Consider the following 72089-nt stretch of genomic DNA (forward strand, 5'->3'; position numbering starts at 1 on the left):
TTATATCGAATTAACCCTGCACCCGTCCACACCACGAAGCCATTTAGTTCGACATAGAGCCCTCCTTAAATCGATTTCTGTAATCCTCCACAACGAGAGGAGTAGCGCTAAATTCGAAATGGCCATATCGAATTAGGCTAGGTGTGGATGGAAATCGACGGTAATAGCTCCGGGAGCTATCCCACAGTGCACCACTCTGTTGACGCTCTGGACAGCAGTCCGAGCTCGGATGCTCTGACCAGCCACACCCCGGGAAAATTTGAATTCCTTTTCCTGTCTGGGCAGTTTGAAGCGCAGTTTCTGTTTGGACACCGTGGCGAGCTCAGCAGCAGTGGCAGCAGTGGCAACGATGCAGAGCTCTCCAGCAGAGATGGCCGTGCAATCCAATAGAAAGAGGGCCCCAGCATGGACGGATCGGGAAGTCTTGGATCTCATCGCTGTGTGGGGAGATGAGTCCGTGCTTTCCGAGCTGCGCTCCAAAAGACGGAATGCAAAGATCTATGAGAAGATCTCTAAAGCCATGGCAGAGAGAGGCTACAGCCGGGATGCAACGCAGTGCCGCGTGAAAATCAAGGAGCTGAGACAAGGCTACCAGAAGACCAAAGAGGCAAACGGACGCTCCGGATCCCAGCCTCACACATCCCGTTTCTACGAGGCACTGCATTCCATCCTAGGTGCGGCCGCCACCACTACCCCACCCCTGACCGTGGACTCTGAGGATGGGATATTGTCCGCGGCCGGTTCCTCAGCGGACGGGGAAGAGGAGGAAGGAGATGAGGAGGACGAGGCAGTAGACAGCGCTTACAACGCTGATTTGCCCGACAGCCAGGAGCTCTTCATCACCCTGACAGAGATCCCCTACCAACCCTCCCCAGCCGTTACCCCAGACACAGATTCAGGGGAAGGATCAAGCAGTAAGTGTTTTAAATATCCAAACATTTATTTACAACATAACTGGCATATTTAAAATATTAACAGTAGCTAAAGTGCTTTAAAACATGTAAACATTTATTTGCAACAAAACAGGAAGATTGAAAATATTAACAGTGGGTAAAGTGCTTAAAAACATGTAAACAGGAAAGTCAAACAAAAGGGGAATCAGTGCAAAGTGTATCATGATTACTCCGTCTTTGGGCGCCTCAATATATAGTCCGAACCATTTTAAAAAAATCTCACAATGTCCGCTTCATGATTATAGTGCCCAAAACCCTGCAGTCATTTGTCCCTCCAAGGGCACCTAAGCCAAGAACTGGTCAATGTAACCGGGGATCGAGGCGACATCCTCCGGGGAGAACTCCTCATACACCTCCTGCAGGTGTTTTTCAAGCCTCATCAGCAGGTTCCTGGGCAGGGACAGCTTATTAGGCCCCCCGTGGTAGGACACGTTTCCCTGCCACAACGCCAGCAGGTACTCCGGGATCATGGCCTTGCACAGCAGTGCAGCAAATGGCCCCGGTTTCTGCAGGCTGTCCCGGAGCATCTTCTCCTTCTGGCTCTCGGAGACCTTCAGGAGGGTGATGTCAGGCATGACTCCCTGCTGTGAATTAGGTAGGGGAAAGTTAGTATTGGGACTGCTTGCCCGTCCCTTTACAGAACTGCAACCGCCGGTTTACAGCCACGCGGTTTACAGCCGCGAGGGGCTGGGACAGGGCCAGAGTTCATGCTTGCAGGATTGCTGCCAGCAGAGACTCGCATTGCTTTCTATGTGAAAGGAGGCCAGTGCCACTCTTAAAGTTTTAAGCGGCCACAAGTCTACGGCTTACCATGTTTGCCATCTAGACAAAGTCCGGTGTCCTGCCCTGCTCCTCAGCTCGCCACAGCAAGACCGCAGGCACTGTAGGCGAGGGCCGAAAATTCGACCTTGTCCTCAGTGCGCGTGTGATAGGTGCTCTGCATGGTCTTGTTCACAGAGAAAGACTATGTTCTCTGTTCACAGATACATTGCTCTGTCTCAGGAATTCACTCCCTTTTTCCAATTCCCACAGCCACATCTGCCCAGAGGCTAGCGCACATTAGGAGGAGGAAGAAGAGGACACGGGAAGACATGTTTGCTGAACTAATGGAATGCTCCCGAGCACAGGCAGCCCAGCAGACACAGTGGAGGGAGAACTTGTCCCAAATGCACCGGGCAAACATTGAACGGGAGGAGAGGTGGCGACAGGAGGACAGGCAGGCTACTCAAACGCTGCTTGGACTAATGAGGGAGCAAACGGACACGCTCCGCCGCCTTGTGGATGTTCTGCAGGACCGGAGGCAGGAGGAGAGAGCCCCGCTGCAGTCTCTCTGTAACTGCCCTGCCCCGCCACCAAGTCCCATACCCCCCTCACCCAAAGTCCAAACACGGAGGGGTGGAAGGGGCCGGGAAAAATTTCACTCCACCCCTGCGGACTGCTCTACCACTAGAAGGCTCTCATTCCCCAAAATTTGAAAAGTCCTTTCCTACCCGCCTCACACAAGACCCCGTCCAAGTTTCACCCCCCCGTTCCATGTGCGGTTGTTAATAAAGAATACGTTTCTGTTCATTTCTGTTTCCATCCTCTTCTTTTGGAGGGGAGTCTGTCTGGAGGGGGGGGAAGGGCCTTGGTCATTGGACAGGACAGTCACCTTTAGCAGGGGGCAGGTGCAGCAGCAGGGCACATATACAGTGCAGTGACTAGTTATCCTGGTCAGTCTGGGAGGTGGTTTTCATGTTCTGTGTGGTGGGGGCGGTGGTGTTGCTCTGTGACTTGGTGGCGGGGGAGGGCAGTTACAGATCTTATGCAGCGGTCCTTACCCTGGATCACAGAGCCGCGCAGCAGGGGATCTGTAACCCTCCTCCCCCTGCAAGACAGTCACATAGCCGACACATACACGCAGTCCCGGCCAGGAGGGCTGGCAGGCTCCGTTGAAACAACCAGTCCACCATCGCGGAGCCTGTCATTCCTGGAGTTTAGAAGCATCATTTGCATCACAACCCTAAACCCGCTCCCCGCCACAGTCTGCGTCCCAGGTTTAAAACATTCCCGTGAAAACAGTAATAAAGACAACGGTGTCCATGAACAAAACAGAACAGATTTTATTTTTTGGGAAGGGGGTGAAGGGGGTATGTAATTGGAGAGGATAGTCGACGGCAACTGGGTAAAGAAACGGGGGCAAGTTCAGCTTCTGTGTCCACAAACTTAAAAGTCAATGGGTACCCTGCTCAGCCTTGAAACTGGCTTTCAAAGCCTCCCGGATGCACAGCGCGTCCCGCTGGGCTCTTCTAATCGCCCGGCTGTCTGGCTGGGCGTAATCAGCAGCCAGGCTATTTGCCTCAACCTCCCACCCCGCCATAAAGGTCTCCCCCTTGCTCTCACACAGATTGTGGAGCACACAGCAAGCTGCAATAACGATGGGGATATTGGTTTCGCTGAGATCACAGCGAGTGAGTAAGCTTCTCCATCTCCCCTTGAGACGGCCAAAAGCACACTCCACTACCATTCTGCACTTGCTCAGCCGGTAGTTGAACAGTTCTTTTTCTGTGTCCAGGGCGCCAGTATAGGGCTTCATGAGCCAGGGCATTAGCGGGTAGGCTGGGTCCCCGAGGATCACTGTAGGCATCTCCACATCCCCAACAGTTATCTTGTGGTCCGGGAAGTAAATACCTTCCTGCAGCCGTCTAAACAGACCAGAGTTCCTGAACACGCGAGCGTCATGAACCTTGCCCGGCCATCCGACGTAGATGTTTGTAAACCGTCCCCGATGGTCCACCAGTGCTTGCAGCACCATTGAAAAGTACCCCTTTCTATTGATGTACTGGCTGGCCTGGTGGCCCGGTCCCAGGATAGGGATGTGAGTCCCATCTATAGCCCCACCGCAGTTTGGGAATCCCATCGCAGCGAAGCCATCTATGATGGCCTGCGCGTTTCCCAGGGTCACTACCTTTGACAGCAGTACCTTGACGATTGCCTTGGCTACTTGCATGACAACAACCCCCACGGTAGATTTGCCCACGCCAAAGTGGTTCGCGACTGACCGGTAGCTGTCCGGCGTTGCAAGCTTCCAGAGGGCTATGGCCACTCGCTTCTGGACAGTCAGGGCTGCTCGCATGCGGGTGTCCTTGCGCTTCAGGGCAGGGGACAGCAACTCACAAAGTTCCAGGAAAGTCCCCTTCCGCATGCGAAAGTTTCGCAGCCACTGGGATTCATCCCAGACCTGAAGCACTATGCGGTCCCACCAGTCCGTGCTTGTTTCCCGGGCCCAGAATCGCCGTTCAACAAAATCCACATGCCCCATTGCAAACGTGATGTCCTCGGCGCTGGGTGTCGTGGTTTCTGACAGCTCTGTGCTACTCTCCGACTTCAGGCCCTCACTCCGCTGCCGTAGCCTCCTCGCCTGATTTCTCTGCATCTGCCTCTGGGAAAGGTGTATGATAAGGTGCGAGGCGTTGAGAACGGCCACAACTGCAGCGATGGTCGCAGCGGGATCCATGATCGCAGTGCTGTGGCGTCCGCGCTGTCACTGATCAAAAAGTGCGCGAACTGATTTCCCGCCGGCGCTTTCAGGGAGGGAGGCAGGGCGGTAGTGACTGACGGATGACGACAGTTACCCAAAAGCACCCTCGCCACAATTTTTTACCCAGAAGCCATTGGGGGCTCGACCCAGAATTCCACTGGGCAGCGGGGACTGCGGGAACTGTGGGATAGCTGCCCACAGTGCACTGCTTCCAATGTCGACGCTTTCCCTGGTAGTGTGGACTGACAAAGTCGAATTACTGTCCTTAGTGTAGACACACACGTTCGACTTTCTAATATCGATTGCACATATTCGATTTAACTAAAATCGAACTACTCTCGTAGTGTAGACATACCCTTGGAAATCACAGGCTTAGTTTGTTGTGCAGACTTTCTGTAAAGTGTATGGAATTAAACACATGTCCACCTGCTAAAGCCATCTCTCTTTACAGCTTGTGTGGATGGAAGCCAACCACACATAACCAAGTTTTAAAAAAACATTCCTATACCATACACAGATGTAAGGAATTCTTTTAACCTGTCTGTAACATGAAATGGCTCCAGCCATCCAGATTAGACAAAATCATGAATGTAACTTTACCTATTAAAACTGTACATTAGGCTAGACCTCTGCTTGGGGTAAAACACTCTTTTTAATCCTGGTTTTAACATTGGTTGGCTCCAGCCATACCACATTAAATAATTATTTAGTTGGAATCATGTTTTAAATATCATTTAAACATGATTCCTTAACTTGATTTCTCTGTCCAGTGTTAACAGAGGCTAAGGCCCTGCTACACATTGGGTGGGACTTTCAAGCGTGCTCAGAATTGGCCTAACTCTTGGTGAGATCAGTTTGAAAACCAGTGAAATTATAATACATGTTTTTCAACCAGTAGCTATCATTACAGGTGTATATCTTCTTATACGGTGTCTACCCTTTAGAAAATTCCAATATACAATTTGCAATTAAATTATATTACTGTGGCATCTGTGATGATCCAGATACTTAGCATAGGTAATACGTACAATATAATGTGAATACTGCTGTAAAGTTTGGTTACAAAGGCAATTGAAAAGTTTCTTCCATGTGCATATTGTAGCTTCTAATTCTTTTTGACCTGTCTTGTTATGTGAAATCTCTTAACCACTGTAAGTGACTCCCCAATGTCCTCAGTGAATATGTTTTAAGGTCTGAAAATTGCTGTGAAAAGACTGTGATGTCCAATAATTGCACAGTGAAATTTCATCTCTTGAAACATCATTTTGTCCCATTAGATACAATGGATTATCGAGTGAGATATTTATGGTACATCTTGTAAGATTTCCTAATTATTCCTGCAATACCCATTCAGTTGCTGCATTTATGATTCTCTGCTTGCCACAATCAACACTGTCATCATTTCTTGGTGTTGAAAAGCAGACTTTACAGAAATAACCCTCTGACACACATACAGTCACTACTGTATTTACTTTGAACTCATTTTTTTTTTTTTTTGCATTTTCAACATTCGTCTCCTATCTTCTATTATATGCAGTTAAGTCAGCTTAAGTACATGCTTAGTGAAAAAGATAAATCTGTTAAGGATAATTTCCTGAATACCAATCTGTGCAGATCCTATGGCTTAGCTATAAAGCTGAATGACTATGCTCTCTCCAGTTTATGTCAAGACTATATAGTGTGAAATCCCTATTAAACTAGGATTTAAATCTGTAAAGGAAATAAAGTCAGCTCACATGAAAGAAGTGCAATAAGAGGTCTTTGCTGTTAATTTACCAAGTAAAAAATTCTGATTAAAAAAACCGGGAAAACATCCCAATCTCTTTGTCAGTGGTTGTAGAACATGAACCCAAAATATTTCTCATTCCCATCTACCACCTGTTCCAAGAGTGGGTACCAGATTAGAACTCTATGGAACCCCATGTGAGAGAGGGGGAGTCATCAGGGACATCTTCATGAATCTTCTGGAAAGGAAAGAACAGAGGCAATGAGGGGCAATCTCCAACTGTCCCTGAAAAAGTCCACCTGTGAACCAACAATTCCTCATGATGACCAAGATTATCATGGTTTCTGCTAGATTTAACAGCGTCTTTATAGACTGCTGGACTTTATCCACTGCCAGGAGTAGATTTTGACAAAATACGCCAGTACAGCATCCATATCATACTGGGGATTATCCCTGGGTTGCAAAGGAAGAAAGAAATAGACTCTAAATGATAAAGACTCCAGAGCTGCTCCATCTCAATAATCTCAATATCTTTAAACTGCACAAATTTGTTTCATAAGGAACTAATCCTTATAATACCCAGAACTGACAGGCAAAATTGACCAGGTGCAGAAATTTGCTTCTTCCACGTTGACTCAAAATCAAGTTAAGGAAGCGTATTTAAGCATAGTGCCAGCTGAAATTATTTCTAATATGATTCGACTACCTAAGGTGAATGGGGCTAAATTGGATTAGAACTACTTCTGACTCAAGAGTTCCAGGCTCTTCCTATGGACTATAGCATAGGTATTTAGATATACTATATAGATACTATTCTATGGATTACAATTAGAGTTGCAGCTCTGCAATATGGAAATTGGTTCTAAGAAATTGTCCTTGGCTTTTAGACATGGATTTTAAACATGGTTCTAACAATTTGGCTGCATCCACAGTGGCTGTCAAAAGCAATTTAGCTGGAGCTGTGTTTAAACCAAATTTAAATACTTCAAATGCCAGTTTAGAAGTCAGTGTAAACAAGCTTTTGCTTCCTTTTGAAATAACTGTGATGTTAATAAAAGAACTGCTAGAAAAATGCCATTGCAGTATAATGATCAAAGCTTTGTGTAAGCAGGATCTGTTATAAGTTCTCCTTGACATCCAGTGATGCACTGGGGAAAAGACTTCAGGAGTAGATTGTGTTTGCATGGACACACCTACTCTGTTTAGGTGTGCAGTCTGATGGAGCTAGTTTGCCAAAAATGATCAATTCTGGCTGGTTTGGCGTTACAAATCACTCTAGTATTTGAATGCCAGGGTAATGAAATGTTGTTATCCTTATTGCCTGAATAAAGGGCAGCATTCCCTGATTGAGATGGTCACCTTAACGTGAAGCTCACTTGCTAAGCAGGAGATAGGAATACCACATCCTAGTGAAGATGAGAGTGGGGTTGGGTGAGGTGTTTCTACCTGGTGGTATGGACTCTGCTTAAAGAGTGGAATTTCGCTGGTGTAACTGAAAGGAGAATTTGACACCTAAATAGCTCATTATAGAGGCAGGGGCTAGTTCTGCCTTCAAATACACAGGTAAGTAAATGAGAGACAGCCATGTAATTGAGGGCAGAATTGGTCCTACAGACTCACTGTCTACCTTCATTATTTACACCTAAATTTGGCTGATATTCTAGGTGCTAATTCTATTTTCATTCTCAGTTTCTATAATCCTTAGCCTCCACCTTTAGACATTAATCAAATTTTATTTCATGTTTTTTTGCCCTTTTCTTTTCGGCACATATGACCATGTGAAACCAAAATAAAAAATGGAAAGTGTAATAGTCAAGTTGCTACAATCCTGAACAGTACTTTGAAAAATGTAGAGGTCACAATGATTTGATTGGAGAGCCATGTTAGCAATGCCGTGTGGACATCTATTATTTCCATGACACTGACATTTATTATTTAAAAATGGGGAAAAAATACAAGGCAGGGGGGAAAAAAAGAAAAATGACACGAGTGTCTACAAACTGCTATCTGAGGAATCTCTGTTATCCTGGGGAATAGATAAATTGATGCCCAACTGCTGATAAAATGCCTGGGAGTTATCAAGCTTGTGTAATTGGTTCTTGCTCATGCTTCTAGCTTCTCTGCTCAACACCGTGTAGGAAAGTCAGTTCTACCCCTGCACGTGGCAGTGGGCTATACATCTGTCAAATCTTTAACAGCATAAACATCAGAAACAGATGGGGGAAGCCGGGACTGTGCCAGACCAAACAAAACTTATCGAAGACAATCCATTGTGATGCCAAGACAAATATATTCCATCCAGATAATTAATTCCTAGTTCAGTGGAACCAACCAAAACAAATAATGATTACGGAATGGAACTCTTAAGAATAACCCTTCTGTGCAGTGGGGTGACATTTACCCCCTGACTTCAGTAATCAGACTGTGATGTACGTGGGGAACTGGTCTAAAACACGGAGGTAGGGAGAAATGGAAATCACCCCCTTAACTGGAGAGCAAAATGCAAAATTGTGGTTTAAGCCTAGGGCAGGAATATTCACCTCTGCCCTCTCTATGTGGGGAGTTTGGATCTGTGTCAGTGCAGAACCCTGACTCCAACCCTGGCCATCTCCATCACACCTGCATATTTAAGGCTGGCATGGAGTCCATCCCCATAGACCACTGCGGGAGTGCAAAGGCTTTCCCAGCGTAGCTGCTCCATTTACAGCCCCTCTGCAGTGGTTCAGTGGCACAGAGGGTTTTTGTGTTGTCCTCTTGCACTGGAGTGAATTTGACCTTTAAGGGGGAGATTCTCAGTGATGCAAACGGCAGTGAAGCACTCAGCTTTCATTGACTTTCAATGGGAATCAGGCACCTAACAACCTTTTATGCCTTTGAAAATCTCCCCCAAAAGAATACATCTGTGAAGGGGATATATTTCCTATAGAGAAAATCTGCAGTGTCACAATATAATGTCTCCATGGGCCTGATCCTGGTAGGTGCTCAGCATCACCAACTTCCATTATCTTCAATGTAAATTAAGGCTGCTTAGTACTTGGCATGATTTAGATCCAAGGTCTCAGTCCAGCGTATACTGAGTTTAATGGGAATCTTTCTACTTTTTGGGGAATTGGGTTGGTCTCTAAGGCCTTGCTCCTGAAAACTCTTAAATACATGCTTATGTTTAAGCACAGTAGTCCCATCACTGAACCAATGGGACTACTTCTGCACTTAAAGATAAGCATGTGCTTAGTGTTAGCAGAATCAAGGCCCAGGTGAATAATTACTAAAGGAAAAAGGTTCTGTTTATTCAGTTATAGTCTAAGAAGGTGAAAATTAGATTGTATTGTATGCAATCAATACAGATGATGTAAAGTATTATATACTACCAATATTTATTATAGTGCACTATTACTCATATTACTGCAATTTATTTTAAATTATTTTAAAAGTGCACACTTGAAAGCTCTGGATCAGAGGTCGGCAACATTCGGCACGCAGCTCGCCAGGGTAAGCACCCTGGCGGGCTGGGCCAGTTTTATTTACCTGCTGACGCGGCAGGTTCGGCCGATTGCGGCCCCCACTGGCCGCGGTTTGCCGTCCCGGGCCAATGGGGGCGGCGAGAAGCCGCGGCCAGCACATCGCTCGCCCGCGTCGCTTCTCACCGCCCCCATTGGCTCGGGACGGCAAACCGTGGCCAGTGGGGGCCGCGATGGGCCGAACCTGCCGCGTCAGCAGGTAAATAAAACTGGCCCGGCCCGCCAGGGTGCTTACCCTGGCGAGCCGCGTGCCGAACGTTGCCGACCCCGCTCTGGATAAATATATTTTAAATATGTGTAAACTGTCAGATTTCATTCCAGACCGGCTGTCTGAAGAGGTTGTAACTGCACAAAAGTAATTTCACTTTTAGAAAGTCATTTGACAAATTGCATTTATGAAGTAAAAATAAAATGAATTCCAAAAAGTGTGATTCAAAATTGGTTTAGTCATTTGTTGGTTAAAGCACAAAGGAATATTCTGACTAATAACAGATAATTATTTGTAGTTTTTTTTAAGAACTTTTATTTTTTTTAACAGGGCCAGATAGGCAGGCAGAGCTTCAGAGTCTCAATGCGTGGATGAGACGATGGTGTAGAGAGGAGGGGTTTAGATTCATTAGGAATTGGGGAAACTTTTGGGATGGGGGGAGCCTATACACGAAGGATGGGCTCCACCTAAACCAAAGTGGAACCAGACTGCTGGCACTTAACATTAAAAAGGTTGCAGAGCAGTTTTTAAACTAGGAGATGGGGGAAAGCCGACTACTGCAGAGGAGCATGTGGATTGGACAGAGACTTCTCTTAGAGGAGAGTCTATTGCTAGAGATTCTCTAGGTCCTAGTCGGGAGCAGAGGATGGCGGAGGATAATGTAAGGGCCAGATCAGACGAGAAACATTCACATAAAGAATCGGACACATCAGAAAAGGGCAGACAAATAAACTGTGCCAAGTTTTTAAAGTGCTTGTACACAAATGCTAGAAGTCTAAATAATAAGATGGGTGAACTAGAGTGCCTCGTGATAAAGGAGGATATTGTTATAATAGGTATCAAAGAAACCTGGTGGACTGAGTACAATCCATGGGAGACAATCATTCCAGGGTACAAAATGTATCGGAAGGACAGAACAGGTCGTGCGGGGGGTGGGGAGGAGTGGCACTATATGTGAAAGAAAATGTAGAATCAAATGAAGTAAAAATCTTAAGTGAATCCACATGTTCCATAGAATCTCTATGGATAGTAATTTCATGCTCTAATAAGAATATAACATTAGAGATCTATTATCGACCACCTGACCAGGACAGTGATAGTGATTCTGAAATGCTAAGGGAAATTAGAGAGGCTATCAAAATTAAGAACTCAATAATAGTGGGGGATTTCAATTATCCCCATATTGACTGGGAACATGTCACCTCAGGACAAAATGCAGAGACAAAATTTCTCGATACTTTAAATGACTGCTTCTTGGAGCAGCTGGTACGGGAACCCACAAGGGGAGAGGCAACTCTAGATTTAGTCCTGAGTGGAGCGCAGGAGCTGGTCTAAGAGGTAACTATAACAGGACCGCTTGGAAATAGTGACCATAATATAATAACATTTAACATCCCTGTGGTGGGAAGAACATCTCAACAGCCCAACACTGTGGCATTTAATTTCAAAAAGGGGAACTATGCAAAAATGAAGGGGTTAGTTAAACAGAAATTAAAAGGTACAGTGACTAAAGTGAAATCCCTGCAAGCTGCATGGGCGCTTTTTAAAGACACCATAATAGAGGCCCAACATAAATGTATACCCCAAATTAAGAAAGACAGTAAAAGAACTAAAAAAGAGCCACCGTGGCTTAACAGCCATGTAAAAGAAGCAGAGAGAGATAAAAAGACTTCCTTTAAAAAGTGGAAGTCAAATCCTAGTGAGGTAAATAGAAAGGAGCATAAACACTGCCAAATTAAGTGTAAAAATGTGATAAGAAAAGCCAAAGAGGAGTCTGAAGAACGGCTAGCCAAAAACTCAATAGGTAATAACAAAATGTTTTTTAAGTAAATCAGAAGCAGGAAGCCTGCTAAACAACCAGTGGGGCCCCTCAATGATCGAGATACAAAAGGAGCGCTTAAAGATGATAAAGTCATTGCGGAGAAACTAAACTAATTCTTTGCTTCAGTCTTCATGGCTGAGGATGTTAGGGAGATTCCCAAATCTGAGCCAGCTTTTGTAGGTGACAACTCTGAGGAACTGTCACAGATTGAAGTGTCACTAGAGGAGGTTTTGGAATTAATTGATAAACTTAATAGTAACAAGTCACTGGGACCAGATGGCATTCACCCAAGAGTTCTGAAAGAACTCAAATGTGAAATTGCGGAACTATTAACTAGGGTTTGTAACCTGTCCTTTAAATTGGCTTCTGTACCCAACGACTGGAAGATAGTTAATGTAACACCAATATTTAAAAAGGGCTCTAGAGGTGATCCCGGCAATTACAGACTGGTAAGTCTAACGCCGGTACCGGGCAAATTAGTCGAAACAATAGTAAAGAATAAAATTGTCAGACACATAGAAGAACATAAATTGTTGGGCAAAAGTCAACATGGTTTCTGTAAAGGGAAATCGTGTCTTACTAATCTATAAGAGTTCTTTGAAGGGGTCAACAAACGTGGACAAGGGGGATCCAGTGGACATAGTGTACTTAGATTTCTAGAAAGCCTTTGACAAGGTCCCTCACCAAAGGCTCTTATGTAAATTAAGTTGTCATGGGATAAAAGGGAAGGTCCTTTCATGGATTGAAAACTGGTTAAAAGACAGGGAACAAAGGGTAGGAATTAATGGTAAATTCTCAGAATGGAGAGGGGTAACTAGTGGTGTTCCCCAAGGGTCAGTCCTAGGACCAATCCTATTCAACTTATTCATAAATGATCTGGAGAAAGGGGTAAAAAGTGAGGTGGCAAAGTTTGCAGATGATACTAAACTGCTCAAGATAGTTAAGACCAAAGCAGACTGTGAAGAACTTCAAAAAGATCTCACAAAACTAAGTGACTGGGCAACAAAATGGCAAATGAAATGTAATGTGGATAAATGTAAAGTAATTCACATTGGGAAAAATAACCCCAACTATACATACAATATGATGGGGGCTTATTTAGCTACAACAAATCAGCAAAAATCTAGAAATCGCCTTTATTCTCTTACCTTCCATCTGCATGGCCATAAATGATCAATAAAGAGATAAGATACATTTTAACTTCCCCTCTACATACCATCTTACTGTTACATAAGAATGGCCATACTGGGTCAGTACAATGGTCCATTTAGCCCAGAATCCTGTCTTTTGATTGTGGCTGGTGCAGATACTTCAGAGGGAATTAACAGAATATCCCCTGTAGTCCAACCCCTGTAGTCCACTCCCAGCTTCTGGCAGTCAAAAATGTAGGGACACTCAGAGCATGGGGTTGCATCCCTGACCATCTTGACTAATGGCCATTGATGGATCTATCCTCCATGAACTTAGCAAATTCTCTTTTGAGCCCAGTTGTGGTTTTGGCTTTCACAACATCCTATGGCTACAAGTTCCACAAGTTGACTGTGTGTTGTGTGAAGAAGTACTTATTTTTGTTTGTTTTAAAACTTCTGCCTATTAATTTCATTAGGAGACCCCTGGTTCTTATGTTCTGTGAAGGGGTAAATAACACTTCCTTAGTCACTTTCTACATATCATTTGTGATTTTATTGATCTCTATCCTATCCCCCATTAGTCAGTCTCTTTTCTAAGACGAAGAGTCCCAGTCTTTCTAATCTCTCCTCATAGGAAAGTGGTTCAATGCCTCTAATCATTTTTGTTGCCCTTCTATGTACTTTCCCCCCCAATTCTGTTATATCTTTTTTGAGATGGAGGTGACCAGAACTACATGCAGTATTAAAAGTGTGGGCATACAGTGGATTTACATAGCGGCATTATAATATTTTCTTACTTATTTTCTATTCCTTTTCTTTCTGTTAGTTTTTTGACTTCCTCCACACATTGAGCAGATGTTTTCAGAGAACTATCCACAATGACTCCAAGATCTGTTCCTGAGTGGTAACAGCTAATTTAGATCCCATTATTTTCTATGTATAGTTTGGATTATGTTTTCCAAAGTACATTACTTTGCATTTATCAACATCTAATTTCATCTGCCATTTTGTTGCCCAGTCACTCAGTTTTGTGACATCCCTTTGTAACTCTTTGCACTCAGCTTTGGACTTAGCTAGCCTGAGTAATTTTGAGCCTAGGAAATGTCCTCTTTTACTTTTTTTACAAATTGGAATAAATAAATATGCATTCTGACCTAAGAAACAAATTAATGAAGAGATTGTAGATAGTGTATTTAGGCTGGCCAAGCACTGCCTCACTGTGTATAAATTGCCATTTAAAGTTATCTGGGCCATTATAGCATAATGCTCAGGTCAGTTCAAACATGAATACTTTTACACCGCTACCTCGATATAACGCAACCCAATATAACATGAATTCAGATATAACGCGGTAAAGCAGTGCTCCAGTGGGGCGGGCTGCGCACTCCGGTGGATCAAAGCAAGTTCAATATAACGTGGTTTCACCTATAACGCGGTAAGATTTTTTGGCTCCCGAGGACAGCGTTATATCGAGGTAGAGGTGTACTACCTGTACTGTGGTTCATAATCAGCTGCTGGGAATGAAAATATCAGTGTAATGGTTAAAAATCATTGGACTCCTTTTCCCCCCTGAACTTGCCCTCCCTCGACTTAAAAATTCTCATGCTTATTCTTGGATGACAATTTTGTGTGTCATATATTTAACAGGATGTTGCTGATGGACATATGTGAAATTTACATATACCTCCCCATGTGAGTCACTGTATGTGTGTCAGTACTTCCATTATTCTCTATAGGACTAGTCATGTGCACATAGTTACTCATGTGCATAAGTGTTTGCAAGCTCCGGGCCTAAATTTGTGATGAACTTTACAGCTGATTTTGCATACTTTTTTTTATTGTATCTATTCAACATAAATAACCATCTAACTAATTTCCAAAGTTTCAGAGTTGTGGTTCTGAGTACAAAAGTACTTAGGATTTGGGTGTTTCTCTAGAGTGTCTCTAAAAGATACAAAACAATGGGGTCTGCAAAACTGACCTGCAAATATAAAAATAAATGACTTTTTAATTTGATTTGTAGCTTCTTCTGGTGGGGATACCTTTGTATCAGTCTTTCTCACAGTACTTCAGCATTTCTCCTTCCCGTTATAAACAGAACCAGAAAATGCAGGAGCAAGAGAGGAATAATAGGGTTAGATATTTACCCTGGGATAGTGAGACTAGTCCCATCAAAATCATTGCTTAAGAAGTAATGTGCCAACTTCAAAGGTTTTGTTGTCACATAAAGGAGAGTCTTAGTTTAGCCCAACAGTTTCACTTACTCTTATACATTCTGAAAAAGAAACTTTGCTCTGTGCATAGCTCTACTATCTTCTGTTTTTATTCTTTTCTTATTCTGAGGGAGTTCAGGTTCGCTTCATTGTAAAAGTGACTACCATATGGTCATATGAGTCGAGCTTAATAAAATGATGAATGGATCTCTGCTGCTTTAATGTATGATCATTAATTCTAATTCCTACATGAGTGTGACATCTGTTCTTGATCCTTGTCCCTTTACCTTTAATTAGAATCATCATCACCAATTTCTAACAGATTATTACAATTTACAGGTAATTGTATATTTATAAAAAATTCTAATTTTTGGCCTTAGTGAATAGAATGGGCCAACATTCTGCCCTGACACACACCTTGTGCAACCTCCTTAATTTCAGAGGGGAAATTTGTGTGATAGGATAAAATTAAGCCCAAAAAGAGTGTGAGGTGGTTTTTTTTAAGCAGTATTTTCAGTAAAGAAAGATTCATGTTCCTGTCCAGCACTGCAGCATAAAGCGTAATGAGTTCTTTACATCTGAGATGGCTGGAATCTAGAGAATTACAGGATATGTTAAATAGTGACTGATAAATCCAAGACTGTGCATAGTGCTTGTCGAGCAAGTAGAACATGTGAGGTTTAGGAGTATAACATTATTCCAGTATTCTACATTCTGAAACAGATGTCTGTTCTCCACAAAAATTCAGCCTGCAATTTATGTGCTGTACAAGAGGGGAGCAGGATTGTTGTAGGTACAGCCAACCGCATAATAGGATTATAACTGACTTTCTGTGTACTGTATGTGCTCAGTATCTCATTCCCTTCCCTCATACATTCAATTTCTCATTCTTAGGGCTTGTTGCTGAAACACCTAAACACTTCTGTGAGGTACAGAGCTCTTCAGCTCCCTTTGATTTCAGTACCTTATAGAAGTGCTCAGCGCTTTGCAGAATCAAGCCCTTACAATGTTCTAGATTCTCAGCTTGGATTTATACCTGAGTAACTGGTGTAGAATTAGATCCAACTGTTCTATTTATTCATTGTTAATCAATCAAATCTTGATTTTGTGCTATCTGAATAATTTTAGAAACAATCACTGGTCTCTTCATGTACATTACTATATATTTATTGAGCTTCCTAATCCAGATGGAATTTTAAGTAACTTTTATCTTCTAATAAACAATTTGAATATATTTAATGATAAAATGATGGTAACAAGCCAAAATATTATAATTAGAGATGGTCCTGAACCAATACCTTAGTTATGAGCACCCTGATAACTGGTGAAATTCAGCTCCAGAACTGAAATCTGTGTCCTTTAAAACTGGACAAATTCAATGGAATTTTCAGTTCTGTGTAATTCTGGAATTGTTCCAATTAGCAGCATTATGTCCCATAGGGATTTCCACTTGGAAAGCTGAAGGGATGCTTAGGGAAGCATGTGGTATATAACAGCTGCATCCAGGCTCCCTCCCTCACTTCACTCTGCTCCCTGAGCTTTGATACCATGGACTTCTATGGGTTTTGGGCAAGAGAAAAAAGCATACCACATTTGCTGCACCCCCTTCATTCTGATTTAGTGTTGTGGTTGGTTGGAATTTTTCCATTTAAATTGTTTTTAATGGAAAATTGGAATTTTTATTAATATTTGTGTGTGTGTAAAATAGCTGCTTTCCATGGAAAATACTGATTTTTTTAAACAAATGCCCCAAAACCAAAATATTTCAACTGCAAAACAAAATATTTTGATTTGGCTATCCTGACATAGTGCCTTATGGGAGTTGTAATTCAGTTTCCTAATATCCCTGTTCTTCTTTATGGGCCGAGCTCCCCTGCCAGATCCTCTCCCATGATGCAACTGCCTATTCTCACCATGAGGAGTACTATGGTGCATCATGGGAAATGTAGCTTGACCAGGCACAGAACAGAATAGAGAACAGAATATGAGACACATGAATTATAACTCCCTGAAGCACCGTGGTATCATCATCCATTGGTGGTGGTTCAGATTGGCACTAATGATACTGTGTCAGGGGATCTGTCATTGATAATAGGTGACTTCAGGGAACTTGGAAGCATGCTGAAGAAGAAGGATGTCCAAATAATCTGCTCTAAGATCCTTCTTCCCACAAGCAAAAAAAGACAGAATATTCTGGAAGCGAATCACTGGGTAGGTAAGTGGTGGAGGGTTTTCGTTTTGTGGAACATTGGTCCACCTTCTATGGGGAGAGCAGGCTGTATAGTTTGGATGATCTCCATCTCAGTAGAAGGGGAATCAATTTCCTAAGGGACAGGTTGGCTAGAGTAGTCAGGCAGATGTTAAACTAGTAACAAAAGGGGAGGGCAGAAAAAAAAAAGAATCAAGATGCTGAGAACCAAATTAATCAAGGAATCAAAGAACACAAAAAGAAGAAATTTACGTAATCGCCTATATACTAATGCTAGGAGACTGGGTGAAAAAGAAGAGGAACTGAAATTGCTCATTATTTATCACAAATTAGATCTAGTTGGCATTATTGAAATTCCTGACTACACATGCTTATCTTTGAGCACATAATTAGATATGTATAAAATAGGGCTGTCAAGTGATTAAAAACATTAATCGCGATTAATTGCGATTAATTGCACTGTAAAACAATAATTGAATACCATTTATTTAAATATTTTTGGATCTTTTCTACATTTTCAAATATATTGATTTCAATTACAACACAGAATACAAAATGTACAGTGCTCACTTTATATTTATTTTTGATTACAAATATTTGCACTGTAAAAAAAAATAGTATTTTTCAACTCTCCCATTACAAGTACGGTAGCGCAATCTCTTCATCGTGAAAGTTGAACTTACAAATGTAGAATTATGTAAAGAAACCTGCATTCAAAAATGAAATAATGTAAAACTTTACAACCTACAAGTCCACTCAGTCCTACTTCTTATTCAGCCAATCACTCAGACAAACAAGTTTGTTTACACTTGCAGGAGATAATGCTGCCTGCTTCTTGTTTACAGTATCACCTGAAAGTGAGAACAGGCATTCGCATGGCACTATTGTAGCCGGTGTCGAAAGATATTTATGTGCCAGATGCGCTAAAGATTCATATGTCCCTTCATGCTTCAACCACCATTCCAGTGGACATGCATCCATGCTGATGACTGGTTCTGCCTGATAATGATTCAAAACAGTGTGGACCAATGCATGTTCATTTTCATCATCTGAGTCAGATGCCACCAGCAGAAGATTGATTTTCTTTTTTGGTGTTGGGTTCTGTAGTTTCCTCATCAGAATGTTGCTCTTTTAAAAGTTTGAAAGCATGCTCCACACCTCATCCCTCTCAGATTTTGGAAGGCACTTCAGATTCTTAAACCTTGGGTCGAGTGCTGTGTCTATCCTTAGAAATTTCACATTGGTACTTTCTTTGCGTTTTATCAAATCTGCAGTGAAAGTTTTTTTAAAATAAACAACATGTGCTGGGTCATCATCCGAGACTGCTATCATGAAATATATGGCAGAATGTGGGTAAAACAGAGCAGGAGGCATACAATTCTCCCCCAAGGAGTTCAGTCACAAATTTAATTAACACATTCTTTTTTTAATGAGCGTCATCAGTATGGAAGCATGTCCTCTGAAATGGTGGCCGAAGCATGAAGGGACATACGAATGTTTAGCATATCTGGCACGTAAATACCTTGCAATGTTGGCTATAAAAGTGCCATGTGAATGCCTGTTCTCACTTTCAGGTGACATTGTAAATAAGAAGAGGGCAGCATTATCGCCTGTAAATGTAAACAAACTTGTTTGTCTTAGCGGTTGGCTCAACATGAAGCAGGACTGAGTGGACTTGTAGGCTCTAAAGTTTTACATTATTTTGTTTTTGAGTGCAGTTATGTAACAAAAAATCTACATTTGTAAGTTGCACTTTCACGATAAAGAGATTGCACGACAGTACTTGTATGAGGTGAATTGAAAAATACTATTTCTTTTAACATTTTTACAGTGAAAACATTTGTAATAAAAATAATAATATAAGGTGAGAACTGTACACTTTGTATTCTGTGTTGTAACTGAAGTCAATATATTTGAAAATGTAGAAAAACATCCAAAAATATTTAATAAATTTCAATTGGAATTCTATTGCTTAACAGTGCAATTAAAACTGCGGTTAATCACGATTAATTTTTTTAATCGTGATTAATTTTTTGAGTTAATTGCATGAGTTAACTGCGATTAATCGACAGCCCTAGTATAAAAGAAAGTTATACAAATATTTCATTTTTGAAACATTTATGTTGGAATTCATTTTTTAGTTAGAGCAATATATTATAAAGATGATGATGCTTTGAGATAAAATGACTTCCAAGTTAAAATCCATATATTTTGAATGATAAACTTCTTCCTTTTATAACAATAGCTTCTTAGATCAGACTTTCCTAATTGTAGGGCTTTCAGTGACATTGAAGCAATGATTTAGGGTTTTGTACTATAAATGCCCTTATTAACCTAAATGATGGTCAAGCGTTCTCTACTGTTCTCTCACAGCTTTGGCTCAATCTCTCTGAACTAAGCAAATACTTATGTTGAGTAACTTTGCACCTATGAGTAGTCCCATTCCATTCAGTGGGTCTACTCACCTGTGTAAGTGGTTTTAGGATCAGGGTCTAAATCTCTCCATGTTGGCTGTGTATTGGGAAAAGATATATATATATATATTTCTCTTCATGTTAGATGTCCCAAATATAAGCAAGAATAATTAAATAATAGCAAGAAGGATCTAATATTTATTCATTTAAAACTGACTTCATAAAGCTGGCTTTACGTTTTGGAGTAGCTTATAGTTTTTAAAAAAAAGACAAAGGAGGGGTTTTTTTGGTAAGGAATCATTCTGTTACAGCTGCAGTATTCCCCGCTATTTTGCTGCCACATTTTGTGGTGGTAGCTGCTAGCTGCTGCCCTTATAATAAAGAGAAGCTTGAAAAGTATTGTTTATTGTTAATCTCCTTGGAAGGCTTGGTAATATAATAACTGTCAGCAAGTTTACTGGATTGATTAGATGTCAGAGAAAGAGTCCTACAGAGGTGTGTTTTGATTAATTCTGCAAGATCATAGGAGAGTAAGGAGATCATGGGGTGTCATGAGATATAGGGTGAAATCCTGGCCCCACTGAAGTCAATGGGAGTTTTTCCATTGTCTTTAGTAGGACCAGCATGTCCGCCCTATGTTCTATTTCTGGCTCTGCCACTGACCTGGTGTGTGACTTTGGCCAAGTTATGTCAATGCTCTGTGCCTCAGTTTCTCTAGCTGTAAAATGAAGATAATGATATTTGCCTCCTTTATAAAGCACATAGAGCTACATGGATGAAAAGTACTATATAAGAACTACCGGTAGGTATTACTATTTGTCCTCTTTTCAATATCTTTGTCCCTTGTCTCTCTAATGATGTCACATATGTTGCTATTCTCTGTATGTTCCATCTACAAAGATGCATCATGTCCTTCACTCAAAACCTGATATTCCTGGGCTCTACTATTACAGTTTTCCCTGTTTCCTAAAGTGTTCCTCAATTATCTTTGGGTAAGGTGTTGTGCATCCCTGTTATGAGAACAAACATAACTTCGCAGAACACAGCAGCCTGTAGCTTTTAGTGGCTGTGCATAAGTCCTAGACTGGTAATTAGCACTTAAACAAATTGTTGTGTCTGGTCAACAGCAGAAATTGCCATGTCAAATATCTAAATGAACACAATGAGAGACCATTCAATTCATTTCATTGAGATTTTATTGGCATGTCAAGCTCTACAAGTGTTGCCAAAATAGAAAAAAGTTCATTCCCTATCTTCAAAGGAATAGCAGCGAGTGAAGGGTAGAGGCAATTTCTTAATGACTGTTATCCATTTACTGATCAATCCTTCCATAGAAAATAGATGATTATACGTGCACCATGGTAGTCTGACTCATACTGTGTGTGCTTCTCTGGAAACTGAACCTGGCTATTGCAGCGACACTCCTCCATTTTCAGTCTGTCTGTATCAAATTTTCCCCCCTGATAAAATAGTCATATTGTTAGCACTGCCCATTTGTCAGCTTTCTTTTCTCTCCCTGTTCAACAACTTCCCCTTTGAACATCCATCCCCTCTTTTTTTCAAATCCCTACTCAAGATTGCTTCTTCACTTGAAATTCCAAACCTAGACTCCTCTCGGACACTGCTTCCCACTTCATGACTGATACTCTTTGTACGGTAGAATGCTTTAGTGCAGGAACCTTGGGCCAAAACCTCAACTTGTGTAAATTGTTCTAGCTCAGTTGAAGTCAATGACAATTTATATCAGCTGAAGACCTGGTTCTTTATCTTTCGATCTGTTGGTAAAATGATATTTACATCTATGAAACCAGAAATAATAGGTCAGATCCTCAAGTCATGTCAATTGATGCATCTCCATTAACTTCCTGGAGAGAGCTGATTTACCCCAGCTGAGGATCTTGCCCACTACATTTTAGTAGTTTTGACAAGAAGTATTTCTGAGGCAAAGGGGAATGGATGGGGGAAGAGAACTTTCAGGGTAAATGAAAATATGCTAAATTTACTTAATTTCAATGTATTGATGAAATTGGAATTTCTTTAATGAAGAAAGAGAGCTAATCATTCATTGTAGTAGTGATTAAGGCCCACATCCACAAAGGTATTTAGGCTCCTAACTTTCATTTAAATCAATGGAAGTTAGGAGCTAAAATACCTTTGTCAATCTAGGCCTCACTTCCTGATAAAAGTGATGGTCACATTATAAATAGCAGATACAGAAAGATATACAGAAAAAACTTTCCCTGTACACATTACTCAGCCTCCTTTTAGGTCAGAATTCACTTTTTTTCCCCCTCTCCAACAGTCCCAGCAGTAAACTCCTTACTTAACCATCATCACAGCCAATTCCTTTGACCTTAACCTAAAGCTCATGCAATGGCTCCTTGCATGAGTTGTCAGCAGTTTGAACCCAGGACCTTCATCACAGCAGCACCAATACCACTTGGCTATGGATCAGGCTCATTATGGTAGGATCCAAATATATGCTAAAATTGTATTTTTTTTAAAAGATGTGATTTTTATTAGCTTTTCAAATGTAAGTTTCACTTCAATAATATGAGAACGGTCTACATTTTTTTCATATTATAGTATCTTTCCAGACTGAAGATGATGTAACACTAGCATTTGAAGGTTACAACAGCCTAAAATTCAATTTCTGCACTGAGGCAACAGCATCTTTCTGAATTAGTACAAATAGTTTGTCATTGGTTGTTTGAGTTTTTGTTCTAGTCACATTAAGGCAGCTTATGGTATGTATAACCCTGAGAGGCTTCACTTGGTGTATGTTGGAGGATTTCCAGTTTTGCCTTATGTTTTTTATCATTCCCAGGGCATCTGCTATCTCTATGGAACATTTATAAATTGCTTTATTTTCCTGTTAACTTATAGGATTCTGCCAGGTAATACTGTTTTGCAAAGTAGTTTTTAGACCCCCTTCTTCCTGGTTTCTGTGATATGCTGTCCTTTGATAAATCACCCCTTCTTAATTGACATAGGTCTGAGTCTTGCTGAACCTGTCAAAGCAGAAATGGGTGAACTTGACATTACTCAACATATTTTTTGATAAATGTAGCCCTTTTCTGCTCATGAACCACACACACGCTTTGATTTTTACAAATGTGTTTATTTAAATTTATTTTAAATCTTTATACATAATTTGCCTGTAGGTTCTTTATAAACTATTTGCAGAGACTCCATCTTTGCTAAGAGTGCCATGTAAAGAAGCCATTTGCAATCCACAACAACAACTAGTTTTATTGGGCCTACACAACCAGGAACTACCCTACATATTCTTGAGCACCATCTGCTACCACTTATCCACTAGCTAACTAACTACTGGGATGAAAGTGAACTTATTTTACTTGCATTAAATTTCTTCACATTTCCAAGAACGGGGTATTCCAATGGCAAAATTCTTGCTGGTTCAGAGTGCACACTTTCTAGATGTATAGCACTGATTTGAAGATTTCTTTTGTTTGGGCTGCATTATTTATTTAAACTATCTTTGAAAACTGTCTTTTTTATATTCTTCCCTCTACTAATAAGATACATTACAGAGAGAGATGAGATATATTTTGAAATTAGGGAGCTTCCCCAAAGAGAGTCAAACGAATATATCCTACAAGAGAGGATAAAGAATGAATGTCTAAATTTAATTTCTATCATTAAAGAAGAAAATCTTACCTGAGCTGTTCAAAGTGTGAAAACAGAAGGCAGCTCATTGGGGTCTCCTGCTTCCTTTGTACTTTGGTGGTGCAGGGCTGGCAGCTTACTGTGAACAAATTAGTTTAATTAATTACAAACATCAGAGTCCCAGTCGGACCAAATGCCAGAGGCTGGTATTCATCTTGGTCTGCTAGGAAATGGCCTGTAATCCTTCTGTTCCTGTTGATCTGAGCCAGCCATGATTTACCTAGCCTCATCTTTCAGGGATTGTATGAAAAGTGACAGACAACTGCAGCACTTGCATCCTTGCTGATTCTTTATCACTGCATGTTTATTGAAGACACCACAGTGCCTTGCACAGCAAGCAGCTACTTATGGGGAAAATTAACTTTGAGCTATTGTACCCAGCAGCATTCCTGCTGTTGAAACATTTAGTGGACTTCAATAGAATTTATGACCTGTTTGCATTCGGGCTGATTTGCACTTCTTTTGCTTGTAGACTATAAAGATGTTCAATAGTCTTCATTTCAATTCCTTTGATTTTATTCCAGCATATTTCTTTTTTAATTAACCACATCTGACAACTTCTGGCACATCTTGCACTAAGAAATTATAGTGGGAAATTAAGAAGTACTTAAGAATTAAAAAAAAAAAAATTTAACAAACATTAAATCTATAAACTGGAGACTTTTAAGATACACACTGATTTCCTTCAACAAGACGTTCCAGTGGTACATAACTATTACTTCTAATTTTAAAGATATCTATCATATTCATATCTGCTTGCAAGTTTTAAAAGAAATTTGAATCAAAGTAGTTTTGCCTTTTGCTCAGAAAAAAACTTAAACCAAACATCCTTTATTAGTGATCATTTTATTACTCACTAAGTCTTACAAATTCTATGTTTCAGTATGCTCTGTTTATAGTGCTGTTAATAACAGTAAAGGAAGAATTTAACCTTTAGATTGTGTAACAGAATGTACTGGCCCCTTAAGGGTGTCTATTGGACTGAGCTAAGGGAATTCTGGGATTTGTAGTCCAGGGGTCATATGTCTGTAGACTTGAAGCAAGGCCTACTGGGAAATGACACAGGACTATATAGAACAAACTCTTTGTGGGTGGAGGTTTGAGAACAGTAAAGAGCTGCCCTGGTATGAGGTTTAAAAGGTCTAGGAGGAAGCCTCTGAAAGGCCTTGGAGAAGGAAGCTTGAAGAGGAAGTTATTCAAGAAAGAATATGTTGTTCAGTGGTTCACTGTGCTGAAGAGGGAAGACTTAGATGTGTGGTGAAAGCAGAAGAAGAACATGGCCTGGGATGTGAGATGTGTTGCTGTGGGCTTGAAGCTTAGTGTGTGCATCTGCTCTTGTTTAGGAATCTCAGGTCAGGTCTTTCAGAGATGATGAGAGGGAAACCCAGGTTTACCCCTCTATGTCAAGGGGAAGCCCAGAGTGGACCTGGACAAAAGGCTTGAAGGACTGCACAATTGTGTTTGTCTGTTTCTTTCCCTGTTACTCCAGAAGGGATTTATGGCTTGGCTGGAAGACTAAATCACATTAGCTACCCAACCACTGAGAGGAAACACAGGTATGGGTTTACCTAAATATGGACAGGTAAACAAGGCCATTACACACTGTATGTTAATTTCTGTAATTAACTCCTGTGCAATGGCTAGGATTTGGGCTTAAAGTATGCTATTACATTTCAGTGGAAAATTTACCAGTGGAAAAAATTGATTGAGAAGATTAAAATAATGAGGAAGCCTGCTGCAGGTGATAATCTACTGTACTTTATTCTTCAGATATTGAACCAAGTACTAAGCAAAGAGTTTGTACAATAACATCAGAGCAAAGGTACTAGATATCAATAATTAGGCTTTTGCAAACCTTATTCGCTTTGGTGAGCACCTACACAGGTTGGGTCCCCATGCAGAATCTCACAGAACCTATATAAAAAACTGAGTCAGCAAAAGGCAAGAGCAGCTGAAAAAGCGTGAGGCTTTTTGGGATCAAAACAGTTAGAGGGAATAAGGTGATTGTTTGTTTTGTTTAACAGCTTTATCACAAGGAAAATAAACAGTAGAAAGGAAGTACTGTATCCATTAACAATGATGAGAGATATTAAACATAATGAAAAAATGTGAATTTCAAAAATTCTTGTTGTGAAACAGGACAATTTCCCCCCAAACATTTTAATGAATTTCTTCATTTTTTCAACCAACTCTACTAGTGATTGCTAAAAAATATTTGGGCTACTGAATTGCTTTTGTAATTGCTTTTTAACGAGAAAAATACTCCTTTTCTCTATGTATCTTAAGTACATATATGGTTCCCATCCCTATAGTATCTGAGTGCTTCATAGTCCTTAATGTAGATTTCCTCACAACACCCCTGTGAGTAAGAAAGTGCAATTCTCCACATTTACAGATGGGACACCTAAGCATAAGGAAGTTTGTGGTGGAGCATGGAATCAGACCCAGATCTTTGAAGTTCTAGGCTATTGTCCTAACCCCTACACAATTTTGCCTCTCCAGGTAGGAATAATTATGAAATGTTATCGTTGAATCTGTTGCAAGTAGGGAAGGAAATCTTTAGAAAATAAACATTTCAGGGTTTTAAAGGAATTAGCCTGGCAATTATCATCATCTGGTTTATTCCTAGCCACTCTTCCTATAGAAGAATGGAACAAATATTAAGAGAAAACTAAACATTTGGACGGACTTGTAAAGAACAATATTTCAGACAATTTATCAGAGGATCCAGGAGCACTTAGCACCCTTAAGATCTTAACAGTGGGCATAAGGATGTTTTTACCTGGCAGAAACAGGCCTTAAGAGCTTATGGATTTTCTCTTTCAATTTTAACTCTATTGCTTTACTAGCTCAATTACCAAGAGCCAAGTAAAACTAGACTAGACGAAACATTTGAGAGAAAGGGAACAATCCCACATTTGCAGGAGGTAAATGGATTGACATAGTGTAATGTTAGAGCTAGTCAGGAATTTTTTTGACAAAACATCTGTGTTGAAACCAATTTTTGTGTGTGCTGAAACAATAGGTTATGACAAAAATGTTCCTCAGATCCAGATGGAATCTATGGTAAAGAGATGCCATAGCCCTGTGGTTAGAGCACCCACCTGAAATAGAGACAGCCCAGGTTTAAGTCCTTGCTCCATATCAAATACATGTGAACTGGACATCCATGTCCAATTAACTTCCAATAAGAATTGCGCTCCTAACTCCCTTATGTGCCTTGTAACATCCCAGCCATAATAAATTTTTGAAAACAAAATCTTAAAACATGAGGCTCTTAAGGACAAATTCTCATTCTCCGTACAGCTTTGCATAGTGCACAAGTAATGAAGTTACAGCACATGAAAAATAGGAAGCAGAAGTACCACAGAAGATGAGGCTTGGGTGAGATTCTCCAGAATGATGAACTTGCAACCACCTCCTCCCCCTTGGAGGGAAATCCAATAGAAAGTGATCAAATGATGCTTAATCAGCAAAAAATCCAAATACTCTTGACTATTGCTAGTGGATGTAGGCAAGAAAATCATTAGCTATGCATAGTTCCTGGGAGATCTGCACAGATCCAGAAATATTAAACACATATACATAAATGCAGAAAATCTTTACATGGTCTTTGAGAAAATGAGTATATGTAATGCTGAAAAACTGCAAGATAAACATTGCTTTTAGAATAACTATTAGTAGAATATGCTTGTTTTCGTTTTAGGCATTAGGATATCATATTATAATATAGTTACTGATATGCACCCTGAAGGCAGCCCAAATGAGTTTATTTTATATATAAAGGGGTTTATATATAAAGGGTTTAATTAATTTAATATTGAAAGTGTTTAAACCCTGACAAATTGTAAAAAAGGAGCCAAGTACTGACTTTAAAGGGTGAATTTTTGGTAACACTTTTTGAATAAGTAAATATATATATATATATTTATATGTAACTCCGGACGCTGGGATAGAAGGGAATATATATATATAAATATATATATATTTACTTATTCAAAAAGTGTTACCAAAAATTCACCCTTTAAAGTCAGTACTTGGCTCCTTTTTTACAATTTGTCAGGGTTTAAACACTTTCAATATTAAATTAATTAAACCCTTCTGGCTACGCTTCATGATTCTTGGGATTTCTTTTTGCTTTTTACTCACACAGTGTATGTGCAGATAATAATGTGTACATTCTTATCCTTGCAGGTGGGTTTTTAAGAAATCCTTGCTATTCATGGTGGCTTTTATACTGGCATGTGTACCAGGCATAATTGTCCTCAGTTTCATAAAGACTGCTTGACTTTGATTATACCATTTTCCATCTGTAACCCAGAGAAGAATGCATACCATCTATAAAGGTAAGGAAAAGAAAACTATCCCTCATGACAATATTGATACCTATATGAGATGTACAATTAAGAAAATAGAGAGAAGGGGAAACTCCACCGTTTGGCTTTGCTTAAAGCATCTTATGCATGCATGGTTGATGTAACACAAGTATCCCATTGTCAAAGGTGTGGGAGAATTAAAAATATTTTAGGAGATAACAATAATGAATAAAAATATAAAATGGAAAGAAAGCCAACATTCCACAGTGCATGTTTAATCTGGGAGAAAAATAAAATGTGACAGAGAAGTGGGCTCTTATCTTCATCATGAGTTGTCTTGCCCTAAGTACACCATCTAGGGTAAGGTCTGCAAGACCAAGAGGAAAATAATGGATTGGTCCATAGCAGACTATGGGTTCTTCTGTGAGGATGGAAGAAAGCTCTCCTAAGCAGGACATTGGATTAACTGCCCAATTTATTTAATGCTTTACATGTGATGCCCTCTTCTAAGAGTCTGAGCCCGAGATTGGACAGTGGAGTCCAACATGTGAAATGCACTGATTGCTTGGACAGACCATCTGTAATCCTCTGAATAACACTAGAAAGCTCTGATTTACAACTGTTGGTATTTCAGGACCATATTAAAGCCTGGCAGGGATCCCTATCTGACATTTACTCCCATTGAATTTGTGCACTGACCTTAGAATACCGTTGAATATGCCAGTTCTAGAAATCAGTGTTCTCAATGATTCTGAGTGTGATAGCTCATTACAGTGAGGTATGCAGAGAGACATCAATTAAAAATAGATAAGTATTTATTTTCATATTTGCTGTCTGTTTCCTTCTGTGGTCTCAAAAAATTGTCTTTGGATGTGAAAATTTGGAAGCAGAAATGTCAGGAACATTAGGATTTGAGGTTTTCTTTTGGCCCATTGCTACATAAAATAACTAAAACATAGGAGGTAAGAGCATTGGTCAACTTCCCTGTATGTAACCAGTTATTTATATGTATCAAGGCATTATGAAGTCAAAGGGGAAAATGCTGAGAAACCTTTAGTTAAAATTTCAGAACTTTAATAGAAGCTGGCATAATTGTTTCAATAACCTCTTTCCACTAACACTCCCACCGAGCATTACAAATAGAGTTTATACCCACACTTATAGTTTAGCATATAGAAATATTCCACAGGACTGCATGTTTGGAGGAAGAAAAAAGAAACCTGTCTACAGGTTTCAGTTAACCCTAAATAGCTGAGAAATTCTGATTCATCTCCTAGCAACTTTCATTCTCAGTTTGCTCTGGATCTCAGTCATAAGATGGGAAACTATGGGTCTCACATAGATTAATGTCAAAGTTTACTTTATATCCTAGCTCTAACTAAGAGTGTTGAGATTTGGGAAATGAATATGTAAATAAAAAAATATTGGGATATCAGAGATGCCGACTTTGTACAAAACTATTGGCTGAACTAGTCTATTAACCTGTGTATTATCAAACAAAATGACTGTAATGGTCAGTTGCATAACAGGGATCAATTGGGGGCTCTGGTTTGTTATAGAATATCTTTCTGAAACGTTCACATCAGGTGCTCTTATTGGGCCTTCAGGTGATTTTTAGGCTGTTCTTGTAAAGTACTAAGATTTATCTTCTTTTTAGGACAGGAGTTCTAGGGGAATACCTCCATGAAGCCACATTCTGATTTCAGTTGGCCTGGGTGTAAATGTGGAATGAATCCATTGTAGCCAATTACATTACTCCTAATCTACACCAGTTTGTGAGTAGAATCTATCCTGTGATATCTATCCTAAAACATGGAAAATTATGGTACAGAACATTTTTTATACTTAGTGGTAAGAATGTCCTTATGAGAAGTGAGACTTATGATCTTCCAGTCCTGTAGAGGACTTCTCAATCAGCAAGGCATTAATGGTAGATATGCCGAGAGAGGATACACACTAGGGGCCTCTCCACTGGCTCAGAACTCATGAAAATCCTGCAGTTGCTAGGATCAAGAGGGAGTCAGGGCAGGAAAGTGAAGAATTCAGTTTGTCCTCTCATGCCAAAGGCTACTTCAGCTCCCATTTCTGAGGCAGCTTCAGTCCTCTCCTCCTTCATACCTACCCACTGTTCTGCTCTTGGGAAGCACAGTTGCAAGATTCTGCACAGCCAGCTCGACAGTGGTGCTTTACCTTCTGTGGAGGTTGGCACTGTAAAGGAAGGGGGAGAGGAAAATTCAACACACCACCTCTAAAACTAGACCCCCTTCTCCAGCGGCTTCATCAGCATCCTCACCATGTCCTACTGAATCTTTACAACCTTGCCCAGAACTCACCAGCCACGGTACCCGTACCAGCACCCACCATTCCCCCAAGAACTTTCCAGCACCAATCTCCTCCCCTTCCAAAAAAACCCCAACCCTGAAACATACAGTCTTTCTTGAGCTGACTCCAATCCCACAATCCTTTGAAGCTGTAAAGAATTGTAAGGTTGCGTGAGTCATGGCAAGAAACCTCAGTCTAGGTTTTGGCAGGTAAAAAAAGGCTGAGAGTATCATTTGCAGTAGGGCATTTAATTGGATTTTTTTCATATGTATAGTGTCTCTTAAAGAAAAGGGGAGAAGAAAGAGTGTCCTCTCCAAAACTCCTTTAAAATCTTATGAAAAGTGTGTGTTTCACAAAAAAGGGGCTATGAAAAACCTGGATGTAATCAGGGGATTTTAATGGCTTATTCATCGGAAAAGGAAAACCCTTTTTTCCACAAGCTTTCTAGCTGACCGTCTCGATTTCTAGTTTCTGCTTAAAGTTATAGCATGACAGTGCATATGTGTCACTGAAGAAAAAGATATACTCTTAAATACACTGGAACAACATGCTATATTACTTCATATGATGTTTAGGGAGAGTTCTGCTGGCAATAAATCAATACCTTCCAGCTCTGGGAGTATTCATTATGAAGTCCTTTGCCCTGGAATGATACAATCCTGCCCCCAAGAGTACATTACAGTGGGAGGGTAAAATGATGGATTTTCTTTAATGCCAGCTGCCACACAGCTTAGCCTTTGTCAATCATTCACAATAGCAAGAATAATGGGAATGAGAGAAAATGAAGAATAAGATGGCTGGTAGAGCAGACAAGAACAGAGTGAACCATAGTGATCCAGTGTTGCTAACTCCATGTGTTTAAGAATCATGAAACTGGCTTAAAATCAGACTTTATGTGGGTTCTTTTAACTTGCTTTCAGGCTTATGAGCTTTTAGGGTACTCTTGACTCATGATTGCAAGTTTTTCTCTGTAACCATGGAAACATGCTTTTTTTTTTTTTTTTTTTAATGACAGATGAAATTCTCATGTGACGTGTGATCACTTAACTCCAGGAGCTGAGGCTTTAAGAAAAAAGATAAAATATTGTGTGCTTATGATAAAATCGTGAGAGTGGGCAACATAGGTGATAGGCTAAAAAGATTTGTAAGAACTTCTGGGCAAGGACTGTCCTTTTACTGTGCCTGTTTCCCATCTAGGACAAGGGAGTCACAATCATAACTGGGGCCTTTGGGTATACATTTAAAAATAAAACTGTCCGAAAAACGTTGAATGTCAAAATGTTTTGATCAAAAATGTTTTTGGAAAACATTCTTGTTTCTCAACAAGTTTTCCTTGCTTTACTAATATAATTTAGTATGCTGGGAATTATATCCATGCTCACCATTGCTGCTATAGTAGAGCTTAACAGCTTATCTGTTATATAAACCAAGGGCCAGACTTTCAAAAATGATCACACTAGAGCTGGTACTTGGGGTAGGTTTGAGGGGAAGGAGAGAGAATTTTCTGAAATGTTGAAGTTCCCATTTTGCAGTGTCTGATCTGGACCCATTTAAAAAGAAAAAATAATGAAATATTTTGCTCAACATTTTGGATAAAGAAACTTTTATCAGTGATTATTGAAATGTTTCGTTCACCAAAACTGTTTTTCAATAAACGAAATTTCAATAACCATTTCCATAAAGCTTTTTCACTAAAAAATTTGATTAAAAAGTTGCAAAGATTTGTGAGAATCCAAACTATTCAAACATGTCAACAGTTTTTATATTTGTTCAAAACATTTTGACCAACTCCATTCAGCTCCAACAGTTGGGCTAGATCAGGGATCGGCAACCTTTGGCACGTGGCCCTGCCAGGGTAAGCACCTTGGCGGGCCGGGCCGGTTTGTTTACCTGTCGCGTCCGCAGGTTCAGCCGATCGCGGCTCCCACTGGCCGAACCTGCGGACGCGGCAGGTAAACAAACCGGCCCGGCCCACCAGGGTGCTTACCCTGCCGGGCCACGTGCCAAAGGTTGCCAATCCCTGGGCTAGATTTTCTAAAAAAGCTCAATTTCTGTTTAGGTAGCTAATTAATGGACAGATTTTTATGTTTTTTAAAAGTGCTTCAAACCCAGCTGCTCCCAGTGTACCTAATGGAAGCAGTTGGATGCTGAGTATTTCTACAAATCTGGCCACTTCAATTATCCACGTAGGTTGGAGCTGAGCTCCTTTTGAAAATCTGATTCAAGAAGTTTTAAGAGTTGGCCCTTAAACTATGCTCCAGGTAGGCTGAAACCTGGCATATAAAATCTTGACCTCTGCACAAACTTTTAATTTGAGAGATTATGTTGTTTTGTAAATGCCCATTAAGCTGTTTAAAGCTACAGAATGGAGAAGGAAGGATGCATCATTTTCAAAGGCTTTGTTGATTTCTGTAACTTTTAAATCAAAGTTCTTTGCTATTGTAACTCCACTGAAGTCACTGGAGTTACTACCAGTTATTCAGATAAACTGTTGTGTGGCATGGACTAGGCCTTTTGCTTATTTTCAAAATTCCCTGCAACATGGTGGCTATATTGAGGTTAGAAAAGCAGCTACTGTAAATGCATTGACTTTTTCTGTTAGAGTTTTTACTAGGGATCCAGTATTATGGTTCCATAATTCACACATCCATTCTATAAATCCATAATACTGTATGTAAATGTACATTCTAGTTAATACACAGTCACCTGATAGATGAAACTGTTACAGCTTATGCAGTGATGTGTATTAACAATGATACCCAAAATGCCAGTATTGAAATGCCATATTATGAAACCCTGATGTGAAATATGTACCACTTTTTACAGACCATACACTGGAAGAGTTCTAAAATATTATGTATGGTGTGGTTTTATATTCAGATCAAATGCATAAACAAGATGGATTTACTTTAGTTTATGAACCCATAGGCCCTGATTCTCATCTTGCACAAGTGTATATTGGGAGTAACTCACTGAAGTCAATGTTATAACTCCAGCTTTATACTGATATAACTCTAACTCCATCAACTGAAACAGAATCTAATGGAGTTATGGCAATGCAAAACCAGTGCAAGTGAGATCAGAATCTGGCCCACAACATGCTTTAGATCCATTGAAGTGGATGCTAATATGTAACATCCTGCCAAATACAAATGGGTCTGATTCTCCTACTTATAGCAGTTTTATTGTGCCAGTGTAACTCTGGTCTCCCATGTTTAAGAAAGATGAATTCAAGCTGGAACAGGTGCAGAGAAGGGCTACTAGGATGATCAGAGGAATGGAAAACCTACCTTATGAAAGAAGAGCTTGGCTTGTTTAGCCTAACCAATAGAAGGCTGAGGGGAAATATGATTGCTCCCTGTAAATACATCAGATGGATAAATACTAGGGAGGGAGAGGAGTTCTTTAAGTTAAGCACCAATGTGGACACAAGAACAAACATTTAGGTTTGAAATTAGATGAAGGTTTCTAACCGTCAGAGGAGTGAAGTTCTGGAACAGCCTTCCAAGGAGAGCAGTGGGGGCAAAAAACCTAATTGGTTTCAAGACTGAGCTTGATAAGTTTACGGACGGGATGGTATGATGAGACTGCCTACAATGGCATGTAGCTGATCTGCGACTGCTACCAGCAAATATCTTCACATAATGATAGAGACAAATAATAATGTATGGGGTCAGGAAGGAATTTTCCTCTGGGTCAGATTGGCAGAGACCCTGGGTTTTTTTCGCCTTCCTGCATCAGGCACAGTTCACTTACAGGTTTAAACTAGTGTAAATGGTGGATTCTCTGTAACTTGAAGTCTTTAAACCATGATTTCAGGATTTCAGTAACTCACCCAGAGGTTAGGGGTCTATTACTGGAGTGGATGGGTGAGGTCAGACTAGGTGATCATGATGGTTCCTTCCAACCTTACTCTCTGCATCTATATTGACTTCAGTGGAATTACTCCTCACTGACAACACTAAGAGAAGAATGAAGCTCAGGGAGTTCAATGCCACGGGATTATTTCCAAAATAAACTCAAACGGGCAGATTTTATTTTACAATGGTGTAATTCCATTGATTTTTAGGAGTTACTTCACATTTTCAATGTATCACTGGGGCACTGAAACAAACCCTACAGCATATTAAAGAGGTACTTATTTATTCTCTTTTGTAGCAAACAAAACTTCAGCCATGGTGACACTACTTTCAAATATTATCAAACATCTAACTTTGAGAAGTAAATTGTCAATACTAAGCCTGATCAAGCGTGCTCAGATAAAGGCATTTAGTAAGGAGTAAACATTATAGGGTCTGAATTTTCAGTGCCTTACATCTTCCGTAATTTCAAACTGTGTAAAGCAGTGTAAATTGCTACCCTTCTGGTTTTCTAGTGTATTTACATTCTCTTTGCATGTCCCTAAATGACAACACAAGGTTAAAGACAGTGTAGAATCAGGCCTATAGTCTCACTTTAATATGTGTGGGCAAGTCCTAGTGAAGCCGTGTGAAGCCCTAATATACCATGTAAAAGTGTACATGACAGAAACTTATCACAAATGCCAAGGCTCTTCAACCATCTAATCTGTGGGAGAAAAATTCATTATAACAGTGACTCAAAGAGTGAAACTGCACTGTAGAAACTGCAGATCAACAGAGCAAATACTATAAGTCACTTGTGAAATACAAGAAACTCCGCTATTTGACATAAACACGGACAAAGCCCCAAACTTCTCAAGTATTACTAAGACCAGTCTGAATGTCACTGCACTGATGTGCCATAGCCAACTTGGAAAATTCATCATGTTTTGAATGCCCACTTGCACATAGTTTATTACACAATTTTTTTTGGCTTCCAGCTCATATCTGAGTGTAATTCAAGGTAGTGGTTGATATTTAAAGCCCTATATGGTTTGGATACCAGCTGTCTTGGAGATTTCTTTCCTTCCTTTGTTAGTCTCTAAGGTGCCACAAGTACTCCTGTTCTTTTTGCGGATACAGACTAACACGGCTGCTACTCTGAAACCTTTCCTTCTGCAACATCCTAAAAGTTGAGATCAGCTGGGACACCCTTGCTGACAAACCCCAGATTTTCATAGTTAAATTCTGCAAGCAGGACAGTCTTTATATAGGGACCTAGGTTCTAGAATTTACATTTCTTGTTGGCCTAAAGATCATGTTCCAAAGTTTTCCTCTTTACACAGGTGTCTATTTTTATTTCTCTAAGGTGGTTTGGATGTTGGAGAGAGACATTTTATGTTTAGAAGATTTCTCTGAGTTTCATTAGCTGACAGTGTCTCAATTCAGTTTGTTTTAATGTATGAAGTGTTTTGTTATACATTGGGCTTGATCCTCCACTGGTGTAAATTGCTCCATTGACTTTAATAGACCGCTGCTAAATATTATTACCTGGGATTCTCATCTTTTATGTATGTACATGTACCTAAAGGCTTCCATAGGCATATTTAATAGACAATCAGTATATGTAAGAACAGTTCGTAGGGTGCCATCCTGAGTGTTTGCAATAGTGCAATCTGCAACAAAATCCAGACATCATTATAGCAACCAGGTGTGGAAATGGCAACCAGGTGTGGAAATTGCTCATAAAACATGGCAACCATTGCTGAACCATCACGGACATTACACACCAAGGGGTGTTAGAATGTATATAGTCATCAGAGGTTGGCATAGTTGTAAGCAGCGGTATTGCAACTGCAGCATGTAAGGGCTGTGTTAGCATCACTGACTAAACCCAACAGGTATCCCTGTACCATAGTGTGTTGCCTGCCAAGTGTCAAGTTGGTACTGCTCAAGACAGCTCTGCCGTTTAATATTTTTTGTAGTATACTGCAGTTTTTTTAAAAAAAAGAACAAGGAGCACTTGTGGCACTTTAGAGACTAACAAATTTATTTGAGCATAAGCTTTCATGGGCTAAAACCCACTTCATCGGATGCATGCAGTGGAAAATACAGTAGGAAGATATATATACACAAAGGACATGAAAAAAATGGGTGTTGCCATACTAACTATAACAAGCCTAATCAGTTAAGGTGGGCTATTATCAGCAGGAGAAAAAAAAATTTTGTAGTGAGAATCAGGATGGCCCATTTCCAACAGTTGACAAGAAGGTGTGAATGGGGGGGGGCGGAAATAGCATGGGGAAATAGGTTTTACTATTTTACTCTCTCTGTCTCTCTCTTTTTGGTAATTTCATGAACTAGTGAGTCTTTATCTGTATTAGGAATGTCTCCTTCTAAATGAAGAGAACACACTACAACTAATACACACAGCGAGACTGCCTGCTCTAGGAAATCAGGGTTTTAATTTCAGAATGAAATAGACAGCCTTGTGTGCTCCGTTATGGATAGAAGGAAACAAAGTATTGCCTTCCCTGGCAATCCTCTAATTATTCTAATTGGAAGCGGAAGAGGCTGTTTTGAAGGATAACGTAAACACCTGAGATTGCACTTAAACACAAGTATCACTGAAAAGATGCCAGCTTATTTGCAAGTGTACACTTGTCATTCTCTGAATAAAAGTTAGCCTCAGAATTTGCATAGCAAACGATTCAGGATGAGTACTAGCACCAGAGTGGAATAAATTTAATTAAAGACAAAAGCAAAAGTAAATGATACTCATTTCTCTTTGCTTGATTAGGAGCTACTCAGTTTGAGATTAGGTGAACAGAGTTGAGCTGGTTATTGAGCACACTGGGGGGCTGCAGAGCTTTTGTGGCACCTAAGAAACAACAGCTGGATTCCCCAAGCTGCCATCTGGATTATAATTCATAGCTATCTTGGAAATAGGTGTGTGTGTGATAGCTCTTCAAGAATGAAAACTCATTTGCCAAAGCTGCCTCTGCTCATTCTAAAAATAGGGCAATGTAGGGAGTCTCGAGAAAATACTCCTCTGTAATGAAAGGGATTTTGGTTTAAATTAAATGATACAAGTACAAACTTTCTGCATTTTAAGTCTGGATTTATTGCAGGGTAGATTTTTCATTGCTGCCATGTGCATGTTTAATGTCCCCTTTCCCATTTCCATTGTTCTCATTGTACGTTAACACAAGAAAGTGTTGAAAAACTCTCACCTGAAATGGATTGGGAGCAAGAAGATGTATTTAAAAATATCTGCTCAGCCTCCTACTGATGGCAGCTAATAAAGATGCCTGAAAATTCCTGTCCAGTTGTACTGGTCCTCTTCATTTGGATACTTCTAGAAGCTTACAAGAGAAAGGAAATTAAATCTGCCTTTTAATGGTGTACACAGTCTGGCATTTTATAGACTGTACAGTAGGCAACGTTATCAAAAGCTGTGTTGAATGTTTCATGTGACTGATAGAATAGCCAAGGATATAAAGCTTTCTAGAGCTGTTCTGAGGTACCAGCATATAGAATTTCCCTGCCTAGAAAAATCCCAACATGGCAAGTCCAAAGCAAGTACTTACTGTGCGTCCAGGTGAGGCCCCCATGCCATTTGGGATATTTGCACTTGCTTCAGACTTTGTGGGCTGGTGAGAAAGCACAAACCTATAATCGTGCTCACCTGTTGGTCCATCATTGACCTCCTGTAGTTTGAAAGAATCAGTGACAGGCACCCTGATCCTAAACTCCCTATCAGCTGCCAAAACCTTTCTTGGCTCCATAATGCTGAGTGAACCAGTCTTCTTCTCCCCAGATGACTTAGGCACTTCTAAAGTCCCCTGTGTTCCTAAGCACCTGTGCTTCCCTCTCCCTGCACTCAGATATACTACATTGTCTGTGGAAGTCTTAATGAAAACCCGCTCTCCTTCCTCAAGATATATAGATTGCACAAATTCTAGGACTAGTCCTTCTAGTAACCTAGGGTTAGGTCTCCTTCAAATGAGTCAGTGGATTACTCTTCAGACCTTCAAAGGATAAGAAATATTTAAATAATGCTAATGTAAAGCAGGTAAATTTGAGAAAATTGTTGTGTTTACTTGTAGCAAACTAGAAGACGGTAGTTGTAGCTAATGCCTACTACCATTGCTGAGGGTTTGGATTCTGATTCTCAGTTGGTATCTGTAATTCGGATTGTGCCTACTTTGAGTGTGTGACTTGCAGGATATTTATACTTGCCTCAGACTTTGTGGGCAGGTGAGAGCCTGCCAAGTCTAGCAAGATTGCACACTTTAGTCTTTGATCTTGCAGTGCTCTCTTAGAAAGCCCTGAGAAGTTAACACATTTGGAGATGTAACTTTACAATATTTTGTTATACAGCCTATGGAAAAATGTAAAGAATAAGCCACAGCTTATTAAAAATATGATTTATGATGTGACTTATAAATCAACACTGATTGATTAATCAATTTTTGATTAATGAAATATGAGATAGATTTAATATATTTCTCCAATGATTTAAAAGTCTTACAATTGATATGAAAGACAGGCAACAATCCATCATTTCACTGACTGGTTTGTCAGTGATTCTTAATGCTTTAGCTACAACTTTTTTTTTGTTAGTAAAATTCAACCAACACTTTTCACATTAATTTAATCTTGATGCAAAAGTCCATTAAAATACATCAGTTCTGATGGTTAGATTAATGTTTACTTAGTTTTCTACATTTTCCCTCTGCACATTTAAGATTCTCTGACTTATCGAGTCCTTCAATATAGGACAGTTGTTCCAAATTGCTAAAGAATGTGTTTTCCTTTTTTAAGAAGGCCCGTTGGCCTCTCGATTTCTTTAAAAATAATGACCTTTCCTATCCTGAAAACATATTTTGCAAACATTTACTCTTGTTATTGGCTGCCATAATGAAGGGCTACAAGTTCAAGTGGGGGTTGAAATTTTTGGACACTAGCCATCCTGTGATATCCCTGGCACGACTGTAGAGACACTGGAAATACTGTCTTTGGCTGACTCATTAAATAAGGGTCTTGCTCTAATAGAAACAGAGGTCTTGTAGATATAACTGTTCTCTTAGTGTATTTTTCCAGCAAGATTTTTATTTTTGGAGGTAAATATAACTACTTTATAAGTATAACAATAATGTTCAGTATTTAATATATTATACCTCCTGTATGAGAAGATAAACCAATACATACAACTTTAGTACCTTTCAAGAGGGTTAGATGGGAAGAATTGTATCTTAGTATAGTAACTCTTAACAAGCCATGTATGTTGGAAGAACATTTTGCTAAACCAGTTGGGGGTCAGTTCTCACATGGCAGCTATGGGCACACAGTAAAATATAGACCCTTCCCCTGTATTTTAGAACCAGTCTATGCTGCAGAATATTTTAAATATAGAAAGAGGCTTATTTATTTAAAATCACAAAACAACTCTGGAGCTACAGAGCTGGGTGGTGGCACAGGGAGTGGGGGAACTATGCAAGATTAAAAGGGCTAGATTGTGCTTGGGCTAGATGCTGTCACAAAGGGGTGAGGAAATACAAGAAAAGTCTATGCATAGGCTACCTGACACTTGATGCTAAGGTATAAGCAGGTACTGCATGCTTACTCCACCTCTTGTAGAGCAGAGGGGTGGGGTGATGAATGGGTAGAAGTTACCTACCCTAATCACTGGCTGCAGTATCTGAGCTGGTGCAGGGCATGTCATAACTTGCTGCTGATATGGGTCAACAACAAATTACTATCCTGCAGAGCAAGAAGGGATTTGTGTCTGTGAGGCACAGTATCTCCCAGGGCTACTTCTGGGGTATTGTAGTTGATGAAATTTCCTTGCCCATTGAGTCCTTCCACTGAAGCTCTTCCATTCTAAGTTTTTACACTGTGCTCATCACTGTGGTATATGAGCCCCTATTAGTTCTGATTTTGAGCTGTGGAGACCTGTATGCTAGAAAATACAATACACTTCACATATACCTACTGAATAGCTATTAAGCATACTGATAAACTGGCTTTCAGTTTCTACTGACCTGGCCCAGATGGAGTTTACAATCTAAAAAGTATAAAACAGATGAGGAGTACAAGGAAACAGTGAGATGGTATTGGTCAGCATGATAGGCAGTGGTCTCAGCACACCAGCAGTCGAACTGTTGTACTACATTAGCACCTACAGGCGACAAATAAGATCAATGTTCCATTGTATGTGTCATGGCTAGCACATAGAGAAAGAAACAGTCCCTGTTCTGAAGAGCTTACAATCTAAATAGACTAGGCAGACAAAGGGTGGAAGAGGAAATGGAGACAGAGAGACTTACCAAAGGTCAAAAGACTCAGTATTCCACTACCAGATGCCTGAGCCATCCAGTCCTTTGATGGAGAAGACCACAGACAATGAAGTCCAATATGCCACTCCCATTATTGTTAGTGGAGTTGAGAATATCTTTCTGTGCTCTGAGCTGGTGAAAATATACCTATATATATTATGCAATTGTAGTTTGGGGAAGAAACACAGAAGAAATATAACTATAGCATGCATTTCCCTCTCCCTGGGTAAGTGTTACCCCCAATCCTATACCCAAGAGGAAAATGTTCCTTTATGTTTAGATCAATTTGGACAAAAATCTTATCCTAAAACATAGATAAACTTAACACCAATCCTCTTAACTTTCCTTCACCTTACAGCAGCATTCCCTGAATGTATTAAAAACTCCTCCTGTACAGAGGCTTCATGACCCACTGCTTGTCTGTAAGAATCTGTATCAGAGAGGAAACCACAGAAATCAATTCACCCAATCGAACTTATCAAAAGTAAGGAAGATATTTAGGTCAGTTTACAGAAGGAACATACAAAACCATGGTTTTACTGCTTTTGTGAGAAAACATGAGGCTGAGATTTCTTTTTAATTGCAAAATAATAGGAAATCTGGCATTTGGGTCCTCATTATCCAGAAAAGTAGAACTATAATGCAGATAAAATCAGCTAGGAAGCAATATTTCTGGGTTTAAAGTGGCTTCTTTATTTTTTTTTAATAAACTTGTATTCTTGGGACCTGATACAAATGCATTGAAATCAATAAATTCTCATTGATTTAAATGGGGTTTGGTTCAGGCCTTTGAAAACCACATTCATGCTTTACATTATTTATGTTTAATATGTTACATTATTTAAAAATTACACTCTAGTATGATACTAATGCAGGGGTGGGCAAACTACGGCCCAGGGGCTGCATATGGTGCTCCAGACGTTTTAATCCAGACTTCGAGCTCCCGCTGGGAGTGGGGTGTGGGGCTTGCCTAGCTCTGGTGCTCCAGCCGGAGAGCGGGGTAGGGAGCTTACCCCACTCTGTGTGGCTCCCAGAAGCAGTGGCACGTCTCCCCTCTGGGTCCTACATGTAGGGGCAGCCAGGGGGCTCCGCATGCTGCCCCCACCCCAAGCGCCGCCCCTGAAGCTCTCATTGACCAGGAACCATGGCGAATGGGAGCTGCAGGGGCAGTGCCTGTGGACAGGGCATCATGCAGAGCTGCCTGGCCACGCCTCCGCATAGGAGCCGGAGGCGGGACATGCCACTGCTTCTGGGAGCTGCTTGAGGTAAGCGCCGCCCAGAGCCTGCACCCCTGATGCCCTGCGCCCCAACTCCATGGCCCAGCCCTGATCCCCCTCCTGCCCTACGAACCCCTCATTCCCAGCCCAGAGCACCCTCTGGCACCTCAAAACCCTCATCCCCAGCCCCCCCCAGAGCCCGCACCCCCAGCTGGAGCCACCCCTCCCACCATCCAAACTCCCTGTTCCAGTCTGGAGCCCCCTCCTGCACCCTGAGCTCCTCATTTCTGGCCTCACCCCAGAGCCCGCACCCCCAGCTGGAGCCCTCACCGCCTCCTGCACCCCAACCCCCAATTTCGTGAGCATTCATGGCCCGCCATACAATTTCCATACCCAGATGTGGACCTCGGGCCAAAAAGTTTGCCCACCCTTGTACTAATGCCTTGATTTAGCTCCGATTGAAATTTATGGACGTGAACTCTAAAGTGTTAATCCTACAAGGTGTTATGCTTATAAGAAGCACACAGTATCTTTTTTAGGGAAAAAGGCAATATGCCACATTTATTGAGAATGCAGCAGTTAGCATATGCTTTTTAGTTACATACACACACAGACACACCTCATGCACACAGTTTTGCCAGTTGATGTTTATAGTTACCAGACCAGAGTCTGGATCAATCTAGTGGCCAGCCAGATTGGTCGCAGTGGGGAGCCAAGCTCTGTCGGTCGCGTTCCAACGCTCCTGGAGTTGTGGCAAGATGAACCCAAAGTCCCATGGTCAAGCACCCTGTTCTTATAGACTTTTTTGTTGTTGAAGTTTATGGATTTTGCTATGTCAGTTTGTGACCGGTTACTTTTTAATTGGTGTTATTTTTTGATGTTAACATTTCAAAACACCTCCGAGAGGGTCATTCTGTCCTGGTTTTGATTTAATTCATTGTTTTGTTTTTAGGGCTGTCAATTTGCCCTTCTTTCATTATGGATGCGCGTTGATGGTTCTTTGGTGGTGTTAAGATATTTTACTTTTTGTGTGTGACCATTTTGCTATAACAATGGCCTTTACACCTTTTTTCTGATGCATGCATTTCTCATTTACACAAACAGTCTTTTACAGAGACCTTCAGATAGGATAGCATTTTGGAAAGGATTATATGTTTACTAAAGGGATTACAAAAGAACCTTACACAACTTAGTTTGCAATGCATACAAGAAGCAAGACCTTATAGCAAATACTGTAATGAAATCTTAGCCTAAAACAAAAGGTGACCATAATCAGCCATAAGGACTATTATGGTCTATTCCTGCCTTGAAATCAAAAAGGGTGGCTGGCAGAATGAAATCAAATCATACATTAATACATACTACATTATTATAACCGTCAATTATTAGAACCTCTAATACAAATATAAAATCCTACTCCTACAAAGGTGCATGACACTCTTTTGAGTTGTGGCTTGCTGGTCACCCTCCACACGTATGAAAGTGAGTGCTTATTAAGGGTGCTCAGCACCTTTCAGGATTGTCCTTAACTCTGTACATTTAACATCTATTCCACTACCCTAAATCTGTACATTTAACATCTATCCTATTGCATTGGAGAAGCAATTTAGGGCACTGTTACTTTGCATCTGTACACTCTTTACTAGTAATACGTTTACAGCATAATTTTCCATGCTGTACGTGATGAACATGTTCTACCTTTTGGTGGATTACTAGATTGATTCACTAAAAAGTGTGAAGTTGTTGACAATATGGCTTGGGCCAAATTTTCTCTCAACAGCTTTTATTTTTCACTGACAGCAAGAATCCATTAAAATGAACATCAGTGATTAATTATTTTTTCTAAAAAAACAATTATATGTTCAGGGCTAACTTTAGGCATCATATAAGCAGGTGCAATCCCATTGACTTAAATGGAAGTTGCACTTGCTTACATCAGTACTGAACTTGATTCACTCGTGTGTGAATCCACAATTACATGTGTGGGTATATATTTGAGATATATATGTGCATATGACATATCTGGAATACATGATGGTGTGGCATAGATTTTTTTATTTGCACTCTCGTATGTCCTGAATAACCCATGTCTGACTTTGACACTCATAAGTAATGGGATGATGGTATAGTTACAAAGGTTTTGTCAAGATTACTTTGGGCAGGTTATACTCAGGAATGTTTATCTCGTGAGTGTCAGAGTCATGAGATTAAACTCTTTATACCATATCTTCCTATATTCCAGTGGTTCTCAAACTTTTGTATTGGTGACCCCTTTCACACAGCAAGCCTCTGAGTGCAACCCCCCTTATGAATTAAAAACTCTCTTTTTTTATATTGAACACTATTATAAATGCTGGAGTGAAGCGTGGTTCAGGGTGGAGGCTAACAGCTCGCGACCCCCCATGTAATAACCTTGTGATCCCCTGAGGGGTCACGACCCCCAGTTTGAGAACCCCTGCTATATTCTGTATCTGTCAGAAGTGTTGCAGGGGGGGAAAAAATCTAGTTAAGAATATTTCAGAGTAGATAAAAATGTTGTCATATCTATATTCATATTGTCAAAGTATCACCAGCACCCACTATACTGCCTACCAAATGTGCAACCAAATGGCACGCAATCAGGTGGGAATGTTTTTTTTTTTTTTAATGATTTGTTTAAGTTTCATTATGCATTTCTGAAGCTATGTTTGTAAATTTGGCTCATACAATTTTTTTAAAAAACAGGCCTTTTATTTTTAGTGAATGCACAAAGTGCGCACACACTTGTCCCTGGATCTGAAGTGTGTGTGCATAATACTGTATGCAAGTGAGGAGTGTGTGCATGCACATCCTTGCATGAACACAATCCCAATTTACTTATGCACTTCAGGCATTTTGTGTGTGCAATCTGGCATGTGAAAAAGCACAGGTACTTTTATACAGCAACTGTTGAAAACATGGGACACAATGCCAAACTTGAAAGATCCCAAAATATCACATTTCCTGAAGATGACACATTCTGTTGTAAAATAACCAGATTGTAGGGTTCCCCCCCGCCCCATTATCTTTCGATAATGTGCCATAGTCTGCAACTATCCGAAACACCACAACTGGAAGAAAGGAAGTAGAACAACAAGAAGTATCTTGAGTGACTGTCTGTCCTTCCGCTATACCTACTGGCTCTGTTCTTGGGTATCGGCAAAGGGTTGAATCCGTGCACTTTAGAGATCATTTTTAAATCCCTGCTGATACTTATGAACAGAACACATCCATTAGTAAGAGTGGAGGCAGAGTGTGACATGCCTGGGCCCAGCTGCATAATGGAGCATACCTTTTCCCCAGGCTAGTGTTTGTGGGTAGATCAAAAGTCTAAAAGCATGGGTTTCAATACCCTGTTCCCTCCTTTTGGAGAGCCAATAGTTGTGGAGAGAGATGGGGATGGAAACTGAAAGGTATTTTTTGTTTTTTTTTAACTTTCCCTGCTATTATCACTTTTAAAAACAAACAAAAACCTGGAAAGTGTAATTTGTGCTGGGTTTAGATTTGGGGCTTATTGGTAATATAGTTAATAGGTTGATTGTACATTTTTATGTAGCTCCTCACCCCCTGCCAAAGCCCTTACTGCACTGTACAACAGAATAAATCCAAATGCCAGTTAATAAAACAGGAGGGAAGGTAATACATGTAAGGGCAAGAGAGGCTGCTATAACACCTTTGGTGGGGAAATGTAAGGGCTTGAGTCTCTTCTCACTTGAATTGGTGTAAATCAGGAGTAATGCCACTGAAATAAATGGAGTTACACTGGTATAAAACTGGAGTGATAAGAAAATCAGATCCTTCGGGTGCATCTTAAAAGCAGGAAGGAACAATGTGAGACCAATTTCAGGAAGGAGTGAGTTCCACATGGTAGACCAAAAGTCACAATCACCTGCTGACTTCAGATGAGCTGGCTTGATTCTTCAACAGCGGGTGGTTTCTGAGGTCAGCTTGCCTCAAGTACAAAGTTCAAGAAGCAGGTCATAGCAGTAGCCAGCACAAACAGAGTGAGGTCTCTTAACAACAAGTTGTGCCATATCAATCCAACACTTCATAGGCAATCCATACAAAGAATGCAGAGTGAGCATAATGGCTGACACCAGTAGTCAGCTGTGCCTCTGCATTCTGAACAGACTGCATGTGGGAACAGGAATTATTATATCTGACCTTTGTGGTTAGGTGGGAATGTGTTGCTTTAGGGAGGTCATCATGGAATGTATATAGGCATAGATAATACACACTGGACAACAGGAAAAAAATCTTTTATATCATATCTGACACTAGGCTTTTGTTAAGAATCTCAGTTTCTCCTTTAGCTCGATTCACTTCCTCCAAATGAGTCTTTTCAACAAGCAGGTATGTGAAGGTGGAACTAGCCTCTTTAATAAAGTGGACTTCCACTAAACAGCAAGACTGAGTCTTCCCAGTGCTAAGAAGAGATGGCTCTAAATCTTGGTCTACACTAGGAACTTATGTTGCTACAGTGGAAAATCCACACCCCGGAGAGACGCAGTTACACTGACCTAACTCCCAGTGGACACAGCGCTATGCTGATGGGAGGGCTTCTCCCATTGACATAGCTACAGCCCCTCAGGGAGGTGGAGTACCTATGCCGATGGAAGAAGCTTTCCTGTTGGTGTAGGTAGAATTTTCACTAAGCTCTTCAGCGGTTCTGCTGCAGCGCTGTAAGTGTAGACAAGCCCAAATGAAATCACAATCATTTCTTCATAGCAGAGACTGAACTTGTATGATTAATAGAGCAAGAAATATGCAACTGTGTATCACTGATGATATCCTACCCCCCTTTAGAAAAGATCACACCAAGAGATTTTAAACACCATGGGAGACGGGCTCAGTCTTTGAGATATACTACATTTCAAATCTTTTTGCTGATTAGACACACTTGCCCATCACCCCTGACTGTTGTGCTCCTGGTGTTTTTAGGACCATTGGAGATACATCAGCAGTACCCCTTAGCTGCTAAAACAATATGTGTCCTCCAAAAAGAGGATTGAAATACACCTGGAAGGGAAGTAATTGGTGGTAAATGGAAAATACTCCAGCATGGCAGTACCAAGAGATGGTTTCTTGGCCGTAAGGGTTGGGGGTGGGTTGCAATGTTTGGTGTGGAACTCTGCATGTTTAAAGATGTTTAACATTCTCCCTCTAATCTCTTTGCTGCAAGATATGAGTAATTCCACTGGCTTCATTGGGAGCTGTTTGTGTCCAGTGGCAGGAGAATAGAGCTTCAATGCATTTTGGGGAAGAAAAAGAACAGCGACTATCTCCAACCTCCAACCTCTTAAAGTGTTACCAACCACTCATTTGGAAATAGGCCTGGTTCTCATTTACCTTAAGGCCCTTTTACTCTGCTGTGACTCTTTAAGGACACCTTAAAGTGGACATAAATTACACTTACATTCCCTTTATGGCCACTTTATACTGCCACTTAATGTAATTGAGAACCGGGCCCAGATACTCTTGTGTCCCTTTAAGTAAGTCACTGCTACAGTGTTTTTGAAGCCATTGTGGTTCCATAATCATTTTTTTGTGTATGGTCATTCTTGCACCAACTACTTGTAATTATTGACATGTAATTTCTTGGAGGTATCATGAGCTCATAGACAAGTGTTAATATACAGATGTGCATATATGGGCATTTAAAAACTGTCATGAAAAAAAGCTACTGAAAATTCCACAGTAACTTCTAATGAAATGTTCATAATTTAACTATTTAGATTTTTTTTTAAAAGACATGCTAAAATGAACTTTATCGCATGATTGGCTTGCAAATTCCAATTTACTGTCTGTCAGTTACACCCAACATCACAGGACAGACTATAGAAATTGATTCCTCTAACCAAACTTATCAAAAATGAGAGAGAGAGAGAGAGAGAGAGAGAGAGATTTAAGTAAGTGACTAGAAACAAAGCACAAAAGGTTTGTCCAACTAAAAACAAAAGCTCTACTAAATAAGGGAACTGGAGCTAGTCAAGGATACAAAACTGGATTGGCAAAACTGAAACAAAGAAAATGTGTGCTCCTAGAACTTCCAAACTGCCACATGAATTTATTCTTTAAAGAAGTAAAAGCCTTTTGAACTCTGAAATGTTACACAGCCAATGGTTTGGCCTCCAGTAAATTTTGTTAATTAATTTAGGGCAAATTTTAAAGACACAAATGGGAGTTAGACACCCAACCCCTACTGATTCTTTTTTTCCATTGGAGTTTGGCACCCAATTTCCATTTGTGCCTTTGACAATCTCCCACTTAAGTAATAAAACCATTACATCCCCTAGTTCTAGCATAGATGTGATGGTGGAACCTGAGGCATAGCAGTGCTGGGAGAGGTGTTAATGTTAGTATATAGGTCTGTTTGTTAGCCAGGGATAGAATTTTGGGTTTGACTTTTTGATACTCTTATAATAATATGTGTAAACAAAGGACAAAGACGCTGTGATGTTGCTTCTGCCTAGTCAGATGCATTTGTTACTACAATGGGAATAGATTAGAGCAGTTAAAGTGTTACTCAGAGCACCCTGTTAAGATTGCCTCAACCCCTATCTCAAGTCAAAATCAAGCAACCAGTCGGGAGGGTCAAAGGGGCTTGGGGAGGAGGTATAAAACACAAAACAACCAAAGAAATGCCCATCCCTGACGGGAGCAAAACCTCACTCCTTACCCCTCCCATGGAATACAAAAGAGGTGGGATGAAGACCCCCTACCCAAAATGGAACATGACCCTAAGTTGTAAGAGGTGGGACTGTGGGCATGCATTTCATGTATAATTATGCCTCCTGGGGGGACGGATGGGACGAGACACTGGGAAACAAGGCTCTGCCGCATCAGAGTTATGGAATACATGTTTTCTGGAAACTAACCCCAATAAACATCACATTGTCCACACTTCGGACTTCTGGTCTTCTGCTTTCTGTCCATGTGACAAGAACCAGGGGAGAGGGTGAAGGGAAAGCCCTCTAACAGGTAGCCTTGATGTCTTGGTTAAATTCCAAGTTGGGTAATTATATTCTATTCATCTAAAACTCACCTCTTTTTAGCTTGTGAACTTTTTGGGACAATAGTTTTCATAAAAGTCAAAGCTGAGAAGACTGATTAGACCAATGTCCTTGCCAAGAGTCTATGCTTGTTTTAGAACTTATTCTCTGTTGTAAAGCTCCGGGTACTCTTGTATACTGTTAGGGCTAAATTGTGTTTTTTATCCCACAACCTTCTATAGGGGTTGATATGGAGCTTCCCTGCCACTGGAGAAGCACAAGAGAAGATGTGCCTCAGGTAGGCAGCCTCTCGTGAGGCAGGTCCTTGGAGTGCGATCTGCTTTATCTACTGCTCACCTTTATGTGCTTGCCCTGATTGGTTCAGAGAGGGGAGGAGGATGGGCCATGATCCCATCTCCTCCCTGCCTCTCTGTGCTCCATTTTGGCAGCTTGCTCCCTGGGCTGAACCAGGAGTGAGCAAACAGCATAGGGCAGATACTGTGGGATGCCCTTGCACAGTCAGACAAAAAAGAGAGGCTGTCCTTATGAATTATTTACAAGTAACATAGTAGCCTCTGGAGGCCACTAATCAATGTTCAGGGGCCAACTTTGTACTAAGCGCTTTATACACACAATGTAGAGATGATGCCTGTTCCAAAGAGCTTACAATCTAAATTTAAAACAAGAGAAAACAGGTGGCTATAATGAGTTGACATGGGGAGCACAAGATTACACAATGAAACAGTTCTGATTAGTGTAATAGGCAGCTGGTGGGCAGTGACAGCTGCTTAACCATTGTCAAGCATCATGTAGGGATCACAGCACAGCTGGATTTACACTTCTCTCCCCACTCCCTGCACTGCTGCACAAGAGCCACCACAATCTAGCCTTTAAAATGCAGTCAATAATAGATACAGTTTCTTCTTCCACTTTCTGCCCTGAATTGTTGCCTAGTGGGGGTGGGTTGCCTACAGTTCAATAGTGTGCTACACCCCAGAGTGGCTGCACTTCCAATGTGTGCAACTGTTTCTTCTAGTACAATGATCTGGACTTTGTACGATAGTGCTTCTCATCTGAGGATCTCAGAACACTCTACAAACAAGTCTCAGAGAAGCCTTGTGAAGCAGGTAGAGTAACTAAACTCATTTTACAAGTGTATAAAATGAGGCCCAGTGAGATTAATAGTTTGATTTTTCAGAGGTCCTGGATAGGTGCCCAACATTAGTGAAAATCAGGCTATAGCAGGCAGCTGGTCAAAGGTCACACAGCAAGTGAGTGGCGGTGGTGAGGGGGAAAATAAAATTCTCGCTCTTTCTTTTGCCTTTATAAATGTAAGATATTAAAGTAAAGCTTTACTTTTATTAGTGCTCAGTTTATTAAGCTAATCTGATCTTTGTTTAAGCTGTTGCATTGTGAATCACTGAAATTGTATAAAATATTCAACTTACAAGAATTATATATTTAAACTGAATTACCCAGTACAATAATGAAACATTTCCTTGTAAAAATATTGTCTTTGTAGTCAACATATACAGGAACTCTTGAAACCCAAAACCAGAAAGCATCCCCCATAAATGCAAACTAACATGTTACCTTCTTTAGTTCGAATGAATCCTAGCCACTATAATTCCAGTCAGAATCTCAGTTCACAATGCAATAGCCCTTTTATACCACACTTCCACCTTGTCCAAGGAAATCTGGGACCAATAGAATACAGCATGAAATGAAATTTCAGTAGTTGCATCCCATAAGCCAAATCCTCTACTGCTGTAACTGCCAATTTACATTGGTAGAGAATTTGGCACCACATCTGTACCTAGGAGCTTTTGTTACCATATCACGTATATGACTAGATGTGGGGAAAAAATGACAGACAATGGATGAAAGCCAGTGCATCAGAGGAAATCCAGTAATAATCCAGACATGAAACAGAAAACAAGAATAGAGGTAACCCTGCTAAAGACACAAAAGCTGAAAGCAGATGGGGAAGAATTTTTTAACTTCTGGTCATAAAGTAGTACTTTCAAGTGTATGATTTATAGCTATTAAGAGACTGACAAGGTGATCCAACAGATGCCAGCACAAAAGCAAAATATACAGAAACTGGAGTGAAATCATTGTCATCATTTTAACAGTTCATTTTGCACACATGTACAGTGACTTCTTTGTTACTAGAAGACCACTGATTTACAACAACAACATTCAGACAACTATAAAATATTAACATATGAGCAATATCACTTTAACCCTAGAGAAGGGTGTTGCCTGAAATGGTACATTTCACAGAATTAAAAAAAAAAGATTTTAAGATTACAATCGGAATAAATTAATCCATGGGCTTGATTGATACCAGATCTTGGCTTGCTTCCAGGCAACTGAGTTCTGCAAAGAAAAAAAATATATAGTGACAAAAGAAGAAAACAGATGTCTCAGAGTTACACACAGAAGCCAATAATTTGCTCTGCTCTTATAAACAGAGGGCAATGTCAGGAGAAACAGATTCTGTATGTGAACAGTAAACATAAACAACAGTAACAAATGGTTTCAGAGCAGACTTTGCTGAATTGCATTCACACCTGCTGATGCCTTATTGCCACGCCTGGATCCTGCTTATAACACTGCTTCTTTGATGAAAACCCTGAGAAATAGCTATAAAATGTGCCCCACTGTGCTGCCTTCAACATATGTTTGAGCCATGGAGTGTCCTTTGGGAAATGAGGAAAAACAAAGTATATAATTCGACAGATAAAACATTCTTGATCAATTTTCAGATTTTGTAAGTGGACAAAAAAGATGCTTTTATTTTAATGCTATAAGAAGTAAACTCAGTTCAATTTTCTCCATATTCTCCAATGTATTCTCCATATTCTCCAATGTATCAGGATTCCTAATGACAGTCTTAACTGGCTTCTGTTTAATTAGCCTCTGATTTCTCTTAATTGACCCTCTATATTATACTTAGTCTACTTGATAATCTGCAATCAAAAAACAGTGTTTGTGTCTCTTCTTTAAATATGATGTAAAAATCCCCATCAGTAAGACTCTACTCAAAGCTTTGTAAAAACTATTCCTTCCACATCCATTTACTGCACAGCATAATTTCGAGAATTGCTTTTCAGGTTGGCCTGTATTCAGGTAGAGAAAGGCGACAGTCCTTTTAGGAATTAAAATTGCAGTTTACCTTGCTCTTAGTGTATAGTTGTGACAATTTTTTTTAAAAAGATGATATTTTCAGTATAAACAAACTGCTTAAATTATTGTGGTATTCATTCATGCAGTCACATTGAAACAAAACAAAACCAACTGCAATGAACAATAATGCTGACAATACCAATGCTACATAGATGCTACACTTCAGAACAGTTGACCTTCTTTTAAAACCAAACAAAAAAGACAAAACAAAACAAGCCGATGTTTGCAGATTTCACTTTGTTCTAGATTTTCAATTGGATACATTTGTTATCTGAATATTTTCTTATTTCCATCTCAGAATTCAGTTTATGCCTTATCTTGTGAATTTCATTGTTTTTGTCTGTTTTGATTTCAGCCTCATCTGCTATGTGCTACGTGCAGTGTGTGGCCTGTTTACTCAGAACATTCATTTTCATTTGTTTTCTGGGCTTTTGATTTTTTTTTTTTTTACTCAGCAAAGGTGTTTGGCTTTAAAATATTGATCCAGCGTCCACTGCAAAGGGCTCTGCTTGTGAGTTTTCATAGCTCACCGTGCCTGATTGAAAGTAGTCTCTGTTGAATTTTCTCTAATAGAATGTTACATGCCGCTCACATATCAATTTCCACCCACTTGAAATCAAGTTGCATGATGCAGACCCCGCTCGATGTGTGTTCGCAAACTATGAGAGCTAGACTGCGGCATCCTTTAATCCTTTCTTTATTTCAACATAGCAGTAGATCCCAGTATACCCAGTAGCAGAAATAGCTGTAGAAAGGGGTTTCTGTTTTTTTTCTACCCTGGCAATGTTGTTCCTAGCTTCAGCCTCTTTCATTATATACCAGGACCTTTTTGAAAAATCTCTCACAACCCACTAGTGTATATATATTGGACAGCATCTGAAGTGTGACTGTGTTTGTTCAGTCTTTAACTCCAAAGGGAATTGCTATTTTACTGCAGTTCTCTAGAGTTTTTACTTTAATAATCTGATTACAAAGAAGAGCACATCTAGCTTCAATTTCTACCCAAAGCAGCAGGGAACCGCAGAGAGGAAAGACATCAAGATGACTAGAAAGACTTTTTGTCTTTCTTTATTTCTGTCTCCATTTTGTCCAGCCCCCTCCTCCCACTTAGAAGTGGAAGTTGGGAATGGGAAGATGTGGCTATTTAATATTGCAATGCTGCACTGTGAAATGAACCTACTGGCTGGTTACTTATCTGTATTATCTTGATGATGAGAAATTGCTGGAAAATATAGGAGCAAGAAGAGGGTATGATTGGATTCCATTTGGCCTTTCCACCTGGGCTGCACCTTTCTGGGCAGCACCTCCTGTAGATGCACCACAGAATCTTACCCATAGTCCTTACTCAAGATACACTCCAATCTAATTTGGAGCCAAAGCCTGGGAAGCTGAGCAAAATCAGGCTAAATGGGCTTTGGTTGGCATGAAACACTGTGGTGTTAGGTGATTTGGTCTGCAGTTCCATCCTACTATGCTGTCTTTGTAGCTAAGCCACCTCACCCCCCACCCCCACTGGGGTATGTCTGTGTAGTAGATGTGCCTCTCTTATGAGGGATTTGGCCCTTTGTGCGCACATGCTCCTGCGACACCCCCCTCACCACCACCACCACCAGCAGCCTGCCCCAGTTCCCTGCTTTCTGGTGAACTGTGGAGACTCACCAGAGAGTCCCTCAGTGCCAGGTCTCTACTGATCTTACCCTCTGGGCAGCTCAGCTACAAAACTGATGCAAATGATGCTTCCTTCCAGCCCTGCCAGTGTGTACATTACACTAAGATTAAAGCAGGAGTGGAATTGTTTCCTTCATCTGAAGATTTTGCTTGGTCCTTGTGCAAATGGACTGGGGGATGCAGGGAGCTTGTCCCCAACCCTTGTAGGCCCCATTAAAGACTTCAGGATCAGACCGTTGGCCATGGGGTTATCAGACTGTAACGTTTGCCATATCCTCCTGCATATTCAGGAGCCTAGTCCTTTGTCTAGATTTTAGTATTAAAAATGATCTAATCTTAATAACACATCGCACCAAATGTATCCAGATTTGAAACAAGCAAGATAATAGTGAGATAGAAAGGACATAACCATAGATTAAATCAAATGTTATGACCAAGAGGAATGAGAATGAAAAAAGGTACAAACTGAATTCTCTCTTGTGATGACCTTAAAATAAGTTCAAGTGGTTTACAACAGCATGCTTTTGTAGAATGGAGTGAATACATTCTTCTCTGTTTCCAAGCACTGTCTTTTGATCCCTGCTCTTGAGTTAAAGTTTACACAGTGCCACTTTGTAATATAAGCAACATGTCATATTAATCTTCTAATGATCACATTAGTTGCTTTCACTCCCCTAATAGAAATTTTAACAGTAATAAAATGCAGAATTGGCTGGTAATTAGAACTGTGATTAGCTATAGTGTTTGTTTCTTTACCAAAGCAAAACCCCAATAAAATGTAAATTAAGATAATGGAACTATGCCTAGCAATCTTGAATTATACTACAACAGTCTGATTCTCAGAAGTGTGAGAATATATCTAAGCTTTAAAAAGCAGATGTTTTTTATAATGCAAATGTATATTGCAGTGCAATAAGGACAATATTGTGCAAATTGCTAAAAATAAAATTCAGGTTTTTGTAATATTAAGTTCAACCAAGACCTCCAGTGCTGGAGCTCTTGGGTCTTGTGCCTGCATACCCTTTCTCATACAGGAAGTCACATTGATTTTAGTGGGCTACTTGTGTGTGTAAGGACTGACCATGCATCATGAATAGAGTACTGCAGGATCAAACCCATGTTTATTAAGCAATGGGGGCTATTCAGCACAGGTGCAATGAGGTCACAAGAGGCCAATTTCTGAAAGGTGTTAAAATTCCCCTATGACATGCTATCTAGCAATTAGTCACCTTACCCTCCACTCCCAGGTATCAGGAAGTGCTCAGCATTTTGCAGGATCAGACCCAAGATCTCCAGGTAAATATACTGTGTGTCTCATTTAAAAAAAAAATGTATAGGGCCTGAGCCTGATCCTCATACGGTTACCCAGTGAGAACTAAAAAGTTGCTGGGTGGTTGTGCTATGGTAGTCACCACTGGGTGTTAAAGTCTGACTTTCCAGACACCCCGGCTCTGCAGCTTTCATTTCCTGTTTTTCAGTATTTATATTGTGATAACTACCTGCTAGAGGCTTGCAGCCAGGTTGGGGCCTTACTCTGCTCGATTCTGTACAAACATATAGTGTATGAAGGCCCCTGCCCCAAAGAGCTTACATAGTAGAAATACCTTTACAGCTCTGCCACATGCTCCTATGATGTAAAGGAAGGAAGGCGCATTGGGGGTAGAGGAGGAGTTGCCAGGTTCTCCAATGTCATAATGAAATTTTACATACAGTGAAGGTTTTAATCATTAAACCATCCAGTTTACTATACCAGGGCTCCACTGCACATCGGAACAATGGTGATGGTGTGGACAGTAATACCATCTATGCTTATGTTAACAGACTAGAACAGAATGTATTCTTTCAGGCTATATAGAGACATATGTTCCTGTGACAGAATACAATCAGTCTCTCTAACACATGTGGTGTGTTTCTCTAGTCTATGGAAATGTCACCATCATCATAATTCAGTAGTACAATTTGGGGTGGGATGGAGGGCTAGATTCTTTCCTTCCTTTGTCAATTGTATACTAAATTCATTCAGTGAAGTATTTTATAGCATAGTGTCTAGCGCAAGTCTCTTGTAGCAACCAATTATTATTTTGCAATGCCTCACCATAATATCTTTTACACGCTTATATAAACCTTTGACTGTTTTGCTCATGGCAAATGTCTTCCATTTACTCTTGGCTACACAACACTCTGTCCCTCCAACCTTTTTCTTTTTATAGTCAAGTGCATACAGTATTCTAGAACTATAAGAACAGCCATACTGGGTCAGACCAATGATCTGTCTAGCCCACTGTCCTGTCTCTGCCAGTGTGACCAGTGCCAGATGCTTCAGAGGAATGAACAGAAAAGAGGAATTTTGAGTAATCCATTCCCTATTGTCCTGTCCCAGCTCCTGGCAGCTGCTGACAATCCTGCAGGAGGCAAAGTACTGTGGTTTTCTCTCTTCCAACACATGTGTGAATGAATAAAAATGTCTTGCTTGAAACTGGAATCAATTGCTTTTTACCCACGTGCCATCAGTGAATTTGCCTGAACCCTGCTCACTGGATAGGCTATGCAGTCTGGTTAGGGTGAATTCTCTCTCCCTTTTATTTATTTATATATTTATTAATACTGTGGAAAGGAAAACAGGTGTCCTTTGGTCTGGTTTTGTTTGCAATAAAACCTCTAACTTCCGTTATGGTAGCTACCTTTTGTGGGGAAAAAACCAGAGGGTCGTTTGGCTAATTAGTTTCCTTACAGGAATCTGATCGAGAGTCTGGAAGTGTATGCTTGAGCATAGGATTGCTAGAGCATGTGTTTTCCTTTTTAATGGAGGTTAAACTGTGGGGAGCTACACTTCAAAGAGGGAGGGTCCCCTTTATGCCTTTGCCTCCCCAGGGAGAAATCTTTAATAGCTTTGGATAGTATGACCGGTGCTGGAGAACTCTCCTTTGAGCTCCCTTTTCCCACTTAGGCTGTATGAGTGACCCTCATATTTTTGGAATGAAGCTGAGAAGGAGGAAAATAAGAACCTGTCAGGATGGGAAGTTACCACTGGGCATGTTTTCAAGATGCCCTTCTAGCACTCAAAACACTGGTCTGGCTGTTACTTATAAATACATTTCATAAATATGCTTTTATTCCGGAATTTTATGGGAGGCATCATTACTCTGAACTTCCTGAGACAAAAGTTTTGATTAAGTTCTGGATATAACAGAAACTAGGAACTTCAGGATTTGGCCTGGAGCAAGTACATGGTTCTTCCTATGTATTTAGGAAGATGACATATTATTGTGTAACACGATACATAAACATACACACGTGTTCTGTCATCAGTGGAGTCAGTTAGTAAGGGCAAAGCTATCTTCTTTTAACACACATGCCATGAGAGAAGGATGATACAAGAAGCTCACTCACATAACATCCAAGCAGAATCCTAGTCCAGTGCTTTAGATGCTAAAAGCAGTATAGTTCATCAGAATGTCATGGGAGGATCGCACTCTTCTCTTTGGAACAGCGCTAAGTGCATTGCAGTGTGTATTTACTACTTCCAACAGGGTTATTTTTGGACCCTCATTAGAGTTCCACTCTGACCCCTCCCTTGTACTGATCTGTCAATCTGGCAGCCCTTGGGATGGGGGTTTTCAAAAGCACCTAAGTCATGCAGCCACACAAAGTCCCATTAACTTTCTCAATGGGACTTATGCTCCTAAGCCACTTAGGGTCTTCTGAAAATCACACCCTTTGTCCTTGCCAGTGCAAGGGGATTAAAGGAAAGGTGTTAATTTTCTTTGCTTTAGAATGCTATTCCTGTCTGTGCATGAAGGTTAGATGTACAATTGGTTTCATGATGGTGTGAGTTCAACATCCAATCTGTAATGTCAATATTAAAATATACCTGTGAGAGTCCACACCAAGCAAGCTTCTTTGGAATAAAGATTTAATATAAGAGGCTTTGGAGAAGTGCTTTTCTGCATTATGGTTCCTTGCAGATTTCTTGTCAGTGATTTTACATAATAGCATAACCTGAGCTGGGTTGTTTTTTTTGAACGACTGAAACTGCATTCAGTAGGGTGCAGAGGTGCTTCTTTAACTGGTTGCTGGCTTTCCCATTCAGAAGCTACCTCTTTGATGTGGAAGGTTTGCTCTGGGATTAGCCATGCAGGCTGGTAAAATGTGTGAAAAATGACCAAAGCGAGGCATGCAAGACAAAAGATATAAAAGAATTTAAGAAGCTATAAAACATATTTTTAATATGTCTTTTCCAGAGTCTCTGTTGTAGAATCCAGCCCTCTCGATATTCATAAATTATTTCAGTCTGGAGCAGTAATACTTGTTATGTGTGCAACAGAGACATACTTCTTCCAACCTGGACTGTTTCTGAGCTAAACCTGCCAAGTTGAGACATGCTGGTTTTGATATACAGGATCACCAAACCCATTTTGCTGGTGATTATTTATACCTATCAGAACAATTTTCTATCATTTTGGACCAAGCAGCAATCTCTCTCTCTCTCTCTCTCTCTCTTTTTTTTTTTTTTTGTAGAGTGGGTTTTCAGTAACATTCACATCCTGCTTCAATGTTTGGATGCTCACAGCTTGAAGAGGGACCACAGATTGGTCTAGCATAAATAGAAGGGAAGTAATTAAGCCAGGAAGACCCCTACCCCCTTCTGTTACAGGTTTTCACTGCTAAATATAATGAACACAAGCCCAAGGCCAAAAGGTCTGACCAGCATGACCAGCTTTTCAAGCAGCAAATTTCTCCCTACTTTATGGCCTTCCAAGACCCACAAGGAGATCCGGACATTGGAGCAGAGGAAGGGCCTTAATATGAGGCCCAAACAATTAGGCAACCTTTATGAGGAGAGAAAGATAGGGCAAAATAATTAAAAACAACTCTGAACAGTTGTTCAACAAATGACATTTTCCCTCCTTGCTCCCCCGAACTAATGGCTGCTATTCAAGTCCTTTTGATCCCCAAAGATCTTTTTGACTGATTATCTTGCATCCTGTCATGACGTTTAATGACACATCACAACGTGTGTCAAATTTTGCACAATATAAAACGGATCATGTAATGTAGCCAGGTTTTTTTTGATGTGGCTCTTCATGGCATGTTGTGAAAAGAATATCCATTAAGCAGTTAAATAAATGACCTTTGGGAGAGCGAGATCTGTGACCCACAAGTCATTTGCATTTATGGAAACTAGTGACCAGGTGCATAAATTTTGCCAAGAATAGTAATTATTTCCTTGCCTACTGATTTGCAGCATCAACTGATAGCATCTTACCTGACATGTGGCTTACATCGATAAATACGGTGTGGCACTGGTAGATGTGATAATTTTGTTAAGCAGCTAATCTGAAAACAATGTTTGAAAATGCTTTTGAGAAGTGCTTTTTCATTCCTGTTTCTTCCTCTCTACATGTGTGCGCACACAATCAAATTTTCCTCTCACTTATACCAATATAGTCCCATTGGTGTCAATGGCAAAAAATAGATGAAGTTCCCTTCTCTTACCAGTGCACTGCTGACTTTCATGTGGCTGCACTAGTGCAACTGTTGGCAAAAACTAGTTTATGGTAGCTATTTGTAGGGCTACTCTAACTGCAGATTGGTGCTGGAAGATGAGTGAGTCCTTCATGTGGATGACTCATGTGGATGCCTCCAAAGAGCACACAGTTCAATAGACAGTGTAAGAGCTAATAACCAACCATTTTTCTCTCATCCCAAAGACTGAAATAAGAGCACTTCCAAAGTACAGTAGTACATGGGAAACCCTGAATCATGCTTTCATCCCTCAACATATTGGCACCAGAAAATCCAGAGGATAGCTGTCCAGGCTATAAGTAAAATGTTTAATAGCAGGAATCTTGCACCTGTCAAACACCAAGAAGTTAACCAAAAGCTGGATCTGTATAAGCAGTTGGTTTAATCTGCTCATTACCTTGAAACTGTATCCAAAAAGATCAAGTGGCCATGACACATTGAACTCTGCTGGTCAAAGACAATGGTACCTTATCCATTCCCAAATGTCAAGCTCCTACATACCAACTGATGGAGGAACAATACCCAGTACGTTTTCTGGTTTGGTTCAGTTAAGCAAAAGATCCACAACAAAACAAAAACACCCTATCTGATCCTCTCGAGTCTGAAAAAATATATAACTGGAAAACTCAAGAACAGAGTTTTCCTCATGCAAATTCTGGTGTTTGGAATTCTGGTCAGGCTGAGAATATAGTGAAGAAAACCCTCCATGCAGTATCAACATTTTTTTTTGCTTCTGGCTCCCTCAGAACCAGGAAATGCAGGGATGCATGAAATGGAAAAACAGCAAGGAAAATCTTAACTCTTTTTGAACTTCATCATTCCTATTCTCAGTGCAAACTGTTTTCAATCTTTTCTAGATCCTCTGTCCATTGCATGAATTCACTCACTGTCACTAAAAACTGAGGTTGAAGTTTTCAAACGTTCTTCTCTGAAGTTAAGCATATTCATACTTGGATACCTAAAGAAAGAGTCTGGTATTTGAAAGGTGCCAAACATCCACTACACTCATTAAAATAATTGAGAAATCAGCACCTCTGGAAATCAGGCCATTTTTTATTTAAGTACGTAAATATGATTTCAATGTTTAAACTTCAGGCACTCAGGTTTGACAATTGTGGCCACTCTTTTTTCTGTAGTACACAACTTCTTCTAACTTGAATTCTCCACTCTGTTAAGAATCCATGCTGTTTGCAGGTGAGACTTGGAACATCTGACTCCAAGCGTTTAGCTTCCATGTGATTGGCAGTACAGAAACCTGTTAAGTTCTGCCCAAATTCAGCTAATTCATGCTTCAGTCTTGACTTGATCACTTTTTTTATAATACACAGGCAACATAAAGTCAAGACCAGTAATATATATATATATATACACACCTCTACCCCGATATAACGCGACCCAATATAACACGAATTCAGATATAACGCGGTAAAGCAGTGCTCCGGGGGGAGGGGGGGCACTGCACACTCCGGCAGATCAAAGCAAGTTCGATATAACGTGGTTTCACCTATAACATGGTAAGATTTTTTGGCTCCCGAGCACAGCGTTATATCGGGGTAGAGGTGTGTGTGTGTGTGTGTGTATATATATATATTTGGTGCTTTAGTAGGGCCAATTTCACAAGCTGAAAAATTATGAATCAAATCAGCTGGGAGGAAGAATGTAATCATCAAAATGGAAATGATAATTGGGAATTATTTGAGAGTACCTTACTAGATGTTTATAAAGCCGCAATCCAACAACTGAAGAAGAAGGCTGTACTGTTTTTAAAAAATGACCTCATGCCTCTTTCTTCTTCTTTGGTGAGAATACATGGAAAACTAGTTACCAGCTTATCCCTGAGATTTGGGATATTCCCAGTATGGGACATTCAGTGCTTTGATGGGGAAATCTCCACCAGTGGCATGTGCATAGTTCTAGCATTTGGGAGGTTTTGATGGCTGGAGATCAGAGGGTCAAAAAAGTTGGTGCTTCATAGATAAATATTTTTAGAAACCTACATTAGCTGCACTGTTCTTAGAATTGAGCAAACTATGTGTAGCGAACAATTTATCTGACAAGTGATCTGCAAATAGATTTTGATGTTTATCAACTTATTTGTAACTCTTTGAACTTTTTATGTAAGTATAGTTTAGCTAATAGTTTGTTCTCAAATGATTTGCTTCAGTTATGCCTTTGACTATGCATTATTATTATTCAGTTACGCCTTTGACTATGCATTATTGATCACCCTAGTCTCGTGGTACTGTTTCAGCTCTGTGATTGGTAGTCTTAAACCTCATAAACATGAAGTGAACACTTCCAGTGGGAATAGTGAAGAGGGAATAGGGGTGGTGCAAATAAGCAGCTATTCTCCAGCATCCATGTGAAAAAAAAACAACCTGTCTCGTATCCATGTTCATGGAAAACCAGACAGAAATGGAAGCCAAATGGCCACAAAGAAAAGCAATTCAGAATTTGTGAAAATGTTATTTTTCCCCGGGTTCACCCATGTCCAGATGTGGTGCTGGTAGCAGGTTGCTCTAAAATAACTGAAGCCTGTTTCAACAATTGCACTTTCAGATCCCAAATGCTATAACGTTAAATCCTGTCAAGAGAACAGGTTAATTAGATGGATACATTAACTCTCCAAAAGTTTGTGTTTGTAACCCGTCTGTCAGGTGGTGGTGGCAGCAACAAGGGCCGGGTTCAATATCTAGGTGTTCTTCTTAACAATACAAAACAGAACTCACAATTGGTTGTCCTTGGTCAGTAAAGACCCAGAGTTCAGAGGTGCACCTCCCACCCCTGAAGGGTGGGGCATTAAGCAATATTTCTGCTGCACACCTCTGCATCTGGGTCACTGTTGCTATTATCTCTGCCACTGTTTGCCACTGCTGCCGCTGTTTTCTCTGCCGCCGCCTGCTGTTTGCTGCCACTGTTCTCTCTGTTCTCACTGCTGCTTGCTGCTCACTGTCACTTCTGAGATGCCGTGTTCTGAGGTTCCACTGTTTAGCTCAGCAATTAGTGATTTCACTGGGTAGCAGTGAACCTCACGGCTAGTACAGCCTCTCTGTTGATCTTTTACTGCAACACTGTCCCTACACCAGGTTCAGCCCCTCGACCTGCTCATCGCTGATTCAGCTCTAGTAATCATGGAACAGAAACAAGGACTCTCCACTGAGTCTAATCAGCTCTGTCTTTAAATATGGTCGAGGGGAGAGAAAGGAAGGGACAAATGGTGTCCAGGACTTTTTAAACAGAGTCCATGTGTTCTCTCTCTTTCACTGGGATTTGACAGCCCAATCCATGATGAGCAAGTAAGGTTTAGTTTAGCGTGACACCCCCCCCCCCTCCTTCAATCAGGGCATACTAAGTACATTTCTGCTGCCCTTGACTCATAATAACATCCCATTACCCCTGTATCAATACTAAACCAGCCAAAATGGATCACTTCGGCAAAGCAGCTCCATCTGCTGAGCACCTAGGCAGAGCGGGTGTTTCTATGCAAATATGGTCTGCTCCTGAAGTCATTTTCTCTATTCGTCACTAGGCATCTGGGGAGAGCTCATTTAGACCCTGCTTACATGTTGATACCTGTATACAAGAGAACCACATGACATAGAAATAGGCCAGTTCTAAGGTTTGGTCCAGACAGAAAACTTTGAGGAAATGCCTCTTGCTATGTGTCCTCCAGGACTACCAAGCAGGTTCTCTTCTCCTGTTTCATAGGAAATATTGATCCACTGTCCCCTTAACTCTTCCTGATAATGACCAGTTCTTCAATTCTGGACACATTACCTTTCCCCTACTTCCCTCCCGCACTCTGAACTCTGCCTCACTTTGCTGGCTGGTAGACCAGTGTCAGGGGTTTGTAGCTGGTCACATGTTGGATGCTCTTACTTTGGAGGTAGGGTGCTCCCAATTAAATGATTTTGCAAGGGGCTCTGGGTTTGCTTGAACTCTGGGTTTACTACATACTGAGGCTGTTGACTGGTAATCAGAATCCATTTTGACTAAGATAATTCAGTGCTTTGTATCTGGTAGGCAGCCCCAAATCAGTCTTCCATGAGAAGCTGTAAAATTAACACCAGACTATTAGCCCAGCTTCTGTAGAACAGGTTGGCAATCAAACCACTCCAAGGAAACTAGATGGTGGAATGCAACCTGAAACAAATTGTTATCCTGATGTAGTCATTTTGTAGCAATTACTGAACTCCTCAGAATTTGACAGTTGTATGGCATTATTGCAATACCAATGTTTATTGGGGTTTGATGTGCAGGAGGTTGTCTGAAGCAGCAAGGAAGATGAACGACCTGCTGCAAACTGTAGCGATTTAACAAGAGATAATCTGTCAAGAAGAGACTAGGGCAAGAGCGGTAGGAGAGCGGTGAGCCTGCAGGCATTGATCAGCGCTTATCTTTGATAATGATCAAAGGCAAGGCTCTTACTCTCACCACTGCTGCTCCATGCAAGGAAGGCTCAGTGTGGACAGCCCAAGCACAACAGTGATTGGTTACCAAAACAAAGAGGATCTGTGAGGGAATGGTTACTAGCAGCACTGTTTGGAGCCAAGTTCAGAAACATAAATGCTTCCTATTAATGAGAAACTGGCATTTCTGCTTGCAGAAAAAAGTGAGTTTGTTCTGATCCTCCAGTGTCTGAATATTGTGGAATTAGATCTCAGCAAACTTATTTCTCTTCAGAATAAACAATTACAATAAACATTGTAATGGTTGGTGTTTATATATTTTCTCCTTAAGGCTTTTGTCCTAAGGATAAAAGCAAAGCAGAAAGGAAGTCATACAGAACAATCTACCATTTAGAAATGATACAAGGACAAATGCTGCCCTTTGATAAATGTACATATTGCTAATTAAAGTCTTCCTATATAGGTTCTTATGGCACCCTTCCTCTGAGTACTTTACAAATATATGAAGTGTGCACATAAAAATACAGTATCTCAATTGCTCACTTTTCCCTCCAGGGACAATTTTTTTTTTTTTTTTTTTTTTTTTTTTTGTCTAAAGGGCTCATAGTCAACCTGATCTCTTCTGAGAGTCCGTTCCAGATTCATGGGCTAGTCATTAAGAAAACTTTCTTCTGTACATATGAGCCTGAGTTCAGAGGCCAACAGCTATTGCTCTAGTGGAGTGTAATTATGGAGGGAGATTGTGGTTCTATGGAATGGGGTGGTTGCCTATGTAATTTAGGGCAAGCTTTGAAGATGAAGATTGCAATCTTGAATTTGATTCAATATTCAGTCAGGAGTCAGGGAAGAGAGCAGAGCAATATACTGATGTGCTCTTAGTGACCTGTGTTGCTGAGGTCAGAGGCTGTTGTTATGCATAAGTTGTAGTGTTTTAAGGATCACTGTTTCTAGGTACAGAGACTTACAATAATACAGCCTGGAGATTACAAATGTGTGGATCACCATGTTAAACTCAAGTTCCCTGCCTCCATCAGATAAGAGTTTGTAGTTAAATCTGGTGGCTTAGCAAATATCACAGGTGTGTTCAGCTTTCAAGAACATATGAGATAAGGAATTACTAGGTTTGTAGAGTCATAGATTTTTATGGTTGGAAAGGACCGCTGTGATCATCTGCATAACACATGCCACCGCATTTCACCTATATTTCCTGAATCAAGTCAATAACTTGTGGTTGAGTTAGCTTCTTGGTCTGTTGTTTGCTTAGTCATTGGTCATGTTCTGTATCGCTGTAAGAGTGAGGCATCAAAGTACATTATGTTTTAAAACATAGTTAGAATACATTTTGAAATTGAGTGGGCTAAATTCACTTCTGGCTAAGACGGCAAAACTCCACTGAAATCCCATTGGCTAGGGAACTAGGCTGGTACTTGGGAAACCCAGGTTCCATTCCCTGTTCTGCCACTGGCTTCCTGTTTAACCTCGGGGAAGTTACTGACTCTCTGTGCTTCAGTTCCCATCTGTAAAATGGGGATAATAGCACTTTCCTACACGGGTGGTGAAACTGGGGGGAAGAGAGAGGCTAGCGTCTGTGCCATGGAAATTTTTGGGAGGGCTGATTTATATTTCTGCTCCCACAGTATTTGGCAAAGGTGAGAACAGGAACCAGAGGAGGGGTTGGAGCAGCTGCCATGGCAGGCATGATCAGGCCATCCACTGGGGAGCTGGTACAAACAACTTTCCTCTTCCTGCCACCTCGGGTCCCAGCACAGACATCTGGCTTGGGGAAGGGACAGGAGTACATGCACCAGCTGCCAGGGTGCGGTGGGGGACAGGCACCTGGCACCTGGGTGGGAGGTGAGGGTGTCAACATACAAGGCACCACTCACCGAGGAATGGCAGTGAGAAATGCCAAGATGCCCCTTCCCAGCATGAAGTCAGTTGATTTCCCACCCCCACCGGCTCAATAGCTCTCCTCACTCTCCACCCCTAATCCCCTATTTACAGAAAGCTTCCCCCACCCCCTGCATCCCTTTCCTGCCTCTCAGGAGTGTTGTAAGGATAAATACATTAGGAATTGTGATGGGGGCCATATGAGTATCTAATCTAAATTTAAGTCAACTGAGATGCACCTACTTACACCAAGGGTGATTTGGCTCAATGTCTTAAAGCCTCAAAGGATCACAAGAGGGTAGGTGATATTATTTATTACATTCTATCTATTTTAGCCCTTTGTAAGTTGAATCTGATACAACACAGTGCTTAAAACAAGATTCCATTTACTCAGTTTGTGTTTGTCTAACTTTACAATGTCCCATCTTTTGTTTTCAAACTGAATTTTTTAAAAAAGTGCATCTAGGTTAGCTTTTATGCCAGGTTCCAGCCCTAGGCAAAATTTTATGGTTAAGTTATGTATCTCTGTACAAAGAGGTTCACAATGAAAGCTCACAAACTAGTGGAGGAAACAGCACAGCTATAATAACCATTAATTCACAAAAATCACATATTTCCCTTGGATGCATCATAAAAATAAGGATGTCTGAAAGTGTGGCTCTTTTAAGAATCTTTGAAGTGGCAAATACTGCTGATTCACACATTGGCTCGCATACAATTAGAGCTGTCCAGTCGACAGCTTCAGTTCACTGTTATTTCAGTTCATGACAAATCTTTCAGCACCTTTTTACGCTTTCCTTGCAGCAGATGCTCTGCATGCAGGGGCTTTTTCATCTGAAAAATGGAAAAAGTATCTTTTTAAGATAAAAGTTTCACGGCCAAATTCTGAGTTGCATTGGTGGAGTTGAGAGCAGAATGGCCCCTTATGTATATTGTAGGCGTACAGGGCTTCATTCTCCAAGGTTCTGCACTTTGGACCTGATCCAGAGCCCACTGGGCTCAATGTGAGTCTTTCTATTAGTTTAAATGGAAAGTGAATCAGGACCTTTATGGAGTAAAGTGTGTAAAGTTGGTGTTTAAATATTACCACCATGATTAGCCCCTATGCAAAACTGTAGTTATGCTGGTTGGTTTTCTAAGCCCTGGTGTGAATTCCAGAAGAGGTGTGGCTTACTCAGAAAGCCATGTAGTTGCAAAAGTCTAAACTTCCTTTAGTCTCTGTCTAAGCATCTGGATAAAGTTGTTTTAAGTGGATGGTTTAAGATAGAGCAGCCATGAGGCTGCTGTAATCAGAAGGTGCCAAATCTGGGAGGGGGGGGGTCCCACTTTCTCAGAACATCTATGGACACCACATTTGCTGTGTTACCTTCTACCATTCGTAGTGAGATATGTACCTTTTCATGTTCATGTTCCCCTTCCCCATACTCCATATTTGTTCTGGGTTATTGCTTGGCCTGTGGACCATGGGAACCACAAGCTGTTAGCCTTTGTTTAAGAGGATGGGTTGCCTTTACAGAACACATTTGCACATGTAAAAATCCCAGAAGATGTGTGCAGAAAGGGGATATAGGCGAGAGGAAATGGTGACAAAGCAGTTTAGCAGATTATCAGGGTGAGGGGCAACTCAAGATCCAGCCATTACTTGTCAGGAGTGGGTGGGGGTCTTTCCAGGCTAATGTGTGAGTATTGCATGAATATAAATTCAGAAGAAAGTGGCTCTGATACTGGAGTGAGAATTTATGCAGAGAGAATTTTTTCCTCTGAAGATTTATTCAGCCTTAGGAACAGCTTGTGCCTATTTTCACATACAGACATCAGAGATCCTTCTTACCCTTGTGCTGCTCTCCAAATTCCCCTAGCAGCAGGGACAAGACTTTCAATTCAGAGATTATGATACGCCCGTGAACTGCTCCTGCAGAGACAAGGGAATTAACAGAGGAGAGTAAAGGTGTGGATTTAAGGCCACACCTTTGGCTTCTCTTGCTATCCAAAGGAGCACTTGTCTGCATTTGTGTATTTCTGGTGTAAAAACTTCTGGAGACTCAGGATAGCGTAAGTTATTCAGTTATTGTGCACAGAAGTGCTACTGCAGTGTTTACTTTGCACATACAACACCATTAAGCTCATTAGAAAAACAAGTAAATTAAACCTCTTTGGGTCTGATTCTGACCTTGCTTATACTGGTGCAAATCAGGGGCAAATCCCTTGATGTCACTGCTCAGGCAGTGTAAGAGACTGCAGACCAGTGTATGTAAATTTCTGGATAATCCAAAAAAAAGTTGTATTGCAAGTATAGGCATGTGATGGGGGTGCACCCCACATCAGCTCTGATAGCAGGGCCTGAGAAGCCAGTTTGGTTACCTGGCATCAGCTGAGAGAGGGAGGGTCAGGGTTAACTGAGCTTGAAGCCCAGCTGGGGAAGGGCTGGGACAGTTCTCTACAGCCAGCAAGCTTAAAGCAGAAATGGGGCTCCAAGGGAAGGAATCAGGCCATCAGGGACAAGGAGGAAGTAAGCCTGAAGAGCCTGTTTTGGTATAAGAAGTCTCACAACTTGAAGCTAGAAGATAGTGAAGTAGCCACAGTGAGTGGAGCAGGCTCCCATGGTAAACCCAGAACCAGGCGAGAGAAGACCGAGAGGGTTGGTAGGAAGAAACACAGAGAAACAGCAACAGAGATGGGGACTGAACTGACCTGGATTGCTGGTGATAGGGTCCCTAGACTGGAACCTTGTGTACCAGGCAGGCCAGATTTCCACTGCCAGACATTGGTGTAGTGGCACAGAACCCCAAGCTAGGGCTGGGCACTGTCCAGAGAAGGCATTTGGACAGTGGTCCTGTCGGACTTTGTGACCCTGGAAGGGATTGACTAAATGGTGACCTGGCCAGAGAGCCAAGTTACCAAAAGGGAGACTATCACAGAACGAACAAAGGCAGAAAGGGGCACCAGATGCAGCAAGAGCCACTTTCCCAGACCTGGACACTAATAGGTGCATTAGCGGAAAGTGGGAACCCCATGACAAGGCAATAGCAGATTCTCTGAGACAGGTTTCAATCCATGTGCCAACATTCTGTAAGTTTGAGGGCAAAGCTGAACTTTCACCTAAAGCAGTGGTTCCCAAACTTGTTCCGCCACTTGTGCAGGGAAAGCCCCTGGCGGGCTGGGCCGGTTCGTTTACCTGCCGCGTCCGCAGGTTCGGCCGATCGCGGTTCCCAGTGGCCGCGGTTCGCTGCTCCGGGCCAATGAATCTGGATACAGAGGACAAATTAAGCTAAAATGGACACAAAGAAAGACCCTGGAAATTAAATCTCAAATACCAACTTTGATTTGAATATACTCCACCATCGCAATTGTCACTGCATCTAGAATGAGAGAATAAACCAAAATTAATATGATCTGAAACTATGGTTTACCCAAAGATACTTATTTAGTGGACTTAGTAACATGCCATTTACATGAGATTTCAACTGATTGACAGATCATTTTGTTATTATTTGATAAAAATGTAGAAAAAATCCTCTGGAATCAGCCAAAAATATATTACATAATGGTATATAGGTTAACTGAGCTAGCTAACTTGGAAAAAAAAGTCACATCAATCAAAGGTAAAATATGATAAATTCCAGGCTATCATTTTCAAGTCCCATTTCCTAGAAATGTCGGGCTAATATTGTCAATGGTATTTAATTGATAGAGATAGGGAGCAAACATTATGAGTATCATTGAGTCTTAGCTAAAAAGAAACAGTTTTTCTTCCATTGCCTTAGGACTGGATTATGGCTGTACACACAGCCATGAGCAAGGGGTGGTGCATAAACTGCCCTACCCAATAAGAAGCATGGGAGGCACTGTGCCTTGGAGAAACCCCTCTACGACATGTAGTCTGCCATGCTCCCTTTTTGTGCTGGCTGGGGAGTAGTCTACTACAGCCCTTCATGCTGCCTCAATTCCACAAAACCAGCTCTGCTTGACTGGCATGTAGGGGGCAGAGCCCTGGCTTCACCTACTCCCTGCCCCGCTCTCTATTCACCTAGTCCCTTGGGGACCATCGGTCATGGAGCACCACCCATGTCTGGCACCATTCTTATGTGGCTGCATAATGAGTGGGGGACCTCATTTTCCCTGCTCCCCTGTGTACAGGGAGATGAGGGCACAACTTACCCCTTAATGATTGTCTGTTAATAGTTTCCTGCATGTTCTTCATATTCACAAAACTGTAACTGATCATTCACTGCCTAGGCTTTAATTAAACAGTTTTTGTACCTTAAGACTCAGATAAGAAAAGAACAACAGTAACAGAAGGTAAGGAGCAAATTCCAGCCCCACTCTATTGCCATGGAGGCCGGTGTACAGTAACACTGCAAACCAGCATCCATGCTGGACCTAGGTACAGCCGTATGCAGAGCCCCCTACACAGGTTAATTCTCATGGAGAAAACAACAAATCATGGGTCCTGCCCTGTCTCACTGAAGTAAATTGCAAAACTTCCATGGTTTAATAGAAGCAAGAGCAAGCACATGCACCATTACAGGAGAGACCCATGGAATGCAATAGGCTTCTATACCAATTATTATACTGCTCTACAGCCAAAATGCTTCTGAAATAAATGTAGTCAAACTTTACTAATTCTGGGTCACTGAGAACGAAAATGATGCTTAAAATTGTTGATTGGCTCTAGTTTTCAAGATATGCTATTGGGTCAGTATATACGACCCTTGACTTGGGAATGGCGGAAGATAAGTGAGTTATAAAGGGAAGGGATCTCAATTTAAACCAGAAATGACTAAAATACATCTTTGACTGGATCTATGAATAAATCTATGACTGGGTTTGGACAGTACTTGCTTTTTAGGCCAAACAATGAATGATGCAATCTGAAGCTGGTATTGCATCATACATGATATGAATTGCATCATGTTATTCCTAGAAGTCATGGATGATGCAATCATAACGAAGCTTACATCGCTCTGCTGAACAAATTGCCCTATATCAGCTCTAGAAATCATACAGTGTCGTGCTCTCTTATTTGTCAGTGTTTGATTTTGCAAAGGGACACATTTCTGTTTAGCCAAAGTGAGCAGAGATGCCTCGTACTTGTGTGAACAGTGCAGATAACTTCTGCTATGTTTGTGGTGAAGTGACTTTTGCATCACAAAAGCGCAGTATAACCACTATGGTTAAGAAAGCCTATCACCTTTATTTTGGCTGCAAAATTGGAGATCAGGACACGAGGTGGGCCCCACACATATGCTGCAACACTTGTGCAACAAATCTTCACCAGTGGTTGAACAGGAAAAGGAAATCTATGCCTTTTGCAGTGCCAATGATTTGGAGAGAGCCAACAGATCATACCAGCAATTGTTACTTCTGCATGGTGCCTCCAGTTGGGAAAGGTGTGTCAAAGAAGCAAAAGTGCACTGTGCATTATCCAAACATTCCATCAGCTATACCCCCAGTACCCCATGGACTGCCGGTTCCTGATGCACCAGAATCATTCTCACTTGAGTCAAACAAGGAAGAGGAAGAGGATGAAACTTCTGGTCCTGAACCATCAATGTCACAGGACCCACATTTTCTCCCATCCTCCTCCTCTGAACCACACCTCATAACACAAGGTGAACTGAATGACCTTGTCAGGGATTTGGAACTACCCAAGAGTAAGGCAGAGCTGTTGGGCTCCAGACTACAGCACTGGAATCTCCTGGCAGGTGATGTTAGGGTTTCCTTGTTCCGTGACCGTCAAAAGGATCTTGTCCCATTCTTCTTCATGGAAGGTGATCTTGTAGCCTGCAAAAACATCCATGGTGTGATGGCAGCCCTCAACATCGTTCACGATCCAGATGAGTGGAGACTGTTCATTGATTCATCGAAGATGAGTCTTAAAGCTGTTTTACTGCATAATGGCAATGTTTTGCCATCAATTCCAGTTGGTCATGCAGTCCATATGAAGGAAACCTATGACAACATGAAACAACTTTTGAGGTGCATAAACTATGACCGACATCAGTGGCAGCTTTGTGGCGATTTGAAGGTTGTTGCTCTCTTGCTTGGTCTGCAGACTGGATACACAAAGTACTGCTGTTTTCTCTGCGAATGGGATAGTCGTGCAAGAGATTCCCACTACATCAAGAAAGATTGGCCACTCCGACAGTCATTGGAGCCTGGGAGGAAAAGTGTTCAGCATCCACCACTTGTTGAATCAAGGAAGATTTTGTTACCACCCTTACACATCAAGCTGGGTCTGATGAAGAACTTTGTCAAGGCCATTGACAAAACACAAACAGCTTTCAAGTACCTCTGTGGAAAATTTCCAAGGTTAAGTGAAGCTAAGATAAAGGAAGGTGTCTTTGTTGGTCCTCAGATTCGTGAACTTCTTCGAGATGATGCATTTGACCATGCACTGCGTGGCAAGGAAAAGATGGCATGGAAAGCCTTCCAGTTAGTGGCAATAAATTTTCTTGGAAACAACAAGGCAGACAACTACAGGTTGTTGGTGGAAAACCTCCTCAAGGCATACAAAAGCCTTGGTTGCAACATGTCACTAAAGATACATTTTTTGCACTCTCATCTAGATTTTTTTCCACCGAACTGCGGAGCAGTGAGCGACGAGCATGGTGAGCGATTTCACCAGGACATTGCAACAATGGAGAAACGCTCTCAGGGCAAATGGAGCCCATCAATGCTTGCAGACTATTGCTGGACAGTGACAAGAGATGCTCCATTTAATGAATACAAGAGACAAGCCAAGAAGTGCCGAGTAGACACTGAATAGGACTAAACTATGTACAGAATAGTTTTTTGCCTTTTGTTTCATAATAAATTTTATTTATATAACCCTTTTGCTGATTTTTAAAGTGTTACATAAACAGGACAGGTGAAATATTATCATGTAAAGCAACCATAAACACATGAAAAGACCTAGGTTTACAATTTATGATTAAAACTCTACTATCTACACA

Source organism: Terrapene carolina, unplaced genomic scaffold (genome assembly GCF_002925995.2).
Source record: "Terrapene carolina triunguis isolate 2854851 unplaced genomic scaffold, T_m_triunguis-2.0 Scaffold88, whole genome shotgun sequence".
Classification (NCBI taxonomy): domain Eukaryota; kingdom Metazoa; phylum Chordata; order Testudines; family Emydidae; genus Terrapene; species Terrapene triunguis.